The 56,858-nt window shown below is 42.3% G+C and overlaps 3 protein-coding genes across 7 annotated transcripts; 1 reads left to right on the top strand and 2 right to left on the bottom strand.

Annotated features, from left to right (window-relative positions):
- The first annotated feature begins 10,730 nt into the window (after positions 1-10,730).
- LOC124004745 (dyslexia-associated protein KIAA0319 homolog) lies at positions 10,731-30,715 on the top strand. 2 transcript variants are annotated; one of them, XM_046313478.1, is made up of 18 exons: positions 10,731-11,117; positions 12,133-12,210; positions 12,889-13,547; positions 14,111-14,282; positions 14,447-14,509; positions 14,639-14,731; positions 22,076-22,208; positions 22,570-22,781; positions 22,969-23,134; positions 23,244-23,392; positions 23,675-23,826; positions 23,967-24,105; positions 26,080-26,239; positions 26,438-26,574; positions 26,767-26,913; positions 27,022-27,112; positions 28,846-28,937; positions 29,028-30,715. In XM_046313478.1, the coding sequence occupies exons 2-18, from the start codon at positions 12,159-12,161 to the stop codon at positions 29,183-29,185; spliced, it is 2,775 nt and encodes a 924-aa protein (XP_046169434.1). In that variant the 5' UTR covers positions 10,731-11,117; positions 12,133-12,158; the 3' UTR covers positions 29,186-30,715. The 2 variants fall into 2 exon arrangements, with proteins under 2 accessions (XP_046169434.1, XP_046169435.1); XM_046313479.1 differs by having other exon boundaries at positions 26,791-26,913.
- Positions 30,716-33,630: 2,915 nt separating this feature from the next.
- Positions 33,631-40,301, bottom strand: LOC124005858 (succinate-semialdehyde dehydrogenase, mitochondrial-like). Of its 2 annotated transcripts, none has more exons than XM_046315485.1 (10): positions 40,199-40,301; positions 37,750-37,833; positions 37,480-37,650; positions 37,224-37,340; positions 36,970-37,113; positions 36,685-36,828; positions 36,363-36,521; positions 36,074-36,237; positions 35,920-35,978; positions 33,631-34,310 (listed from the first exon to the last, which is right to left on the bottom strand). In XM_046315485.1, exons 1-10 carry the CDS (start codon positions 40,220-40,222, stop codon positions 34,099-34,101), a joined length of 1,278 nt encoding a protein of 425 aa, XP_046171441.1. In that variant the 5' UTR covers positions 40,223-40,301; the 3' UTR covers positions 33,631-34,098. The 2 variants fall into 2 exon arrangements, with proteins under 2 accessions (XP_046171441.1, XP_046171440.1); XM_046315484.1 differs by lacking the exon at positions 40,199-40,301 and adding an exon at positions 39,500-39,989.
- Positions 40,302-43,071: 2,770 nt separating this feature from the next.
- On the bottom strand, positions 43,072-49,766 carry LOC124005491 (protein DEK-like). 3 transcript variants are annotated; one of them, XM_046314800.1, is made up of 12 exons: positions 49,595-49,766; positions 48,608-48,771; positions 48,287-48,385; positions 47,919-48,028; positions 47,700-47,794; positions 45,849-45,969; positions 45,357-45,641; positions 44,980-45,174; positions 44,665-44,776; positions 44,420-44,562; positions 44,260-44,328; positions 43,072-44,110 (listed from the first exon to the last, which is right to left on the bottom strand). In XM_046314800.1, the coding sequence occupies exons 2-12, from the start codon at positions 48,741-48,743 to the stop codon at positions 44,099-44,101; spliced, it is 1,377 nt and encodes a 458-aa protein (XP_046170756.1). In that variant the 5' UTR covers positions 48,744-48,771; positions 49,595-49,766; the 3' UTR covers positions 43,072-44,098. The 3 variants fall into 3 exon arrangements, with proteins under 3 accessions (XP_046170756.1, XP_046170757.1, XP_046170758.1); XM_046314801.1 differs by lacking the exon at positions 49,595-49,766 and adding an exon at positions 49,410-49,566; XM_046314802.1 differs by lacking the exons at positions 48,287-48,385; positions 48,608-48,771; positions 49,595-49,766 and having other exon boundaries at positions 47,924-48,028.
- Positions 49,767-56,858: the final 7,092 nt, after the last annotated feature.

Below are 56,858 nucleotides of genomic sequence, written 5' to 3' on the forward strand. Positions count from 1 at the left end.
GAAGGTGCAGAGGAGATCCCAGTGGCAGTCATCCAACCTCTTCAGGCCCACCAGGGTCATGCCATCTGGGCTGACCTTTGACCCCTCGCTGGCCTGCCTCAGGAAGATGTGGTCGAAGCGCAGGTGAGCGGAGAAAGGGAGGTCATTTTTGTCATTGGTTACACAGTCCCAGGTGTACCGGCAGTCTTCCGGCTGGCCCAGGTAGACCGCCCTGGTTCTTCACCTGGAAACACACATAGACATGTTGCAGACATACAGACATACATGATGTACATGTCAAACACATCGCTGCCTCTCTCCCTGTCTCACCTCCCAGTCCTTGAGGTTGGTGTCTCCCCCAAAGATAACACTGTGGTCCTGGAGCTGCTCCCTCATTGTCTTCCACACCGTCCCCACCTGGTTCTGGAGTTCCAGGGATTGGGGCTTCATGCTCTCCATGTGGGACGTCATCACACACAGAGGATGGCCAAGGAAAGAAACCTGGTCAGTGACAGAGAGAGCAGAGAGACACTGAGTAAGAGCAGAATCATAACTTGAGATCTGCATGTGTAACTTCAATATCTGTGCACATTTTCTATTACTTAATGAAATTTGATGGAATGAGAGATGACAGGAAAAGATAACGCAAGGTACAGAGAGGGCCAACCTCACTGAGCTCGAGCTGTTTTGCAAGGAGGAATGGGAAAAAAATCATTCTCTCGATGTGCAAAACTGATAGAGACATACCCCAAGCGACTTACAGCTGTAATCGCAGCAAAAGGTGGCACTACAAAGTATTAACTTAAGGGGGCTGAATAATTTTGCACGCCCAATTTTTCAGTTTTTGATTTGTTAAAAAAGTTTGAAATATCCAATAAATGTCGTTCCACTTCATGGTTGTGTCCCACTTGTTGTTGATTCTCCACAAAAAAATACAGTTTTATATCTTTATGTTTGAAGCCTGAAATGTGGCAAAAGGTCGCAAAGTTCAAGGGGGCCGAATACTTTCGCAAGGCACTGTACCTTCAAGGCAGAAAGAACAGGAGAAATCAACACAACGCTATTTCACTGCTTCAGATGTTGTTTAATGACTTGTAAACATATAATTTTGTTCTGTGACTTGACCAGACAATTAATGAAAAACATTAACATTGTTTTTGATGGATAATAAAGGTTTATATGTATATGTGCAGTTTTAACAGGGAGGGTAAAAAGCATTTACTCCGTGACAAAAGGGAATTAGAAAATTGTGCCGAAGATGAATCTAGGACAGACTTCAAAAGCAATGGGCCAAAATCTCATTAACTGTGACGACTGTCTCCCTCCGATTAGTCACAGCTTCTCTCCACGCAGTGGGAGGGTGGGTTATGGGAATGACACACAAACATCTCATCCTAAAGACTATATGACGAAATGTGCTGTATGTTGATGTGACTCACTCGATCAGGTAGTCCAGTAGCTTTGAGAGACGTTCCTTGATATCGTTCAGGTCCAGGTCGTCTATGTTCCAGGTCAGAAGGGTGAGTTTGTTTGATCTCCTTTTTTCTTAGGTTTTTCCTTGTCTGGAGATGACTCTGATGACTGATCCGGATGATCTGGTGATGACTGTTGTGGAGATGACTGATCTGGTGATGACTGGTGTGTAGATGACTGATCTGGCTGTTCTGGTGATGACTGTTGAGGAGATGACTGATCTGACTGATCTGGTGATGACTGTTGTGGAGATGACTGATCTGGTTGATCTGGTGGTGACTATAGTGGAGATGACTGATCTGGTGATGACTGTTGTGGAGATGACTGATCTGAATGTTCTGGTGATGACTGTTGTGGAGATGACTGATCTGGTGATGACTGTTGTGGAGATGACTGATCTGAATGTTCTGGTGATGACTGTTGTGGAGATGACTGATCTGGTGATGACTGTTGTGGAGATGACTGATCTGGTGATGACTGGTGTGGAGATGACTGATCTGGCTGATCTGGTGATGACTGTTGTGGAGATAGCGCAGAAGGGAGCGTGGCTGGGTTTTGATGCCCTGTAGGTGGTTGGGCAGGGTTATGTTGTGCTGGTTTGGGTGTCTCTGGTTTGGGTTGCTCTGGGATAGGTTGCTCTGGTGTAGGTTTCTCTCGATTAGATTTCCCTAAGGGTGGGTCAGTTTGCACTGATAGGAATTGGGCTGGGTTAGATTCCTCTGATTGTGGTTGAACCAAGACAGACTGGAATTGGGTAGATTTTCCCATCTCTCCCTCCTTGTCCTCCATCTTCTCAGCACTCCTCTTTTTCTTTCCTCTCTTCATCTTTGTCCCCTTGGAATTTCCAGAGGCTGTAACCTGTTGGAGGGAGTCACTCGTCTGGTGCTTATTGCCATCTGCTGGCCTGTTTATGTAGGTCATTAGAGGATCACAAGAGAGGTATTAGTTAATCAATTATGAATGGGAAAATAGACTGACTTTACAAAATGCCAGACACCTATAATAATATGGCCACTGATTTAGTAGATGCTTTCTTTTATCCAAAGTGATCGCTAACACTATTCAGTGTTGTATGTGGCTCATGCAGGAATTAATCCCACCACATACCAGGTGTTGTCACACTGTGCCCCTGTTGTGCCGAAAAGCTCCCCACTGACTGAATTTGCCCCTCCCCTCGCGTGAACGTGCACGCACTCAATTCTTCATTGCTGCGACTTGTTTGCTAGTTGAGATTTCTGATCACGTTAGACTGCGTTTCATTTGTACTAGTAATGTCTGCAGTTTTCAGTTTGGCTATTTATTTCAAGTGTATTAGTCTATAAATAAATCTCTTTGCCAAAATTCGTCATCTCTCCCATGTCGTATTCGACTAGTAGTGTTGTCTAGTAGCTTGCCTACATTTTACTCCCTCCTCTATGTTTAATATAACACACCTACATTAATTATTCATTTCAGTTGCCTATCCTAGTGTGAAGTTTGTTCAATAGAAAGTATTTGACTCTAGCCACAAAATTAAGGAAATTAGAAGGGGGGGGGGGGTTTCGCCAAGGCTATTTTCTTGCCTGCCGAAATCCCCCCCCCTTTCTATCTTGGAACTGCAAGGACTGGCACACTTCCGAATAATTTTTGGTGACCTATCATGCCCTCTGATGTGTGCCACGGGAAGTATTAGACTCTAGTCACAAAAGGAAGTGGTTATTTCAGCAATAATAGTTTTCAGAGCCCTCTACTGTTCCCTCTACCCATCCCTCATTCCACCATCCCATCTTGCTTTTCCTTCTTATGGCTTTTCCTAAAAAAACACCAAAAAAAATTCTGTTTTAGTTTTTAAGAATGTAGTTACAGTAGTGATAATAAAATAATAATAATAATAACAATACATCTCAAATTTGTACTCTGGGCAAAAAAAAAGTTCAAATCAAGTCAACATGAGTGCATATCCATAATCACAGTAAACTATTATAATAGAAAGAATCTGATATTTTTTTATAAACGTATAATATTATAATAAACAAAACTGACTGAATGTGCCTCCATGAAGAATCCCCTCCCCAATAGGTCCCTTCGCCCTCAATAGGCCACCCCCAGCACCTCCAGCATCCCTATCAACCACCCCCCACCCCTCAACCACAAAACTGACTGAATGTGCCTCCATAAAGAATCCTCTCCCCAATAGGTCCCTTCGCCCTCAATAGGCCACCCCCAGCACCTCCACCTTCAGGGCTGTAATATCTCCTGATGGGCGTGTGGTATCCTTCCTCACCCATGCCAACAAGATGTTACTTCTTGTGTGGTCTTTGCCTTGACAGTAAGTATTAGAGTATAAGTCATGTACAATTAACCTACTGAAAGTATACTGACTAAAAGGCAAAACAGAGCTGTCAAATTATATTATAGCTGTGTCATTGTATACTTGCGAATTATAATCTTAGGTGCAACATAATTTTGTTGGGGAAAACTGAAATGCCCATCAAACTTTTTTCCCTAGTTTGCAGAATTTGTTCTGAAAGAGGAGTCGATTGTCTTTTCAAATACGGACAAAGATTTTAACATCATGAGTGAAGAAATAGCAGTCACTCTCCTCCAAAACACTGGTATGTTAAATTTCTAATTTAATATAATTGTAGATAAAAAAAAACATTTATATGGATTTTTCAAGGTTATCTTTGATCCAACTTCTGACTAGATGGCCACTAAAACACATGTATTTAAATAATTATGTTACAAGAAACCTATACTATTCCCTTGTTCCCTGCTCCCTGTTTGCTCAGAAAAATACATGTAAAGATGTATAAACTACTTGACATTATGTTTTGCTAGATGACCTGAGCCAACTGTGCCACTTCTGTGGGGAGGTGGACAATAATGAGGAAGACACTATCTGGGTAATTGCTTGTTCACTTCTAAAGACACATTTTTAGGAGTACGAATTTGTATAAGCACTAATATTTCTGGAGGTAGTATCATCCACTTTCTCTGATAATGAAATGATTGTAATTCAAGAAAATGTATTTAATGTTTTAAATATATTAACATTTTTCATCATAAATTTCAGATTGGTTGTGACCGCTGCCCACGATGGTTCCACCAGTCCTGCATGAAAACCATCCCATCATTGGAGGATTATGTCTGCGCTGCCTGTCAGGACTAGGTTAGGCTTGAGTTCCACTTTCCATAAAAAGTGGAATAAATGTTCAGTCGAGTTGTTGTAGCTTTCCAATATTTTTTGAATGTTATTTATTGTTTTTGTAAATATTTGATTTACTGTAATTTTATATCTTATTATGCAAATATCAAAATTAGAAGTAGACCGATTAATCGGCAAGTTTTCATAACAATCGGTAATCGGCATTTTTGGATGCTGATTATGGCCGATTACATTACACTCTACGAGGAGACTTCACGGCAGGCTGACCACCAGTTCTGCGAGTGCAGCAAGGAGCCAAGGTAAGTTGCTAGCTAGCATTAAACTTATCTTGTAAAAAACAATCAATCTTCGCACAATCACTAGTTCACTACACATGGTTGATGATATTACTTGTTTAACTAGCTTGTCCTGCGTTGTATATAATCAATGCGGTGCCTGTTCATTTATCATCTAATCACACCCTACTTCGCCAAATGGTGGATGATTTAACAAAAGCGCATTCGCGAAAAAAGCACAACCTTTGCACGACTGTACCTAAACATAAGCATCAATGCCTTTCTTAAAATCAATACACAGAAGTATATATTTTTAAACTTGCATATTTAGTTAAAAGAAATCCAGGTTAGCAGGCAATATTAACTAGCGAAATATGCAACAGTTTGCAACTAGGGTATATGCAACAGTTTGGGCCACCTGGCTCGTTGCAAACTAATTTCCCATAATTTTACATAATTATGACATAACATTGAAGGTTCTGCAATGTAACAGCAATATTTACACCTAGGGTTGCAGCCCGTTTGATAAAATACGGAACGGTTCCTTATTTGACTGAAAAAATAAAGGTTTTGTTTTCGAAATTATAGTGCCCGGATATGACCAACAGCTCATCTTTCTGTGTTTATTATATTATAATTAAGTCTATGACCTGATAGAGCAGTCTGACTGAGCGGTGGTAGGCGGCAACAGGCTCGTAAGCATTAATTCAAACAGCACTTTACTGAGTTTGCCAGCAGCTCTTAGCAATGCTTGATCACAGCGCTGTTTATAACTTCAAACCTGTCAACTCCTGAGAGTAGGCTGGCAATGCTAATGTGCCTATTAGAACATCCAATCGTCAAAAATATGAAATATTTTGGTCTATAGAGAAATAGAAATACAAATGGTCTATAGAGAAATAGTCGACGCATCATAATAACTACAACCTAATACTTCTTAACTGGGAATATTGAAGAACTGGGAATATTGAACCACCAGCTTTCATATGTTCTCATGTTCTGAGTAAGGAAATTAAACGGTAGTTTTTTTACATGGCACATATTGCACTTTTACTTTCTTCTCCAAAACTGTGTTTTTGCATTATTTAAAGCAAATTGAGCATCTTTCATTATCTATTTGAGACTAAATATATTTTATTTATGTTTTATATTAAGTTAAAATAAGTGTTTATTGTTCATTCAGTATTGTTGTAATTGTCATTATTACAAATAGTCATTATTACAAATATCACCACCAATGACATAAACACAGCCATTTTTTCCAGCCATTTAGTAGTCACAAAAAGCACAAATATATATATAAAAACCGGCCGATTAATCGGTAGCAGCTTTTTTTGGGGGGGGTCCTCCAATAATCGGTATCGGCAATGGCGTTGAAAAATCATAATCGGTCAACCTCTAATCAAAATGTGTATTTCTTATTTAATGTTTGTTAACAAACTTAACTTTCTTTGATATTTTTGTGTTATTGTGTGATAATATTTGTGTATTATCATTATTTTCTTAAACATTACAAAATGTTTCTAAAATAAATATGTATGTTTCTTTATACTCTAGTTTTGCTTTCTGTATCACACACTACTGGTCAACAGGAGCTACCAAAATGATTCTGAAGCCTTTCTGTGGCCCACATCAGAGATTCAAATACTTTCTATAGAACAAACTTCACATCAGGATAGGCAACTGAAATTAATAATTAATGTATGTGTGTTATATTAACCATTGAGAAGGGAGTAAAATGTAGGCAAGCAATAAACATTTCGGATCAACTACTAGTCGAATAAGACAAGGGAGAGATGACGAATTTTGGCAAAGAGATTTATTTATAGACTATTACACTTGAAAACTGCAGACATTATTAGGGCATCCCCATCGATAAAACCGACATAAAAAATCTAATGAAACGCATCCGAACATGGTCAGAAATCTCAACTAGCAAGCAAGTCGCAGCAATGAAGAATTGAGTGCGTGCACGTCCACATGATGGGGGATTCTAGCAGGGGGAGCTTTTCAGCACAACACCCCCACCGAGCCTAATATAACCTATCGTAAACATATCTGGCTTGTCACTTGTTGCTTGTCCCCCATCTCTGTTCGTTCACCTTTTCACTTTAACACAGCCGTTTCCACCATAGGTACAAATACAAACTGCATCCAGCTCCACTTACTCCCAACTGACAGAGCAGGCCTACAGGTCCTTTCCAAATAAGGTGACATGTAAGTTAGTCTGCTTACTTAAAACGTCTTAGGGCTGAAATACCTTTAACAGGATCGATATGACAACAGTCAGTGAAAGTGCAGGGCACCAAATTCAAAACATCAAAAATATCATAATTATAATTCCTCAAACATACATGTATCTCATACCATTTTAGCAAGGTAATCTTCTTGTTAATCCCACCACAGTGTCCGATTTCAAATATGCTTTACAGCAAAAGCACCACAAACGATTATGTTAGGTCACCACCAAATGACAATAAACACAGCCATTTTTTCCAGCCAAAGATAGTAGTCACAAAAAGCACAAATAGAGGTAAAATTAATCCCTAACCTTTGATGATCTTCATCAGATGACACTCATGTTACCCAATACATGTATGTTTTGTTTGATAAAGTTCATATTTATCAAAATATGAGTTTACAATTGGCGCGTTACATTCACTAGTTCCAAAAACTTCCAGTGATTTTGCATAGCCATTCAACAGAAATACTCATCATAAATGTAGATGATAATACAAGTTATAAACATGGAATTATAGATATACCTCTCCTTAATGCAACCGCTATGTCTGATTTCAAAAAAACTTTACAGAATAAGCAAACCATGCAATAATCTGAGACGGCGCTCAGAAAAATAGTAAAAATAGCCGCCATGTTGGCGTCAACATAAACAAGAAATGACATGACAAATATTCCCTTACCTTTGATTATCTTCATCAGAAAGCACTCCAGGAATCCCAGGTCCACAATAAATGTTTGTTTCTGTTCGATAATGTCTGTTATTTATGTCCAAATACCTCCTTTTGTTAGCGCGTTTGTTATACATATCAAAACGCTCATTCTGGTCAGCGTTACATCGGACAAAATCTTCAAAAAGTTATATTACAGGTCGAAGAAACATTTCAAACTAAGTACAGAATCAATCATTAGGATGTTATTAACATATAGCTTCAATAAAGTTCCAATCGGAGTATTCCTTTGTGTCTTGATGAGCAATGGAACGCAAGTGGTCCTTCTGTAGCTCAGTTGGTAGAGCATGGCACTTGTAACGCCAGGGTAGTGGGTTCGATCCCCGGGACCACCCATACGTAGAATGTATGCACACATGACTGTAAGTCGCTTTGGATAAAAGCGTCTGCTAAATGGCATATATTATAAGTGGATACCATGAGGAATGCGCGTGATCAGAAAATGGCTGACTGCCAGTCACCTGATACATTCTGCTCTCATTCAGTCCCACAACTCAGTAGAAGTCTCATTCAAATTTCTATAGACGGTTGACATCTAGTGGAAGCCCTAGGAAGTGCAACTTCATTAATACCTCAAGGGGATTTCAATGGGAACTGTGGTGAATACATACCAAGCTCAGATTTCTCACTTCCTGTTTTGATTTCCCTCAGGATTTTGCCTGCCATATGAGTTATGTTATACTCACAGGCATCATTAAAACAGTTTTAGAAAATTTAGAGTGTTTTCTATCCAATACTACTAATAATATGCATATATTAGCAACTGAGACTGAGGAGCAGGCCGTTTACTTTGGGCAACTTATTCATCCAAGCTACTCAATACTGCCCCCAGCCATAAGAAGTTTAGCCAACATGCTATATAGTAATGCAGATTTTAAAATTCAGACTATAAAAATAAATACAACCATGACGGACCGTGGATTGCAGTGGAAATTCAGTCTGGAAATGTTGGTTTCAATTCTTCGTAAATACGCCCCCCCCCCCTCAAGAGAAACCATGCAGTCAATGGGTGAAACTGAAAGTGAACCGACAAGGGCCGGACAACAATAATAATAATAATAATAATAATAATAGGTGTTCTGGGGGGGTTCTGTACCAACTCTGTTGATAGTTCTGTTTGAAAATCCAATAAATATATGCATAAAAAAGTAGTAAATTATAATAATAGGTATAATGGTGATGATGGCTTAAGTATCTTATATGCCTGTACCCATTAGGTTCATTATTATCTTTGAACATTCAATTATTCTGTATACAGTACCAGTCAAAAGTTTGGACACACCTACTCTTTCAAGGGTTTTTCTTTATTTGGACTATTTCCCACATTGTAGAATAATAGTGAACACATCAAAACGAAGAAATAACACATATGGAGTCATGTAGTAACAAAAAGGGTGTTATATTTTATATTTGAGATTCTTCAAAGTAGCCACCCTTTGCCAAGATGACAGCTTTGCACACTCTTGGCATTTTCTCAACCAGCTTCATGAGGAATGCATTTCAATTAAAAGGTGTGCCTTGTTAATTTGTGGAATTTCTTTCCTTCTTAATGTATTTGAGTCAAACAGTTGTGTTGTGACAAGGTAGGGGTGTACACAGAAGATCAACAGAGCTCTATTTGGTCAAAGACAAAGTAAATATTATGGCAAGATCAGCTCAAATAAGCAAGCAGAAATGACAGTCCATCATTACTTTAACACATGAAAATCAGTCAATCCGGAAAATTTCAAGAACTTTTAAAGTTTCTTCAAGTGCAGTCGCAAAAGCCATGAAGCGTTATGATGAAACTGGCTCTCATGAGGACTGCCACAGGAAAGGAAGACCCAGAGTTACCTCTGCTGTAGAGGATACGTTCATTAAAGTTACCAGCCTCAGAAATTGCAGCCCAAATCAATGCTTTACAGAGTTCAAGTAACAGAAACATCTCGACATCAACTGTTCAGATTGTGAATCAGGCCTTCATGGTCGAATTGATGAAAATAAACCACTACTAAAGGACACAGATAATAAGAAGAGACTTGCTTGGGCCAAGAAGCACGAGCAATGGGCATTAGACTGGTGGAAATCTGTCCTTTGGTCTGATGAGTCCAAATTTGAGATTTTTGGTTCCAACTGCTGTGTCTTTGTGAGATGCAGAGTAGATGTACCGATGAACTCTGCATGTGTGGTTCCCACCGTGAAGCATAGAGGAGGAGGTGTGATGGTGTGGGGGTGCTTTGCTGGGGACACTGTCTAACTGTCTGTGATGTATTTAGAATTCAAGGCAAAAACAACCAGCATGGCCACCACAGCATTCTGCAGCGATATGCCATCCTATCTTGTTTGGGCTTAGTGGGACAATAATTTGTTTTTCAACAGGACAATGACCAAAAACACACCTCCAGGCTGTGTAAGGGCTATTTGACCAAGAAAGAGAGTGATGGAGTGCTGCATCTGATGACCTGGCCTCCACAATCACCTGACCTTAAACCAATTGCGATGGTTTGGGGTGAGTTGGACCGAAGAGTGAAGGAAAAGCAGCCAACAAGTGCTCAGCATATGTGGGAACTCCTTCAAGACTGTTGGAAAAATCATTCCAGGTGAAGCTGGTTGAGAGAATGTGCCAAGAGTGTGCAAAGCTGTCATCAAGGCAAATGTTTGCTACTTTGAATAATCTAAAATCTATTTTGATTTGTTTAACACTTTTTTGGTTACTACATGATTCCATGTGTTATTTCATAGTTTTGATGTCTTCCCTATAAGTCTACGTTGAAAATAATAAAAATAAAGAAAAACCCTTGAATGAGTAGGTGTGTCCAAACTTTTGACTGGTACTGTATATTAAAGATATATCGTCCCCCTCCCCTGATATATCCCGCTGGCGACACTTCCTCCCCTTGCATGGAAGGCAAGCCACCGAAGCCAGTCAGGGATGGTGAGCAGCATGACATGAGTAGCTTTTCCCCGAATATCAGTGCGCACTCATTTTGCTCAGCTGCAGAGCAAATTGCCTCTCGAGACCTACCACCACCCAGTAGGCTGCGCCCAAAAGAGCTACAAAGGATGTCTACCGGTAACAGCAGCAGGGGAACAGTGGAAAGGGATGGTGCATTAGCTGGCGTGAACAAGACTGTAGCAACCCAGCCGAGCTAGGCGTATTTCGACTGCACATTGTGTGAGCACCGGGAATTTACACCCTCTCTACAAAATGCCAGCATAATTTGTCTTATCGACTGGAACAACGACTTTCACTTCTACCGCTATTTGGATACATTGTTGCACCCTTCATCATTGGTGAGTGTCTCACGTGTAGCTACATCTTTCGCAAGTGCTCTATGAGCAGTGAGTAATGGAGGGCTGCTTTGAATAGTTGGACTGCTTGGCTTGCTCGGCAGTATCTATTTAAATTCGATATCTTGTTGTAGGCTACACATTCGAACCATGTTATCTCCTCAACAACCGTGAGGTTAGTAGGCTAATGACGTTAGCTTCTGTGTTGCAGACCCCAGTCCCGAAAACAGTTGGTTGCGTCATCATCAAATGCCTCGTGAAACCGTTTTTCTCCACCTTCCCTCAGTTGCTGTCCTTGGTGCTGGAACAGCGCTTTATAATACAAGGGATGTGGATTGAGAAAGTAAAGGAAGTCAGCTTGTTGACTTTATTGGATGTTGTGTTTTAGTGCGACCACACATTACCAATATGTTAGGTTTACTCATGATTAAGTAATTGATGAATTAATTAGTTATTTAGAGAGCCTTCTATGGTGTCAGCTTATTCAGTGACTTTCTCAGCATGGTATGCAAAAGGACAGATAATGGGGATCAATTCTGAGTTCAAATTCAATGCTTTGTCCTGAGTTCAAATACAGTGACCCTTGATCTGTAGCCCTATGTCAGAATCACACTTTATCCTAACCACTACCCTTAACAATTAGCTGAAACAACTTAAATATACGACCATTGTTTACGTATACAGTAAGCAGAAGCAACAGACCAGTAAGCACACAGTATGGTGACAGTAGTAACAGGTTCCCACCAGTAGAGTCCACCATGGGAGGTATGGGCAGAGAGCGGTGCTGTGTCATCCTTGCCAAGGTGGCATGTGGCTTTACACGGAGTCACACACCATCCACTCAACATGAGGCAGGAGGATACTGACGGTCATTCTCTGTGGGTAGGAGAGTCCATGTTGCTTTTGTGTGTGAGTATCAAAGTGGTCATTGGTAGATACAGTAGGTGATGTGTGATTATTATTATTATTAATATCTGGGACAATGTGTAATGTGTCTGTGATTTCTTCTGTGTTCCAGGTTTAGATCAGTCTGTCCAGTGCATCATGCAGACAGGAGCTCACCTGCTTCTCTGTCTCATCTGGCACTATGTGGAAGGTTAGGGGACATCTTTAAAATGACATTCTTGTGACTGTACCTCATGTTAAATGAATATTTTTGCTGTGTGTTCTATGTTGTATACTTGTATTGTAGCATGAAGTTAACAAACAGCAGTCATGTTTGTATTGAGTTTCTGATTCCCATATTGTCAAAAAGACAATGGTTTCACAAGAGATGCTTTTCGGGGGTTAAAATGAACAATCAATAACAGGATAATGAACCCAAATGTGCCCTTTAAGTACCTCCAAAAAGCTTGTTGATTAATTCTAAGAGTGGCAGTATATTTGGGTGATGTTTACCAGGATCTGCTTGTGCACTCAATATCCCCTTATGAGAGCAGCAGAAGAATTACGTTTGCTGTTATTGAGTCCATTTATTCATTATCGTACACTCGCCACTATGACACAAAGAAAGCAGCTGATGCCTTTTGCCTATGTTATCAGATGATATTGTTGAGAGCTAAGATGTGAGTATACCTAGGCTCACAGTATCAGTGAAGTGATCGCTGAATAATTCATGCTAGTTTCCCTCCGTTTAATGGTTCCATCTGGTTGACGCCTTAGTGGAGCATGTTGGAAGGTGACTCTTTCTGATTTTATTGCTGACCTTTACTAAATATAAGCAAAGTATAAGCAAAAGCTGTTTTACCATATATCTCTGTGCTCTGTACCATAGCTGCAGCGGCGTCACAGTGCTGGCAGGGTGCGACCTATTCAGAGGCTGTGGTCTCCCCGGCCCTGAGGAGCAGCAATATCTTGCGGGTGCCGGACGTGTCATCTCTGGCGCAGTGTGCCGGGGCCTGTTGTGATCTGCCCGGTTGTAACCTGGCCTGGCTGTTTGAGCGTCGCTGCTACATCCTCAGCTGCCAGCAGAGGGAGAACTGCCAGCCCAGACAGAGACCTGGAGCTGATTCCTATATGGCCTTCCTGCAGAGAGGACCCCCCCAGACCCTGCTGCTCCAGTCTCTGGTCAGGGGGGAGCCCTATCCCAGTCGCTGGAGGCCCCACCCCTCTGGGGACGTGGAGGCACTGAAGGACCTAGCCCTGTTAGATGGGCCCCAGACGGATTTTGGTGACCCAGGTGGGATGGATTTGGAATACCCTGAGAGTGAAGTTGGCCCTGAGGATAATGGTGGGGATCTTCTAGATTGGCCTGCAGCATTGGAAGGGAGGGATGGTTTCAACCTATCGGAAAGTGAAGGCAGGTTAGAGGGGCTGGGATTTGCAACAGAAGGGGCTGAGAGCAGCCTGCCCAGTCCTACCACTGGGGCGACAGTCAACCAGGGGGCACCCCCCGGCGACCCCACGTCTGGCGATACACCTGAAAACAAGAAAGTAAGTGTCAGATGGAACAATGGGCAGGAATCATGACACAACAGGAAATGATGGCATGGATAGGGTTGCAGGCAGTGTGAGAACCACATACATGTTTGTCAGGACATGGTGGAAATGATACTGAGTTACATAGATGTTCTACGTTCCATTGATCCAATACAGTAATTAGGATTTAGATAGCTCACAATTAGTGAACAAACTGGCCATGAAAAAGCAGTCTGTCTAGATTTACATTTTAAATAGGGTTACTTCCCTGAGGTATGATAAACGGTCACCCAGCTGACAGTCTGCATATATGTGTGTGTTATTACAGTGGCATTTTGCTGACTCAACTACTCTGTAGTCACATTCACTCAGCGCGCCTGACCTTCACGTATCCTTTGAGGATAGGACATAGTGTAATCCATATAGCTTCTCTTGCTAATGTAGGCTTGTCAGCCATTCCCAGGAGGGGGATTTGGAGAGAGTGTTAATTTGGGAATGAGACATACAGGTTCTATATTAGAGAGTCTTCATGTACTAATACGAATAGTCATGTATTTTCTGTTGTGTTTTCATTGTAGGATAGTGAACTACAGAACACATCCATGGCCAGCTCAGGGCCAACATTCACGCCCAAACCACAGAATGACAGTGTTCACTCCTCCCAACCGAGCCAAATAAGGACTTCCCATCCCAATAAAGCCCCATCTCATCTGTCCAGTACTGTACCCCTGACCACATCCACACAGACAGGTACTGCAATAGGTTTTTGTTCATTGGATTTTTTAAACCTTTATTGGTGATTGTAGGTAGTCTTTCATATTCTTCATATTTCGTTTTACATAAGATGTTTCTATCTCATATTTTCTTGTTTTATTCTCAATCTCTTGTCTCTGTATAATCTGACAATCCTGTAGAGCTAACATTGCCAAGGGACACAGTGGAGCTGGTAGCCTCCGTCGGCCCAGAGCCCCAAACTGGTACAGTCACAAACACAAGGGTTTTTACAAGCATGAGCTGAAGTTTATTTCCTGGATTAATTAGAAAGGGCACACAGCAGTCACACATGGCTGACAGTCCTAATGGATGGAATATCTCTTACTTTACAGCGGCGAGAAGGAACCAGACCCCCAAAGCCGTCACCCTCCCAGTAACCCAGGTCGTGTCACTTCCTGCCAGCTCAACCATCATCAAGGGCAGCCGTATGTATGAAATAGTTGGCTTTGGATGGTGACTACCCTTACCATAATTTTACTCTTTACTTTTAGAGTAGGTCTACTAAAGATAAATATATATCAGATGAATGATCAGTCACAGCTCCGACGTACCATAAAACACACTAATATGAATACAAATACTACACACTGTGTGTGGTTAATGTAAAAGTATATTTTCAAACTAATAGATGCTGCAAACCTAAACTTAAAAGCAAATGTTGTTAGTGTTTGTGTGTGTATGTGTGATTGGCTATGTGTCTGGGTGCAAATTCATCTGAGTAAATATCAATGATTCTCGACTTCTTCTGGTTGGGAGGGATATTGAAGAAGCGTTTGGATTTGGAGTTAAGTCCTACTCGTTCCATCTGGCTGGCTGTTCTCTTCTGTCCCCTGGCAGACTCCCCTGAGGTACAGGTTGAGCTTCCTCATTCCATCTGGCTGGCTGTTCTCTTCTGTCCCCTGCCAGACTGTCACGTTCTGACCTTAGTTCCTTTATTATGTCTTTGTGTTAGTTTGGTCAGGGTGTGAGTTGGTGTGGGTAGTCTATGTTATTTTTTTCTATGTTGTATTTCTGTGTTTAGCCTGGTATGGTTCTCAATCAGAGGCAGTTGTCGATTGTTGTCTCTGATTGAGAATCATACTTAGGTAGCCTGTTTTCCCCATGTTGGTTGTGGGTGATTATTTTCCATGTCAGTGTTTGCTCCATACGGGACTGTGTCGGTTTCCATTTATTCTCTTATTCTTTTGTTTTCTGTGTTCAGTTATATTTCATTAAAATTATATTATGGACACTTACCACGCTGCGCATTGGTCCGATCCTTCCTACTCCTCCTCAGAAGAGGAGGACGAAAACCGTTACAGGTACAGGTTCCTCATTCCATCTGGCTGGCTGTTCTCTTTAATCCCTTGCTGATAGATGATTTATCTGACGTACTGGCAGAGCCCCCCTTCCATCTAGATGGCTGTTGTCTTCAGTCCGGGTTTCACCCTGTTGCAGCTTGAGGATCACTTTAGGCCTCTGCAGTTGGCTCTATTTATTTCTGTATTATTGTTAACTTCCAATCAAATATATTTATATATCCCTTCTTAGATCAGCTGATATCTCAAAGTGCTGTAAGGAACCCGGCCAAAAAAAAAAAAGCAAGCAATGCATGTGTAGAAGCACGGTTTCTAGGAAAAACTCCCTAGAAAGGCCAAAACCTAGGAAGAAACCGAAAGAGGAACCAGGCTATGAGGGGTGGCCAGTCCTCTTCTGGCTGTGACGGGTGGAGATTATAACAGAACATGGCCAAGATGTTCAAATGTTCATGAATGACCAGCATGGTCAAATAATAATAATCACAGTAGTGGTCGAGGGTGCAACATGTCAGCACCTCAGGAGTAAATGTCAGTAGGCTTTTCATAGCCGATCATTCAGAGTATCTCAACCGCTCCTGCTGTCTCTAGAGAGTTGAAAACAGCAGGTCTGGGACAGGTAGCATGTCTGGTGAACAGGTCAGGGTTCAGGTAGAACAGTTGAAACTGGAGCAGCAGCACGGCCAGGTGGACTGGGAACAGCAAGGAGTCATCATGCCAGGTAGTCCTGAGGCATGGTCCTAGGGCTCAGGTCCTCCGGGAGAGAGAAAGGGAGAATTAGAAAGAGCATACTTAAAATCACACAGGACACTGAATAATACAGGAAAAAAACTCCAGATATAACAGACTGACACTAGTCCCCCGACACATAAACTACTGCAGCATAAATACTGGAGGCTGAGACAGTAGTCTAAGATAGAAGTAACAAAAGCATGGATTAATTTTTGTGCATAATTTTTGTGCAGAACATTTCTGATATTTGCAATGTTACTTAGATGGAAAAAAGCTGTTCTTGAAACAGTCTTGATATGTTCGTTTAAAAAGAGATCAAGGTCCAGAGTAACACAGAGGTCCTTCACAGTTTTATTTGAGACGACTGTACAACCATCAAGATTGATTGCCAGATTCAACAGAAGATCTCCTTGTTTCTTGGGACCTGGAACAAGCATCTCTGTTTTGTCTGAGTTTAAAAGTAGAAAGTTTGCAGCCATCCACTTCCTTATGTCTGAAACACAGGCTTCCAGCGAGGGCAATTTTGGGGCTTCACTATGTTTCATTGAAATGTACAGCTGTGTGTCATCCGCGTAGCAGTGAAAGTTAACATTATGTTTTCGAATGACACCCCACAAGAGGTAAAATATATAGTGAAAACAATAGTGGTCCTAAAACGGAACCTCGAGGAACACCGAAATTTACAGTTGATTTGTCAGAGGACAAACCATCCACAGAGACAAACTGATATCTTACCGACAGATAAGATCTAAACCAGGCCAGAACTTGTCCGTGTAGACCAATTTGGTTTTCCAATCTCTCCAAAAGAATGTGGTGATCGATGGTATCAAAAGCAGCACTAAGGTCTAGGAGCACGAGGTCAGATCAGAGCCTTGGTCTGACGCCATTAAAAGGTAATTTACCACCTTCACAAGTGCAGTCTCAGTCCTATGATGGGGTCTAAATCTAGACTGAAGCATTTGGTATACATTGTTTGTCTTCAGGCAGTGAGTTGCTGCGCAACAGCTTTTTCTAAAAATTTTGAGAGGAATGGGAGATTCGATATAGGCAGATAGTTTTTTAAATATTTTCTCTGTCAAGGTTGGGCTTTTTCAAGAGAAGCTTTATTACTGCCACTTTTAGTGAGTTTGGTACACATCCGGTGGATAGAGAGCCGTTTATTATGTTCAACATAGGAGGGCCAAGCACAGGAATCAGCTCTTTCAGTAGTTTAGCCGGAATAGGGTCCAGTATGCAGCTTGAAGGTTTAGAGGCCATGATTATTTTCATCGTTGTGTCAAGAGATATAGTACTAAAACACTTGAGCATCTCTCTTGATCCTAGGTCCTGGCAGAGTTGTGCAGACTCAGGACAACTGAGCTTTGGAGGAATACGCAGATTTAAAGAGGAGTCCGTAATTTGCTTTCTAATGAACATGATCTTTTCCTCAAAGAAGTTCATTAATTTACTACTGCTGAAGTGAAAGCTATCCTCTCTTGGGGAATGCTGCTTTTTAGTGAGCTTTGCGACAGTATCAAAAATAAATTTAGGATTGTTCATATTTTCCTCAATTAAATTGGAAAAATAGGATGATCAAGCAGCAGTGAGGGCTCTTCGATACTGCACGGTACTGTCTTTGCAAGCTAGTCGGAAGACTTCCAGTTTGGTGTGGCGCCATTTCCGTTCCAATTTTCTGGAAGCTTGCATAAGAGCTCGGATATTTTGTGTATACCAGGGAGCTAATTTCTTATGACAAATTATTTTAGTTTTTAGGGGTGTGGCTGCATCTAGGGTATTGCGCAAAGTTAAATTGAGTTCCTCAGTTAGGTGGTAAACTGATTTTTGTCCCCTGACGTCCTTGGGTAGGCAGAGGGAGTCTGGAAGGGCATCAAGGAATCTTTGGGTTGTCTGAGAATTTATAGCACGAATTTTGATGATCCTTGGTTGGGGTCTGAGCAGATTATTTGTTGCGATTGCAAACATAATACAATGGTGGTCCGATAGTCCAGGATTATGGGGAAAAAACATTAAGATCCACAAAACTGAGTCGATGATGGCTCCGAAAGCCTTTTGGAGTGGGTCTGTGGACTTTTCCATGTGAATATTAAAGTCACCAAAAATTTGAATGTTATCTGCTATGACTACAAGGTCTGATAGGAATTCAGGGAACTCAGTGAGGAACGCTGTATATGGCCCAGAAGGTCTGTAAACAGTAGCATTAAATCGTGATTGAGTAGGCTGCACAGATTTCATGATTAGAAGCTCAAAAGACAAAAATGTTTTTGTTTTGTAAATTCAAATTTGCTATTGTAAATGTTAGCAACACCTCCGCCTTTGCAGGATGCGCGGGGGATATGTTCACTAGTGTAACCAGGAGGTGAGGCCTCATTTAACACAGTAAATTCATCAGGCTTAAGCCATGTTTCAGTCAGGCCAATCACATCAAGATTATGATCAGTGATTAGTTCATTGACTTTAACTGCCTTGGAAGTGAGGGATCTAACATTAAGTAGCCCCATTTTGAGATGTGAGGTATCACAATCTCTTTCAATAATGGCAGGAATGGAGGAGGTTTTTATTCTAGTAAGATTGCTAAGGCAAACACCGCCATGTTTAGTTTTGCCCAACCTAGGTCGAGTCACAGACACGGTCTCAATGGGGATAACTGAGCTGACTACACTGACTGTGCTAGTGGCAGACTCCACTAAGCTGGAAGGCTGGCTAACAGCCTGCTGCCTGGTCTGCACCCTATTTCATTGTGGAGCTAGGGGAGTTAGAGCCCTGTCTATGTTCATAGATAAGATAAGAGCACCCCTTCAACTAGAATGGGGTCTGTCACTCCTCAACAGGCCAGGCTTAGTCCTGTTTGTGGGTGAGTTCCAGAAAGAGGGCCAATTATCTACAGATTCTATTTTTTGGGAGGGGTAGAAACCCGTTTTTAACCAGCGATTGACTTGTGAGATTCTGCTGTAGAGCTCATCACTCCCCCTAACTGGGAGGGGGCCAGAGACAATTACTCGATGCGACACATCTTTCTAGCTGATTTACACGCTGAAGCTATGTTGCGCTTGGTGACCTCTGAATGTTTCATCCTAATATCGTTGGTGCTGACGTGGATAACAATATCTCTATACTCTCTACACTCGCCAGTTTTAGCTTTAGCCAGCACCATATTCAGATTAGCCTTAACGTCGGTAGCCCTGCCCCCTGGTAAACAGTGTATGATCGCTGGATGATTCGTTTTAAGTCTAATACTGCGGGTAATGGAGTCGCCAATGACTAGTGTTTTCAATTTGTCAGAGCTAATGGTGGGAGGCTTTGGCGTCTCAGACCCCGTAACGGGAGGAGTGGAGACCCGAGAAGGCTCGGCCTCTGACTCCGACTCGCTGCTTAATGGGGAGAACCCGTTGAAAGTTTCTGTCGGCTGAATGAGCGACACTGGTTGAGCATTCCTACAGCATTTCCCTCCAGAAGCCATGAGAAATTTGTCCAGCAGCGGGGACTGAGCAAGGGGATTTATACTACTATCTGTACTTACTGGTAGCACAGACGCTGTTTCATTCTTTCCTACACTGAAATTACTCTTTCTTAACGATTGTGTCTGAAGCTGGGCTTGCAGCACGGCTGTCCTCGCCGTGAGGCGATCGTTCTCTTGTATATTATGAGTACAGCGACAAAGCGTCCCGGGTGAAAAAGTTTAATGAAAAAAAGTTGAGTGAGGGAAAAACGAAAAGTTTTTTTTTTTAAGTAAAAAAAAGTTGTCAGGTAGCAAAGAAAGTGTTAGTGGAATTCTAAATTCCTCTGTATTATTTCCCAATCAGGATGAAATACTCTTGTCAATGCATTCTATGGGATCATAAAACCCATATTATTATTATAGGAATGGACAGAGCCCCAGTCTTAAATTCAGGTAACAGCGTTTATTACAAAAGAGTACTGGTTACATACACATTTCACCACAGGTTATAAACTGAAAATGACATCAGCGTTTCCTAAATGTTCTATCTCTTCATGACACCGGTAGAGAGGCCCTATAGTTCTCGAGCCTTTGCTCCACGCCTGAAGTCAAGGTCAGTCAGTATAAATCAGCAGTCTAGACAGTCTGGAGATAGTACATTCATTTGTACAAGGAACAGACCTTCATTGTTACTAAACTCCTGACTATATTATATACACTTGGAAATGGGAGCAAGAGAGAAAATTCATATGTGTACAGTACATATTAGCATTTGGACTAGTCAGTTCTGATTGGAATGTATACATAATTAGTCATTTCAACTATTTTTCCTCCAACAGTAAGGTTAGCAACAAAACACACAGCAGCACGTAAACAAGTCTGCAAGTTGTGACCGGAAACGACACCAATCTTCCAATCTTTTCATTTTTTTCTTTGTTAAGTTGTTCAGCTGCTTCTCTGTCAGTGGGCAGGAACCTGACTGGCACTGCCCTCCACCTGCTGCACAGCACTCTGGGACAAGACTGGACACTGTGAGACAGCTTAGGACATGACACAGCCATCTGAGATGAGCCTAGACAACAAACCTTCCTCAGGATCATCCTGATTTCATTGGAGTTTCTGGGGTCAACAAGCAGGATGGACTCATATAGGACTTTGGCCTTTTGGGGCTTCGACGGGTGCAGGTCACCAGTCGCGGCTTCGCCCTTTGAGCCAAGGGATGGAGCTGTGACTTTTCCCCTTGGAGACCAGAGATTTAGCATGTAGGCCACTGTCACTTTGGACAAAGTGATTCTCCTCTGACTTAAATATATGAAATGTGGGGAAAATGTTGATTGAGTTTACAAGCTGAATTTACATTCGGGTTGCATTTTAAAATAAACCATGTCAAATACTGAACAAAGAGATACTAGAACAAAACATCCCAATAAAAGAGGGCAACAAAGAAGTGGCCACTTCCACCGTGGCGTGTATATTCTACTTCTAATCGCCTTATAAACTAACAATTACTGTGTTATTGTAAACAAAATAAGCTATCTGTTTCAAATATTGTGTAATTGAATAGTTTGCATATAATACTATATAGCTGGGGTGGCAGGTAGCCTAGTGGTTAGGAGCGTTGGGCCAGTAACCAAATCCCAGAGCCGACTAGGTGAAAAATCTGTCGATGTGCCCTTGAGCAAGGCACTTAACCCTAGTTGCTCCTGTATTTCGCTCTGAATAAGAGTGTCTGCTAAATTACTCAAATGTAAAGGTAAGACCATATTCTTTCAATCGAGAAATGGTTGTTCTTTCTTTTCCAAGTTTGTAACAACCTCAATAAATAATTTGTTTTAGCTTTTGGCTTCATGTATTATCTAAATATTTATCATCATGACAGTCCCCCAAAATGAGAAATGGTAAGGAGAAATGTTCCCCTGTGGGTGTCGAGATGCTGCTGGACATGGTGTTGATGAATCAGTAGAGGGCAGTCTTCCTCTTGTCACCAGAGCAGTAGTATCAGACAGATGAATGAACATTACAGATCAAGGAGTTCAGTCTACTATCAAATACTGGACTAAGAGCCATTAGGGCATGCACACTCAAATGCTCCAACATTTATTGATGTGAAACAAAAACAATGTTTCAATCGAGGATGAAGATCTGTTTTGGGTCGTTTCATTGTCTTACTGCTGTATTTAAATAACGTTAGCCAGTATTTCAATCTGTCCTATCCAATTATTTGACTATGAATTCTATCAAGCATCCACTTAATGATATCTTATGTTGTCCGTTTGTCCTATCTTGTGTTTGATGGTCCCTCACAGAGAGTACTGATGATGGAGTGATCATCAGCCATCACTGGGAGCAGGTTGGAGGTCCATCCATAGAGCTTGGAGCTTTCTCGGACACACAGATTCCCAACCTATCCAACCTTGCCCCTGGGGAGTACACGTTCAGGTATGGATAGGACCTCTATGGCCTAGACTTGGGGTCCAATTCAATTTAATCTCAGTCAATTCAAGGATTGAAAATCAAATAATGAATGGAAGAAAAAATAGTTTGGGTATGCTGCTCTACCATGGAACACAGGTCAGACTGCACTAATAATTACAGTATATGGTCTCTATTAATCATAGTTGGTGTTTAACCAACAATAATACAGGACCAAAGGTTTTCTGCCTTCAGATAGTTATATCTATGAATGAAGCCTCATGGAAACGTGACATAGATAGTGGGTAAGCCATTACCATCAATGTTTCCCCCACCACTACAATACAAGCGTACAGAGTAGCTGGATTCATATTGATTTTTTTTCCAGGTTGACCATTACAGATTCTGCCGGGTTGTCAGACTCCACCACGGCTACAGTGAAGATTATTCAGCAAGTGGAGAATGACCGACTGCCCTACCCCAGCCATGACACCCTCACTCCCACCTCCAGCCCTGGCCTTGCTGCTACCCTGGCCCACAGACAGGGTGACCCTACTGCAGCCACCGCCTCTGTCACTACCGCTGCCACTCAGATGACAGGTAAATGACATAAGGACAGTATTATGATTATAACAGAGTATCAGATATGTTTTACAACATTAGATTGTCCTCAAGCAGTTTACCTCAGGCATTCCTTTACCTTAGTCCACCTAGTAGAAAACCCAAGGGTATCAAAACATGCATAGGACATGTTTCAACAAATTATCTGTTTTGCTCTGTCCCATAGAGAACAAAAACACCCCCATAGCTGAGGTCAAGGAGTCAAACGGAGCCCCTGTGGCTGTAGTGGGTCCTAACAGGCAGCTGACCCTCCCAGTGACCAGTGTTACCCTGGACGGAAGCAGCAGCACTGATGACCACGCCGTCACTAGCTACCACTGGGACACCATCAGGTACCAACGCTGTTCATATAGGTCAAAGGTTGTGTCCAGAAAAGTCTATAAAGATATGAAGAACAAGCTGAAGAGCTTTCTCATGATGCTTTTCTGTGTTGTTTTTTAGAGGTCCTCCAGGGTCAAGGACAGAGGGTGTGGACAAGCCCGTAGCCATAGTAACGGGCCTCAGAGCGGGCCGCTATACATTTAGTCTGACTGTGAGTGACCAGGAAGGGCTGACAGACAGTGCTTTTCTCACAGTCAGGGTTCAAGAGGGTAAGAAATCACAGGTTGGCATTTATTGGGATGACTCATGTACTGGAGGCAGCTCTGCAGAGTGGTCACTAGCTGGCACAGTCACAAAGCAATACAATTTGATTTTAAACCTAACCTTAACCACACTGCTAACCCTAATAATAATTAATGGCAAACGTCAACCTGCTAAAAAAACACACAATGCTTCAAACACAGCAAAACTGTTAAAAACAAGATGAGACATCATCACCCAGGCTGGTTGAGTATGATGGTACTCATCTATAGCCTGTTGTCCATCCTCAGCCAGAAGCCTTCCTCCTGTAGCACATGCCAGCGGCAGCCATACCCTCACCTTGCCCAACAACTCCCTGGTGCTCAGAGGCTCAGTGACGGATGGTGACCCAGCCGAGGTGCACTTCCTCTGGGTCCGGGACAGTCAGAGCCCTGCTGCTGGGGTGAGTGAGAGGAGTCTTGATACTTAGGTATACGGTAAATATAGTTTGAACTTGTAATATGCTGTTAGCTAAACTGGTAGGAAGCTAGGAGGTAGGAACTACTTTAAGGTAGGAACTACTCTGTCCTGTTGTTTCCCCAGGATGTGCTGTATAGTTCAGAGCAGCAGGCCTTCCTGTACCTGGCCAACTTGGTGGAGGGGACCTATGTGTTCCAGCTGCATGTCACAGACACCCAGGGACGCAGCAGCACCGCCACAGCCACCGTGGAAGTGCGGCCAGGTAGATGTGTGTGCTCAGACTGTTTCCCCACGGACCATGCCGAGCATTAGGAGGAAGAGCTGAACAGCACATACAGCACACAGTGGGGCAAAAAAGTATTTAGTCAGAATTTATTTGCAAATTATGGTGGAAAATAAGTATTTGGTCAATAACAAAAGTTTATCTCAATACTTTGTTATTTACCCTTTGTTGGCAATGACAGAGGTCAAATGTTTTCTGTAAGTCTTCACAAGGTTTTCACACACTGTTGCTGGTATTTTGGCCCATTCCTCCATGCAGATCTCCTCTAGAGCAGTGATGTTTTGGGGCTGTTGCTGGGCAACACGGACTTTCAACTCCCTCCAAATATTTTCTATGGGGTTGAGATCTGGAGACTGGCTAGGCCACTCCAGGACCTTGAAATGCTTCTTACGAAGCCACTCCTTCGTTGCCTGGGCGGTGTGTTTGGGATCATTGTCATGCTGAAAGACCCAGCCACGTTTCATCTTCAATGCCCTTGCTGATGGTAGGCTTTGTTACTTTGGTCCCAGCTCTCTGCAGGTCATTCACTAGGTCCCCCCGTGTGATTCTGGGATTTTTGCTCACCGTTCTTGTGATCATTTTGACCCCACAGGGTGAGATCTTGCGTGGAGTCCCAGATCGAGGGAGATTATCAGTGGTCTTGTATGTCTTCCATTTCCTAATAATTGCTCCCACAGTTGATTTCCTCAAACCAAGCTGCTTACCTATTGCAGATTCAGTCATCCCAGCCTGGTGCAGGTCTACAATTTTGTTTCTGGTGTCCTTTGACAGCTCTTTGGTCTTGGCCATAGTGTAGATTGGAGTGTGACTGTTTGAGGTTGTGGACAGGTGTATTTTATACTGATAACAAGTTCAAACAGGTGCCATTAATACAAGTAACGAGTGGAGGACAGAGGAGCCTCTTAAAGAAGAAGTTACAGGTCTGTGAGAGCCAGAAATCTTGCTTGTTTGTAGGACACCAAATACTTATTTTCCACCATAATTTGCAAATAAATTCATAAAAATCCTAAAATGTGATTTTCTGGATTTTTTTCCCTAATTTTGTCTGTCATAGTTGAAGTGTACCTATGATCAAAATTACAGGCCTCTCTCATCTTTTTTAAGTGGGAGAACTTGCACAATTGGTTGCTGACTAAATACTTTTTTGCCCCACTGTATGTGTGTTCTGTCAGAGTGTGTATGTTCTCAGACAGTGTGTGTGTCCACTGTCATGGAAATTTCCTGTATTACTAAATAAGGAGAGTTACAAACCACACACCAGTCACAGTTATATATAAACTTAATATTTTAATGAAATGAGCTTCACCATAGCCCTGTGACTCTCAGATCAATTCAGTGTCTATAAATGAATTCTCTGAGAGTGCTTACAAAATGGCAACTGAGATCTTTTATAGCAAAGATCCACCCCTCTCAAATCACAATGACGAACCACAGGTCTTAGGAAAACTGCACAAAGTAAGACTTTTACTTGAGAGAGAGGAGTATCCCATAGCCAGATAGCATTAGCTATAAATTATTGTTCAGTTTGCTCTCTTAGATGAGGTTCTACTTCTCGTTCTTGGTACTTCCTATTACTAAAACATTACCTCATCCAATGGCATATATCAATTGTCAATTCTAGATACACCCATCTCAAATACAACCCCCCCTGGACAAGCTCACGGAGAGGAGTGAGCCTCTAGGTCATATACTATGAAAGACAAGTTTCAACATCAGAGGGGACATACAACGGTTCCAGACACAGCCATACTCCTCCCCCCAATGGGAAAAGTAGGGAGTGACTGGTGTACAGACATTGTGGAGCCCTTCACCCTCACATATGAAGACAATCCTGACCTCTCCCCTCTCTGGGCCCCAAGTGACTTTTCCACATAAGCATATTTATGAAAGTAGATAAAACATCTTATTTATCAATGTTACCTAACTAATTCTGATTCTGCTATGACACCACAGACCCTGGTGGACGTGAGGAGGTAGAGGTGGAGATGTTGGTGGCGCTGGCCCAGGTGAGTGTGTCACAGAAGGACACAGTGCTCAGACAGTTGGCAGCACTGCTTCACGTCGTGGACAATGACATCCACCTCAGGTGCCTATGGGGACACTCAGATATCAGGTACTGCCCAATGCAGCAAACACATACAAAACATACATGGTTGTGTTTTTACACATTGTATTACTGCATTGTTTGTGTGTGTGTGTGTGTGTGTGTGTGTGTGTGTGTGTGTGTGTGTGTGTGTGTGTGTGTGTGTGTGTGCGTGCGTGCGTGCGTGCGTGCGTGCGTGCGTGCGTGCGTGTGTGTGCGCGCGTGTAGCACAGTGCTGAGGTTCTCAGTGCAGGGTCCTGAGGGGCCAGTCCCTGGTCCTAAACTGGCCAGTGTGCTGCGTGGTCAGCTGCTGAGGGAGAAGACTGACTACCTGCTCTTCAGAGTCCTTCGAGTGGATACAGTCAGTGAGTACCACATCTTGCCTTATCATACCATATTATATCAAAGCCTGTTACAATGTTATAACAACATTATAGACCATCTCTGATTCTATTACATGAGAGATTAAATTAGACTAGATCTCATCACTTGGTGACTAAGAAAGCTGTCTGTCTTTGTCCTCTGCCGTGGTGTATGCTGATCCTGTTTGTGTATTGGTGTTCATCCCACACCCCACACAGTGTGCTTGCTCCGCTGCTCGGGCCATGGGACGTGTGACCCAATCACCAAGGAGTGTGTCTGTGACCCCTTTTGGACGGAGAACCTCATTCGCAGGTTCTTTGGTGACGGAGAGAGCAACTGTGGTGAGCTATGTTCATTCATTGGTCCTGAGAGGATGACATGGTTTTTGCCCCGTCTGCTGTGAGATGCTACATTCACAGTGCCAGTCCTTTTTCTCTTCTGTTTGGCAGAGTGGCGGATTCTCTACTTCATCCTGTCCTTCTTCATGGTCATTATCTTCATCGTGACAGTCACTTGGGCATGTGTGTACTGCTGCAAAAGGTGACTTTTCTTTTAGTGCTCAGACACACAGCAAGGTCCTATATAGATTTTATGATTAGCTGTTTGTTAAAGGCCCAGTGCAGTAAAACATGTGATTTCCTATGTTTTATATATACACTACCGTTCAAAGGTTTGGGGTCACTTAGAAATGTCCTTGTTTTTGAAAGAAAAGCACATTTTTTGTCCATTAAAATAACATCAAATTGATCAGAAATACAGTGTAGACATTGTTAATGTTGTAAATTACTATTGTAGCTGGAAACGGCTGATTATTTGATGGAATATCTACATAGGCGTACAGAGGCCGATTATCAGCAACTATCAGTCCTGTGTTCCAATGGCACGTTGTGTTAGCTAATCCAATTTAATATTTTAAAAGGCTAATTGATCATTAGAAAACCCTTTTGCAATTATGTTAGCACAACTGAAAACTGTTGTTCTGATGAAAGAAGCAATAAAACTGGCCTTTAGACTAGTTGAGTATCTGGAACATCAGCATTTGTGGGTTCGATTATAGGCTCAAAATGTCCAGAAACAAAGATCTTTCTTCTGAAACTCGTCAGTCTATTCTTGTTCTGAGAAATGAAGGCTATTTCAAGCGAGAAATTGCCAAGAAACTGAAGATCTCGTACAACGCTACTTCCTTCACAGATCAGCACAAACTGTCTCTAACCAGAATAGAAAGTGGGAGGCCCCGGTGCACAACTGAGCAAGAGGACAAGTACATTAGAGTGTCTAGTTTGAGAAACAGTCGCCTCACAAATCCTCAACTGGCAGCTTCATTAAATATTCCCCACAAAAACCACCAGTCTCAACGTCAACAGTAAAGAGATGACTCCGGGATGCTGGCCTTCTAGGCAGAGTTGAAAAGATAAAGCCATATCTTAGACTGGCCAATGAAAATAAAATATTAAGATGGACAAAAGAACACAGACACTGGACAGAGGTACTCTCCCTTAGAAGGCCAGCATCCCAGAGTCGCCTCTTCACGGAAAAGCAGCCAACAAGTTCTCAGCATATGTGGGAACTCCTTCAAGACTGTTGGAAAAGCATTCCAGGTGAAGCTGGTTGAGAGAATGCCAAGTGTGCAAATCTGTCAATCTGTCACCAAGGCAAAAGGTGGCTACTTTGAAGAATCTTAAATATAAAATATATTTGGATTTGTTTAACACTTTTTTGGTTACTACATAATTCCATATGTGTTATTTCATAGTTGTGATGTCTCCACTATTATTCTACAATGTAGAAAATAGTACAAATAAAGAAAAACCCTGGAATGAGTTGGTGTGTCCAAACTTGACTGGTACTGTATATATACAGTATTTCCACACTATGACGTTGGAATAATACTGTGAAATTGTGAAAATTATGATATTGCCATTTTAGCGTAAGAGCTGTTTGAAAAGACTACCTGAAATTACTGCCTGTTTTGGTTGGATGGGGTTTTGGCCTGCCTGGTGACATCACCTGGTGGTAAATTAGTTAATAGACCAATAAGAAAGAGAGTTCCAAACCTCTCTGCCAATAACAGCACGTTTTCAGTTTCCCCCTCCCCACTCAGCCACTGAGAAATGGCTTTTAGCAAACAAGTAATTTTTTGTATCTTTTAAACTATTTTAATTGAAAACAATCATAGTAAGGTACTTAATTGTTACCTGGAAATTATTTGATATTGATATATTTTTTAAAGGCTGCATTGGAACTTCAATAGAAATTTGTTTTTTTATGTTTAGGAGGAGTCGCACTAAGGTCAGGAAGAAAACCAAGTACACTATACTGGACAACATGGACGAACAGGAGAAAATGGAGCTGAGGCCCAAATACAGTAAGTGTCTGATTTTTCAATCAACACATTTCAAAACATTCCTGTTTTTGGTGACCCTGCCATGATCTGCCCGGTCTGTCCCCTTCTCAGACATCAAACACAGGAGCACAGAGCACAACTCCAGCCTCATGATGTCCGAGTCAGAGCTGGACAGTGACCAGGACACCATCTTCAGCCGAGACCGACCGGTCCGGAGCAGAAACCGGACCAATGCTCAGGCTGCCCGCAACGGGAACACCTTCGGATGAGTAGGAACACACAGAACTGGGGTGGTTATCAGACAACATGAGTGAAACCTACTTTTGGGATTATGGCAGGGGTGCACAGCTCGAGTGCCATAGTGTCTGCTTGTTTTCGGTCTCGTCTTCTATTCAAATACTGGTTACAACCAGGTGTGTACTTTCTATGACATTCATTGGACAACTCAGCACCAGAGAGATGTGAAAATCCAAGGGCCGTAGAATACTATAGTTGGGCATCCCTGGATTCTGGGAACTAACAGTAGCATTGAGTTTACATGCATACAGACTGTTTGAATGATTCGACACTAAGTATGAAGGTGCTCTTTGTGAGGAGCACAGTGAGGTTCTGTGGCCTCACATACTTCTACAGATAACCAGATTGGTGAATGTACATACAACTAACCATTATGCATACTAGTCTACTGACTACTACTGACCTTTAACTTTGCCTTGTTATCCAATAATGTTTTCTTTACTGTCATTATTCTATAGGAAATGGAAACAAGCCCAACCCTGGTTGTGAGCGTCTGATGCCTCTCCTGTAAATTACTTGACAAATTGGATTTGTCAAAATGGCTTGAGTGCACATTTGAGAAAAAGTGTCATGATTCTTACATTTACTACCCAAAGTCCATCTTGTGATCCTACTCGTGAATGATTTAATCAGAATCTAACTCAATTTCTCTGTGATCTCTCTCTATGAGTGTCTTGGACTTTGACACAATACAACACAGCATTTTCCTGTATCTGAACTCCTGTATTGAGCTTGCACCCCTTGTCCTCCAAACTAGTTGTATAGTTTTGGTATCTTTCTCATTTTAAAGCTTCTTTATGCTAAATACGCATAATAGGTCTCATAAATGGGCCCGAAGAAACAGAACCAGGCATTTCATGGGACAATCCATAAAGGTGCCAAACTGCACTATGCACCATAAACCTGTGGCTGACAGAGACCCTGTTCTATCCAAATACTTGGCAAAGCATCCTTTCTTCCTTCCCTTGGTAAGATCTATCATATAACTTGAACATGGTGGGTGACATGCTTTCACTCAGTAATTCCTTTGTGTAATGATGGATTTTTTGCCTCCTGAATTCAGTGTCAGAGAATGTCTGATTACATGAGTATAGTGCAAAATAATGATTGACAGGACAGTCAGGAGTTTAAGGGTTAAGAAGAGGACCGTTGGATTTGATAAGTAACGTTACTATGCAGGACAGGTAACCATTGATGGAATGGATTAAATAATTTAGACATTAAAGCAACATAACCATGTCCAATGGTTGCTTTACATGTTTTGTTCTAGTAAGCGACTGGGGAGATATTTCCCCAATATGGACGGAAACACTAACAGTCATGGATTTTTCCCATTACACCACCCACGTTTTGGTATTTGCTCTGTTTACTTAACTAATTACAGCTACCAATGTTTTTACAGATAATATATTGCCAGAAATAAAACAAATGCATCAAATCAATGAACAGTGTACTGAATTCTGTGTAATTTTCTTTCCTGTCTAAAAGGGATAGTAAGATGTAAGGCAGTGTTACCCAACCCTGGTCCTCCAATTCCCTCGACAGCACACATTTTATTGTAACCCTGGACAAGCACACCTGACTGAACAAAAGTGTGTACTGTTGGGAGTACTTGAGGACCAGGGTTGGGAAACACTAATCTAAGGTAAACCAAATTAAATTGTTCGACAAACAACAAAGTAACTCACAGTAATTTATTTTATATTTTCTGAAACACTCCAATAATATTTACAATAGTTAGAAATATATTTTATTTTTTATTTTTTACAATAACAATGTCACAACTAGAAAACAGAATTTGTCAAATTATTCAAACGACACTTAGGAGACAATGTTTGGCAAGAGACATTACTTCAGTTTCAAAGAACACAACATTTACATTGCAGGCTCAGATACAGCACGCAGTGTGTACCACCTGTCTGAATAGCAGAAGGCAGCTCTGCTGTGTAATATATTGTATGTGGGAAGACTAGTTACCAACGACAACACCATATCCTATTCGTGTTTCACTCCCCCCCTCCGCTGACAGAGACCCTTTCTATCCAAATACTTGGCAAAGCATCCGTCTCGAGACGTGCTGGACCGTTCGCTCATCTTCCTCTGGTAATGTAGGGGCATGGTCTACAATAGATGGTTTTTAAGTAGTTAGGACAGTTTTTTTTTAAACTATTTACAACAGAGGACGCTTAGCCCAACAATGGTTACCAAAATAGTGTCATTCATAATTTCACCACATAATGATCAAGTGACATATCTAATACAGCTGGCATTGGATACAGCCAAGCTCCCTTTTCTAGAAAATAGCCAAAATATAAATAATCTTCCTATTAAACAGATGTCTCTTGTGCATATTAATAATCTCAACTATTTGCAATTGATGTGCTTATTAAACCTACACAACTCTACACTAGGCTTCAAGTTACACAGTGCTCCTCATTGAGGGCCCAATCCTACATTGAGAACACACATTTGTATCTCAACATATGATTCAGCCCTAAAGGTCCAGATCGTTATGGGATCCCACAGGTTGGAGAAGTGTATGGGGTGATGTCCAAATACTATTGTGGCTTCCTCTCCTCCTCTTTAAGGGACTACCCTTTAAAAGTTCCAATGCAGCTGTTTTTATCTCAACATCAAATAATATCTGGTAACAATTAAGTACATTACTGTGATTTTGAATATTATAATTGAAAACAAGGCAACAAAAATAGCTTCTTAGCAAAGAGCAATTTCACAAACAAGAATTTTGCTAAGACACCTGGGAGTGGTCTGAGTGAGGAGGGGAAAACTGAAAATAAGTGGTTATTGGCAGAGAATTTACCACCTGGTGATGTCACCAGGCAGGCCAAAACTCCATCCCACCAAAAATGCCTGATATTTCAGGCAGTCTTTCCAAGCAGTTCTTAAACTAAAAGGGCATTATCACCATTTTCCAACCTCAGTGTAGAAATATTTATAAATGTTTAGACTGCACTGGGTCTTTAACTCTCCTTTTAACGGACCGGGAGAACTGGTTTGGGTTGTCACCATATTGCTTTCCCTTCACCAGTTCTTATAGGCCAGTGGTCAGAGAGGATGAGGAGAGGAAACGATGTAGAGCATGGAACTTGACACATGGATTTCTTGGCAGCCTCTTACACATACAGTTGAAGTCGGAAATGTACATTCACCTTAGCCAAATACATTTAAACTCAGTTTTTCACAATTCCTGACATTTAATCCTAGTAACAATCAGTTGGGATTACCACTATTTTAAGAATGTGAAATGTCAGAATAATACCAGAGTGATTCATTTCAGCTTTTTATTTCTTTCATCACATTCCCAGTGGGTCAGAAGTTTACATACACTCAATTAGTATTTGGTAGCATTGCCTTTTTAAATTGTTTAACTTGGGTCAAACGTTTCAGGTTGCCTTCCACTAGCTTTCCACAATAAGTTGGGTGAATTTTGGTCCATTCCTTCTGACAGAGCTGGTGTAACTGTCAGGTTTGCAAGCCTCCTTGCTCCCACATGCTTTTTCAGTTCTGCCAACATATTTTCTATGGGACTGAGGTCAGGGCTTTGTGATGGCCACTCCAATACCTTGACTTTGTTGTCCTTCAGCCATTTTGCAACAACTTTGGAAGTATGCTTGGGGTCAATGTCCATTTGGAAGACCCATTTGCAACTAAGCTTTAACTGATGTCTTGAGATGTTGCTTCAATATATCCACATAATTTTCCTACCTCATGATGCCATCTATTTTGTGAAGTGCACCAGTCCTTGCTGCAGCAAAGAACCCCCACAACATGATGCTGCCACCCCTGTGCTTCACGGTTGGGATGGTGTTCTTCGGCTTGCAAGCCTCCCCTTTCCCTCCAAACATAATGGTCATTATGGCCAGTTACATTTTGGAGCAGTAGCTTCGTCCTTGCTGAGCGGCCTTTCAGGTAATGTCGATATAGGACTTGTTTTACTGTGGATATAGATACTTTTGTACCTATTTCCTCCAGCATCTTCACAGGGTCCTTTGCTGTCGTTCTGGGATTGATTTGCACTTTTCGCGCCAAAGTACGTTCATCTCTAGGAGACAGAACGCGTCACCTTCCTGAGCAGTATGACGGCTGCGTGGTCCCATGGTGTTTATACTTGCGTACTATTGTTTGTACAGATGAACGTGGTACCTTCAGACATTTGGAAATTGCTCCCAAGTATGAACCAGACTTGTGGAGGACTATACTTTTTTTCCTGAAGTCTTGGCTGATTTGTTTTGATTTTCCCATGATGTCAAGCAAAGAGGCACTGAATTTGAAGGTAGGCCTTGAAATACATTCACAGGTACACCTCCAATTGACTCAAATGATGTCAATTAGCCTATCAGCCTACAGTGAATTATAAGTGAAATAGTCTGTCTGTAAACAATTGTTGGAAAAATGACTTAGTAGATGTCCTGACCGACTTGACAAAACTATAGTTTGTTAACAAGGAATGTGTGGAGTGGTTGAAAAACTTTTTAATGACTCCAACCTAAGTGTATGTAAACTTCCGACTTCAACTGTATCTATGAACCATGGCGTTAGCGATAATAGTGCAACCACCAATGGCATTTTCAATACTATGAAAGGTTTTCCTATACTCCATACCAGCCTGCAGGACTCCCAGTTAAGTTGTACTGCATTAACATATGTTTGTTAATTTGCTTTCCCTGTATCTGAGAGATGAAGGCTCTCAATGACAACATATGCAGAGGATCAGAATCACAATCATTTGTGAAAGAATCATATTTGATTATTGTAATCCATTGTAGTGTTTTATGTTAAATATGAGTAAGTAACTGTTACTAGAGCCTAAGAATCCTCCCAAAATCACAGCCTCCTACTTGGGGGTCAGGGGTGCAGTGGACCCTCAGGGGGTTAGCCCTCCAAAGCACATGTACTTGACGTCCAGGTACTCCTCGATGCCATACTTGGAGCCCTCACGGCCCAAGCCCGATTGTTTGACCCCACCGAAGGAGGCCTCTGAGGTGGAGAGGAGACCCTCGTTGACCCCCACCATGCCTACCTCCAAATTCTCCGCCACCCGCCAGATCTGACTGACGTCCTGGGAAAAGAAGTACCCTGGGAGGGGTTGGGGGGTGGAGAAGAGCGTAGTTGAATGAAACTCATTAAATCAGATTCGGAGATAGACTTTCTATTGACATTAAATAATATACAGTGGGGAGAACAAGTATTTGATACACTGCCGATTTTGCAGGTTTTCCTACTTAAAAGCATGTAGAGGTCTGTAATTTTTATTATAGGTACACTTCAACTGTGAGAGACGGAATCTAAAACAAAAATCCAGAAACTCACATTGTATGATTTTTAAGTAATTAATTTGCATTTTATTGCATGACATACGTATTTGATACATCAGGAAAGCAGAACTTTGTAATTGCAAACAAAGGTTTCCGTACCAAATATTGAGTTCATTTCCTGTAGTTCTTTACCAGGTTTGCACACACTGCAGCAGGGATTTTGGCCCACTCCTCCATACAGACCTTATCCAGATCCTTCAGGTTTCGGGGCTGTCGCTGGGCAATACGGACTTTCAGCTCCCTCCAAATATGTTCTATTGGGTTCAGGTCTGGAGACTGGCTAGGCCATTCCAGGACCTTGAGATGCTTCTTACGGAGCCACTCCTTAGTTGCCCTGGCTGTGTGTTTCGGGTCGTTGTCATGCTGGAAGACCCAGCCACGACCCATCTTCAATGCTCTTACTGAGGGAAGGAGGTTTTTGGCCAAGATCTCGCGATACATGGCCCCATCCATCCTCCCCTCAATACGGTGCAGTCGTCCTGTCCCCTTTGCAGAAAAGCATCCCCAAAGAATGATGTTTCCACCTCCATGCTTCACGGTTGGGATGGTGTTCTTGGGGTTGTACTTATCCTTCTTCTTCCTCCAAACAGGGCGAGTTGAGTTTAGACCAAAAAGCTCTATTTTTGTCTCACCAGATCACATGACCTTCTCCCATTCCTCCTCTGTCATGATCATTGATGCCCCATGAGGTGAGATCTTGCATGGAGCCCCAGACCGAGGGTGATTGACAGTCACCTTGAACTTCTTCCATTTTCTAATAATTGTGCCAACAGTTGTTGACTTCTCACCAAGCTGCTTGCCTATTGTTCTGTAGCCCATCCCAGCCTTGTGCAGGTCTACAATTTTATCCCTGATGTCCTTAATATATAATAATATATGCCATTTAGCAGACGCTTTTATCCAAAGCGACTTACACAGCTCTCTGGTCTTGGCCATTGTGGAGAGGTTGGAGTCTGTTTGATTGAGTGTGTGGACAGGTGTCTTTTATACAGGTAATGAGTGGAGAACAGGAGGTCTTCTTAAAGAAAAACTAACAGGTTTGTAAGAGCCTGAATTCTTACTGGTTGGTAGGTGATCAAATATGTATGTCATACAATACAATGCAAATTAATTACTTAAAAATGATACAATGTGATTTTCTGGATTTTGTTTTAAATTTCGTACACAGTTGAAGTGTACCTATGATCAAAATTACAGACCTCTACATGCTTTGTAAGTAGGAAAACCTGCAAAATCAGCAGTGTACCAAATACTTGTTCTCCCCACTGTAATTAGTAAATCAGACTGGCTCTGTCAAATAATTATTCTATTATAGGTTTGAGCATTTTTCAGACATGACAGCAAGGTGCATACAATACTGTTTAGCTCACCTGCTAAACCCACATGAGATGCATTGGCAATGGCAAGTGCTTCCTCCTCTGTGTTAAACCTGTCATAAGGAAAAGAGAATAAACACCTTGAGTTAGCTCCCATTTTAGCATCCATCCAGTCTTCAGTTGTCTGATCTCTCCTAGCTCCACTGACCTGATGACAGGCAGGAGAGGACCGAAGGTTTCCTCTCTGGTACACAGCATGTCTGTGGTGACATCAGCCAGCAGAGTGGGCTGATGGAACGAGCCGTCCAGGCGCTTCCCCCCCCTTAGCACCTTGGCCCCCCGCGACACTGCATCCATTACCTGGTGCTCCACCTGGGAGAGACATATGTTACATAACCTTATGATATCCTATCAGAATATAAACAACATCATGCAGATAATACAGTTATAGTATAGTTATAATACAAACACCCTCTTGACAGTAGGAACCAGGTTACCTTCTCAGAGGCACGGACGTTGATGAGGGGTCCCTGGGTGGTGTTTGGGTCAGAGCCGTGGCCCAGACGGAGCTCTGCGTCCATGGCTTTCCCCAACTTCTCTATGAAGTGATCGTGGATCCTACTCTGGACCAGGAAGCGGTTGGAGCAGACACATGTCTACGGGGGTCAAAGGGCACTTTGAGGGATGTTGAGGTTAGACCACAACTTCAGACACCCCATTTTAGAATGACAGGCAACATTTCGATATGGTGTACTTCACAGTTTGAACAGCACGGTAGACACAAAATTATTTGTTTTGAGAGAACTCCTATTCCAGTACCTGTCCCGAGTTCCTGAACTTGGAGTTCATGGCTCCCGTCACAGCCTTGTCCACATCCGCACTGTCAAACACAATGAAGGGGGCATGGCCACCCAGCTCCATTGAAACCCTCTTGACGGTGTCGGCGGCGTGCTTCAAGAGAATCTGAGGATGAGCGAGGAGTTATCAGGAAGATCACATTGAAATATTATCCACCTACAAGGTTTAAGAGGAACATGAAATGTATATTGCATTTTCAGGATTGATTAAGCTAACTCTGAAGCCATTCTAGATCAGTGTCCATACCTTTCCAGTGGCAGTGGACCCAGTGAAGGAGACCTTCCCCACCAGGGGGTCTGTGCAGAGGACCGTCCCAACAGAGGGGGTCTTCTCTCTGGAGCAGGGCACCACGTTAAACACCCCTGCTGGGATCCCGGCCTGACTCGCCAGCTTTACACACACAAAAAGTAAACATATTAATTCGACAAATGAAGTGTCTTACTATTGGGAACCCAGCCACAGTACTCAGTGAGTGTTGCTGTGGGAACGGAAGCACTGACCTCAGCGAGCGCCAGGGCAGAGAGGGGTGTGTCCTCGGCAGGTTTCACCACGACGGTGCAGCCCGCGGCCAGGGCAGCACCCACTTTCCTGGTGATCATAGCACTGGGGAAGTTCCACTGTGTGTGTGTGGGGGTAGGGGGGAGGAGGATAGGCTAGGTGTTACGCAGGAAGTGAAAAGCATTACGGAGGTAGCTCTCCAGGACCTAAGACAGACATCCCTGACATATAGTAGATGGATGAAGCATTACGGCTCACCGGAGTGATGATTGAGGCCACACCCACAGGCTGTTTGAGCAGAAGGATCTTACGGTCCTTGGCAGCCGAGGGCACAACATCCCCGTAGACACGGCGCGCCTCCTCAGAGAACCATTCCAGAAAGCCAGCAGCGTAAGCAATCTCCCCCAGGGACTCCTTCATGGGCTTGCCCTAAGAGGTGCAGAATACACAAGTGGTTTACAACTCAGAACGAAATACAAATCATTACAAGGACAGCACCCCTGTTGCATCTAGCAAGACAATACTCACACACTCAAAGGTGATCAGCTTAGCAAGGTCCTTCTTGTTCAACGTCAACAGATCGTACCATTTCCGTAGAAGGACACTTCTTTCCTAAGGAAGAAAACATTAAATCAGATCATGGAATCAGTAAGTTGCATGATCCACAAGAATCTGGAAGACTCCATCTGGTCTTATTAGCGCTCCCTGAAACTAGCAGCTCTTGATAACAGAGATGGAACTTGACGCAACAATGTGTGCTGTGTATTAAGAGTGTATGAGGTGTTGATGGTGAGTGGTGACTGGCTGTAGCCTTTCCACTCACTCAGTCTCTCCCGTTCTGAAGCATTGCTTCACATGCATGGCAGCAGAGCATTTATTTGCATGATGAAAATTGGACAGAGAGTCAGAAAAGGGGGGGATGGATAAAAAGACAAGGGGGGGGGGGGTTATTGGCTGCATGGACAGAAGAAAACCAGTACAATGAGTCTATCTTTACCAAATCAAAGACAAAACTGGAGTGAACAGGATTCTCCCCCAAACTACAGTATAAGATGTTGGAGTCAGACTTTGATATTCTCTCACTGAGTGATGTATTAATATGGCAGTGAGTGAGTCGGGCTTAATAATTGCATAATCACTCATGGACTAGAGATCGACCGATTAAGTTTTCATAACAATCAGTAATCTGCATTTTTGGACACCGATTATGGCCGATTACATTGCAATCCACGAGGAGACTGCGTGGCAGTCTGACCACCTGTTACGCGAGTGCAGCAAGGAGCCAATGGAAAGTTGCTAGCTAGCATTAAACTTATTTTATAAAAAACAATCAATCTGAACACAAACACTAGTTCACTACACATGGTTGATGATATTACTAGTTTAACTAGCTTGTCCTGCGTTGTATATAATCAATGCGGTGCCTGTTCATTTATCATCGAATCACAGCCTACTTCACCAAACGGGTGATGACTTAACAAGCGCATTCGTGAAAAAAGCACAATTGTAGCACCAATGTACCCAACCATAAACATCAATTACCTTTCTTAAAATCAATACACAAGTATATATTTTTTAAACCTGCATATTTAGTTAAAAGAAATTCCCGTTATCAGACAATATTAACTAGTGAAATTGTGTCACTGCTCTTGCATTCAGTGTAAGCAGAGTCAGGGCCACCTGCAGCAGTTTGGGCCAGCTGGCTCATTGCGAACTATGTGAAGACCATTCCTTCCGAACAAAGACCATCATTAATTTGCTAGAATTTTACATAATTATGACATAACATTAATTAAAGGTTGTGCAAATGTAACAGCAATATTGAGACTTAGGGTTGCCACACATTCGATAAAATACGAAACAGTTCCATATTTCACTGAAAGAATAAACGTTTTGTTTTCAAAATGATAGTTGCTGGATTTGACCATATTAATGACCAAAGGCTCGTATTTCTGTGTTTATTATATTATAATTAAGTCTATGATTTGATAAAGCAGTCTGACTGAACGGTGGTAGGCAGCATTGTGCACTATTTGGTTATTATATTCTGCCTAACGTGCATGTCAGTCACAAGAGTTAAGGAAAGAAGCTGTCACACTGTTGATTTCATGCAACTAGGAAATGTGGGGAAAGCGGTGGTGCTGATGAAGGAAAACAACATCAATATGCTATTCACAGCATTGTGGATCGTGAACTGTCGGGTTTGTGGATCGTGAACTGTCAGGCTTGTGGATCGTGAAGTCAACTGTCTTTCAGCATAATTAAAGTAGAGGCCTACTTTCGCTGTGTGATGTTTCCAGGAGTAGAATGCCTTATAGGCTGCGTCGACAGCTAGTTTAGCTTCTGCTGGACCGCAGTCGGCGACGTTCGCAATCTCTTCACTCGTCGCTGGGTCCAGCACTGGGAAGGTAGAGGGAGCATTGATCCATTGCCCGTTCACATAGCCCTGCGTTCGTAGAAGCTGAGCAGAAATGTTGAGGCTGTATTGTCGATGCATGACAAATGGTAGGCCGAACTGGCTGAGGAGACACCGACTTCTTAGGTGGCAGAAACTACCCATAGCGGGAGAATAGCTTTGTCCACAAGAGGTTTCAAGTGGAATGCTGTCTCGCTCGGTCAGTCAAAGAAAAACTGCTGCAGTGACTGGTGAATTTGAATAAGGTTGTCGTCCGTGGATAGATACGAGTTTGAACCAGTCTCGAAGGCGGTCGATTTAAACACGTGATCATGCACACACACAATACATTACTGACTAAGTTAAACCATAATTCGTGTGCCCCTTCGCTCAAAATAGATACATTGTAACACAAATGGCATTATCGAAAGCAGCAAAATGTGTAAGGTACATGCATGTATTATTTGTATTGACTGCAAGTGCTACAATACGTTACAATGCAAATACAGTATCTAAGATACTAGGCTAGTTATAGTTGTGAAATAAGCGAATGTGTCGATAAATAGTTTGTTACAACGTTACATCGTCTGTCTTTCCCATCGCCATTGACGTTTAGCTGGCCAATCCACGCGCTTGGATATCTTCTCTTGCGTCCAATAAGAGACAGCAAACTATAACCAGCTTCCCTGAAATGTAGGCATGTGTGCATTGCATCATTAGTAGTCTTTACATCTGTCAAAGTTCAGTCCTTTCAGTCTCAAGTCGACTTTAAAGGCGAAGCTGACTAATCTATAAATCACATTGCATCAGCTACCCAATGGGCTTGATCGACATTTCAGCAGACTGACGACTAATGATCTACAAATCACCTCGCATCATAAATAATTACTCGTTATTAATAATCAGACAGCCACAATTGACCAATGATACATTTAAGCAATAAGGCCCGATCAATATACCACGGCTAAGGGCTGTTCTTATGCATGACGCAACAGCGCCTGGATACAGCCATTAGCCTTGGTATATTGGCCATATCACAAATCCCCGAGGAGCCTTATTGCTATTATAAACTGGTTACCAACGCAATTAGAGCAGTAAAAATGCATGTTTTGTCATAGCTGTGGTATACAGTCTTTTATAAACTGGGTGATTTGTGCCCTGAATTCTGATTGGCTGTATGACCGTATACCACGGGTATGACAAAACATTTATTTTTAATGCTCTAATTATGTTAATAACCCGTTTATAATAGAAATAAGGGTTCTCAGGGGTTTGTGATATGGCCAATATACCACGGCTAAGGACTGTGTCCAGGCACTGCGGATAAGAACAGCCCTTAGCTGTGGTTTTTTGACCTATACCACACCTCCTCGGCCTTATTGCTTAAATATGTCAGCCAATCAGGATTCTGGGCTCGAACCACCCCGTTTATAATTAAGCAATAAGGGGACACAAGGCGGAGTGACACTGCTCAAAAAAATAAAGGGAACACTAAAATAACACATCCTAGATCTGAATGAATCAAATATTCTTATTAAATACTTTTTTCTTTACATAGTTGAATGTGCTGACAACAAAATCACACAAAAATTATCAATGGAAATCAAATGCATCAACCCATGGAGGTCTGGATTTGGAGTCACACTCAAAATTAAAGTGGAAAACCACACTACAGGCTGATCCAACTTTGATGTAATGTCCTTAAAACAAGTCAAAATGAGGCTCAGTAGTGTGTGTGGTCTCCACGTGCCTGTATGACCTCCCTACAACGCCTGGGCATGCTCCTGATGAGGTGGCGGATGGTCTCCTGAGGGATCTCCTCCCAGACCTGGACTAAAGCATCCGCCAACTCCTGGACAGTCTGTGGTGCAACGTGGCGTTGGTGGATGGAGCGAGACATGATGTCCCAGATGTGCTCAATTGGATTCAGGTCTGGGGAACGGGCGGGCCAGTCCATAGCATCAATGCCTTCCTCTTGCAGGAATTGCTGACACATTCCAGCCACAAGAGGTCTAGCATTTTCTTGCATTAGGAGGAACCCAGGGCCAACCGCACCAGCATATGGTCTCACAAGGGGTCTGAGGATCTCATCTCGGTACCTAATGGCAGTCAGGCTACCTCTGGCGAGCACATGGAGGGCTGTGCGGCCCCCCAAAGAAATGCCACCCCACACCATGACTGACCCACCGCCAAACAGGTCATGCTGGAGGATGTTGCAGGCAGCAGAACGTTCTCCATGGCGTCTCCAGACGGTCACGTGCTTAGTGTGAACCTGCTTTCATCTGTGAAGAGCACAGGGCACCAGTGGCGAATTTGCCAATCTTGGTTCTCTGGCAAGTGCCAAACGTCCTGCACGGTGTTGGGCTGTAAGCACAACCCCCACCTGTGGACGTCGGGCCCTCATACCACCCTCATGGAGTCTGTTTCTGACCGTTTGAGCAGACACATGCACATTTGTGGCCTGCTGGAGGTTATTTTGCAGGGCTCTGGCAGTGCTCCTCCTTGCACAAAGGCGGAGGTAGCGGTCCTGCTGCTGGGTTGTTGCCCTCCTCCATGTCTCCTGATGTACTGGCCTATCTCCTGGTTGCGCCTCCATGCTCTGGACACTACGCTGACAGACACAGCAAACCTTCTTGCCACATCTCGCATTGATGTACCATCCTGGATGAGCTGCACTACCTGAGCCTCTTGTGTGGGTTGTAGACTCAGTCTATGCTACCACTAGAGTGAAAGCACCACCAGCATTCAAAAGTGACCAAAACATCAGCCAGGAAGCATAGGAACTGAGAAGTGGTCTGTGGTCACCACCTGCAGAACCACTCCTTTATTGGGGGTGTCTTGCTAAATGCCTATAATTTCCACCTGTTGTCTATTCCATTTGCACAACAGCATGTGCAATTTGTCAATCAGTGTTGCTTCCTAAGTGGACAATTTGATTTCACAGAAGTGTGATTGACTTGGAGTTACATTGTGTTGTAAGTGTTCCCTTTATTTTTTTGAGCAGTGTATATTGGCAATATTCCACAAACGCTGAGGTGCATTATTGCTATTATCAACTGATTACCAACATAATTAGAGCAGTAAAAAAAAGTAATACCCCTGGTATTCAGTCTGATATACCACAGCTGTCAGCCAATCAGCATTTAGGGTTTGAACCACCCAGTTTATAATACTGTTTTGATGCTCTTGAATGCAGCCAAAATTATTTAGTCCCTGCTATCTGGGATCCTTGGGACATCCCTAAACCCCATTGAAGTTTCAATGTAAAATGGTTAAGGTAGGAACGTCCCAAGGATTCCAGATCGTACTGACCAATATTGTTTGTAGCTTAGTCAGGCAGTCACAATTTACATGACATCAAGGTTTTGATGCGCCGTAACAGGGCCAATATCTTAACTGTTTACCACCTTAGTAACGAGTGTCTTTGCTTTAGTAAAACACTAGATAGACAAGTGTTTATTCAAAAATCTGATTTAATTTATATGCATAACATTGGAAGACAATTTCATTCAATGACACTTTGTCAAAGGTATATTGACTAAAAAAAATCCAACTCTTCATTGAACAAGGTAACTACATGGATCATCCTGTACTGCATACAGAGACAAAATAAGGACTAAAACAGGAGCTCATCAAAAGTAAATGATTCACAAATGTACACATTTACATATAAAAACATGAAGTCTTGTAAATGCAATCAAGGATTATGTTTGAAGACTTGACCGTGACAATACTTTTCAAAACTCAATTGAACAGCTCGCCATGCAAATCCATTTTACACAAAATGCCTAGGGGGAAGGGAAAAGGGGTGGCATCATTAATCCAAAATGTTTTGCAACAGAAACCGTTTACTAAAAACAGAAAGTTTATTGTTCAAATTCCTGTAGGTCCCTCCCCGTTTGGTTCTTGTGAATACACCCCAGCATACATACATATCACTGCCTTGTTGCAATAAAGTTGTTATATGTGCATCAAAACCACAGAGGTAAAGAGTTGAAATCCGCCACAGAAGACAAAGGCAGTGGATAGCTATGGTGAGGGGCCTTATTCTATTTTGACTGGTCAAGTCAAGAAATACATTTAAAAATCAACCATGTGTGAATTCATGCATTGCCTGAGGACATGTTTCCATTTACAGTGACCAACCTTGAATCTCTAAACACGGTTCGTTTAGCCTAAATACCCCTTGCTTGGGATCAGTAGAAAAACTGTAAAGTGTATTAACAAAGCACAGATTATTAACAAGCAATGACTCAAAGGCATAAGCCTTAAGTAGCATGTTAAATATGACCTAAGAGAAGTGTGCAGTCAAGTTGGAAATGACATAATACAGAAACAAAAACATTTTGATACAAATAAAAACAAACACGAAGTAAAACTGGGGTTTGAGCAGTTCTAAGGTAGGCACATTCTTTTGATTATCCTTTTCCAGCATTGGACCGTTCACACAGTTATTTGTCACAAGGACCGTTTTCATGTCCTTTAGGAAATCAGCTGCAAAAAAAAAACAGACGGTTATACAAAGAAATCATTCTGACAACAGATAAAACAATTGAAAAGCATTCACACAATTTGGTGTGGGGAATGACTTAGACTTTAGTAGTCTGCTATTCCAGAACACCAAGGGAGGACAGGTAACTCACCGTTTTTACTGTCTGCTTGACGTAGTCCTTTCTGCTGGTCAGGTCATAGTCTGGGTATGTGTCATACACCTGGGGCAGAGAAGTTGTTGCCTTAGACTTTTACAGGTAAGCCAGCCATCATTGTGATATCAAATCAGAGATGTTTGAGAAGCAAACATACCTTCTGGCAGATCTTCTTCATGGTCATCTCCTCCAGGTTGGCGTCTTTCAGCAGCCTCTTCACCGTCTCCTTCAGCTGCTCATCTGTCGGAGGCTTCTTGATCATCTTGATCAACGGCTCATCGTCGTCCGAGCTGTCGAGTGCTGTTATTTAGGAAAACAAGCAGAGAAAAACATAATATGCATTAGGCTACAGGTTGCCAATGACGTATGAAACGTGCTATAAAAGTACATCTACATTCTTACCATTGCCCTTGCTGGCAGTATTTTTCTGTTTGTTACTGCTGCTGTCTGCTTTCTTGGTCTTAGCTGCTGGCTTGGCCGGTGCTGCCCTCTTAGCTGCTGGTTTCTTTTTTGGCTGAGAACAAATCAATCCATTAGTTAATTCCATTAGTTCAAGATAAAAAGACAAATGGGTAAAAACCCTATCCAGATATTATAGACGTGATCTGTTACATACAAATATGGACACAAACCCAAACGGTTGACTTTTGTATTCACAAGAATTGCTGTGAGTTTAGCGAATCCAAAATCTGGGACAGATTGACAGAAGAGTCTCACCTTCTCAACTTCACTCTCGCAGTCTTCCTCATCTTCATCATCCTTGTCTGAATCATCCTTGTCTGAATCAGACTCAGACAGGTCGGAGCCTTCCACTTTTGTTTTCTTTTTGGCAGGAGCTGCCTTCTTTGCTGGTTGCGCGCGCTTCCTGGAAGGTGTTCTCTTGCCCTTAGCTGGTGGATTTGACTTGGGATCCTGATTGGTAGGAGAGAAGGGACTTCTGTGTTTAATCTTTGAGTGACAGAACAGGCTGACAGTTCCCTTTTACAGTTCTAGAATATTTATATAGTGGCACTAGTATCATCCAAGACCAAATAAGGGAAATATCAATTTCCAATGGACCTATCAGTTTACATTACAACATTTCAGTTTCTCACCTCATCCTCTTCAGAATCATCGGTATCTTCATCGGTCGTCACCTTTTCCCTCTTTCCCGATTTCCCGCTCTTCATTTCAGCGTCCGACTCGTCTTGTTCAACTGTGACTCCTTGCTCGTCATCCTCATCCTCATCACTGCTAGAATCAGTGACGATCGCTTTGGACTTGCTCTCTGCTTTGACCTTCCGGGGGCTGCTGGATGTACTCCTGGCCTTAGCCTTGCTCTTAGAGTCTTTGGTTGAGATATTCTTCTTCGACTTCTTCTTTCTCTTTGAAATCACAGGCTGCAGATGGGAAGGATAGAAAGAATTATAGCTAAGGGCCTATACCGTTGAAGACCTCATTGGTGAACAGTTCAGTTTTCTATTCTATTTGACAAGACCAAACTCAAGAAATGTGTACCTAGCTAAAGAACAAAGACCAGTCACTCACATGAAAACGACTGTTCAGGACAGTTTATTTGAAAAATAAAGAGAAGACCTGTAACTCACCTTTCCTGATATTCTGGGACTAATGAGGAAAGTCATGATCCTATCGATGAGGACTGACTGGTTTCCACCCTTCTCCAGGTCCAACACTTTACAGATGGTCCTCAACCGTACACATGTTATCCTGAATCAGTGCACACAATTACTAGTCATTAATTATAATTATAATAAAAGAGTAAGTTTGATCCACAATCACAACAATATTTCTGATCATCAGTACGACTCCCTGATAAAATAAGGTGAAAAATATACATTACCAATCAAAAGTTGACACACCTACTCATTCAAGGGTTTCTTTATTTGTACTATTTTCTACATTGTAGAATAATATTGAAGACATCAAAACTACGAATGAACACATATGGAATCATGTAGTAACAAAAAAAAAAAAGCGTTAAACATAAAAATGTTTTACATTTGAGATTCTTCAAAGTAGACACCCTTTGCCTTGACAGTTTCGCACACTCTTGGCATTCTCTCAACCAGCTTCACCTGGAATGCTTTTCCAACTGTCCTGAAGGAGATCCCACATATGCTAAGTACTTGTTTGCTGCCTTTTCTTCACTCTGTGGTCTAACTCATCCCAATTGGGTTGAGGTCAAGTGATTGTGGAGGTTAGGTCATCTGATGCAGCACCCCATCACTCTCCTTATTGGTCAAATAGCCCTTACACAGCCTGGAGGTTATTGTCCTGTTGATAGTGGGACTAAGCCCAAACCAGATTGGATGGTGTATCGCTGCAGAACGCTGTGGTAGCTATGCTGGTTAAGTGTGCCTTGAATTCTAAATAAAATCACAGACAGTGTCACCAGCAGAGCACCCCCACACCACCTCCATGCTTCAGTGGGAACCACACCATAAAGAGATTATCCATTCACCTACTCTGCATCTCACAAAGACACGGTGGTGTTGACTCATCAGACCAAAGGACAGATTTCCACTGGTCTAATGTCCATTGCTCATGTTTCTTGGCCCAAGCAAGTCTCTTCTTATTGGTGTCCTTTAGTAGTGGTTTCTTTGCAGCAATTGGGACCATGAAATCCTGATTCACACAGTCTGAACAGTTGATGTTGAGGTGTGTCTGTTACTTGAATTCTGAAGCATTTATTTGGGCTGCAATTTCTGAGGTAGTTAACTAACAAACTTACCCTCTGCAACAGAGCCAACTCTGGATCTTCCTTTCCTGTTGCGGTCCTCTTGGGAGCCAGTTTCATGATAGCGCTTGATGGGTTTTGCGACTGCACTTGAAGAAACTTTCAAACTCTTAAAAGTAATGATGGACTGTCTTTTCTCTGTTTATTTGAGCTGTTCTTGCCATAATATGGACTTGGTATTTTACCAAATAGGGTTATCTTCTGTATACCACCCCTACCCCACAACACAACTGATTGGTTCAAATGGAGGAAGGAAATACATTTCACAAATTTCCTTTTAACAAGGTACACCTGTTAATTGAAATGCATTCCAGGTGACTACCTCATGAAGCTGGTTGAGAGAATGCCAAGAGTGTGCAAAGCTTTCATCAAGGCAAAGGGTGGCTACTTTAAAGAATCTCAAATATATTTAGTTTTGTTTACCACTTTTTTGGTTACTACATTATTCCATGTGTCATTTTACAATGTAGAAAATAGTACAAATAAAGAAAAACCTTGAATGATTAGGTGTGTCCAAACTCTTGACTGGTACTGTATGTGTGTATGTGTGTATATGTATGTGTGTATGTGTGTATGTATGTATGACTGGTACTATGTGTATGCATGTCTGGTACTGTATGTATGTATGCATGTATGTACACACACACACTACTACTGTTGTTTCATAAGTCCTAATTGAGCAACCCCCTCTCCTTCTTACCTCATCATCCTCTCCTTCTTCTTTATATAGGGATCACTGTCAACCTCGAACGGGAAGCCATTGAACAGCCGCATGTTTTTCCTCATTGTGGCAATCTGAGGAGGGAACCATCAACAATGACAACCGACTAAGAACAACAACTCTAGAGTTGTTTTTCTCACACAGGGGTGTCCATTGTGACATTACTCAGCCTTTAAAAAAAGTGTAAGATACACTTACCTTACCTGGCATATCAAAGAGAATTGTATGAAGCGGTTTCAGATCTGGAACCTTCAGCTTTCCAAGGTGGTGGTTCACTCTCGCAATGTCTCCTAATTTATCGCCGCCACCTGAGAGGGAGTGGAAATGAGGTTTGTACTGTTAAATAATGAGCTGACTACAGAGGGCAACATGGTGGTGGGAGCATGATATGGGATCCCAGCGGCGCTGGTACATGATACAGTTGCATCCCAATACATAGACTACGAGACTGATGAGAACTTATTTACAGGCTTCATTCAGTCTCATGTCGACAAAACTTTGGAAACGTTCTCTGCGCTCATCTATAGCCTTTGGTGATAGACATGTCCGAGGATGCTCCATCTTACCATTTTCAACTTTCAGCACCTTCGCAGGTTTCGCAACCTGGAAATCAAGTCTTTGCACCGTCTTTTTCTCCCTCTTCCCTTCAACTATTTGAGATAGAGCTGCAAGAAGAACATAACAGATCAAATAGAATTCAGTGCTGCCGGCTTCAACTGTAGCAAACCAGGCCTCTGTGCATGCAATAACTAACAAGTTGGACCCACGCAAAGCTGAGGAAGGTAAAGGAGAGATGATACCTAGGTAGATACCTGTACTGAACTATAAATTAACAGTGTAGGCCTATAGAGCAAAACGGGTTAATAAACATCATTGACTTATCATACTTATGTCTCTACTCATTTCATTCCGTGGTTTCTGGGCCTTATATGTTGAGTCGGCCAGGTCTTCAACCTTTTGTTCTTTCTCCATCTCATCCGACAGCGGACAAACCTCCATCTTTTCATCCATTGTTTCAGTCATGTCAGTGCACTTTGTAACATCTGCTGCCCTGTTTTGGGAAGAAAGTAGTTCCACCATCAGTTTAGCCAGATATCCCTGGAGAAGCACCTGACTATAGTCCCTACTTTTTATGCGAATAATATGAACTACAACATTAAGCTAACGTTAGCTAGTCAACAACTTTCCATCGCACTTAATGTCATGTCCGAGAACATTGTTAGTTTTTGTTCAATTGCATTTTTTGTGCTTACTAACCACTTATCTGAAATTAGCCATCTAACGTTACCTAGTTAGTTAAATTCACAAATTCACAAGTTAGTTAAATTCATCAATCACAATTTACCCATCACCAGATAGTTGTCATTATTAGTATTCATAGCAAGCCAGCTACAACAGTACATTCAATCTTATGGAGTTTAATTTTTTGCGGTGTGGCGCCCGGAGACATGATTTGGCGCGCAGGTTTGTTTTGAACACAACATAGAGCTAACGTTAGCCAGCTAGTCAACTAACGTTACGTACAATACGCCATGTCCCAAAGTTCACCACCACGTAGACTGAAAACTATCTCGATATTTGCTAACCTGTTGAATTGTCAATGGTGTTTAAGTAGAAATCGATCTACAGGATAGCTAACTAGTCAATACATTCCCGCTGATGCTGCCTGACTTGGCTAGCTAACGTTACCGTGGTTAGCTCAGTCTTCTTGTCAACGTTGCATCCAGTCAGGCAGTTCTTTTTAGCTACTGAATGCACCTAAAAGCCGAACATTTATTTGTTTCATCGCTATAATTATACTTAATATGACCATTCTGACTCATTCGAAATCTATAGCCAGCTATTGCAGTATGCCAATAAATTCAATACTTTACCTTGCCACCAAAACAGAATTGGATTAGGTTCCAAATGGCGGGGTTGTTGCAATGTGGGCGTCAATGGGCAATCATTTAGATGACGTACAACACACCATTAGAAATTAGTCAATTATGACTAACTAAACAACACAATATTAGAAATTATCATATTAGGACTAATCTAACATCCAACGTCGTATTTCCCTGGTTTTATTGGTCGATTGGATAATACACTCAATGAGGGGATTCGATTATCTGTCCCGAGTTACCCCGGTGAGAGGAGTTTAAAGCCATTGACCGGTGCAAAGCGGCTCAGGTTAATATAACTCCCTCAAGAGTTAACATTTTGGCGTGTCAATTAATCAGTAGAAACCGATCAACGGGATACGCTGTACAGTACTTTCTGTTGCTACCACCTTGTTGTGCAGGAAAACAGCGAGGGCAAGGGACTCACCTGGTAACGGTAGGCCTAAAACTAATGTGGCGACTGTTGCATTTTGGGCTATTTCACAATATTAGTGCTTTTTCAGAATGGGATTTTTTCATTCTATCCCACACTAGGCTGAGTGTATTATGGAAAGGCCGGGTAGCTTTCTGGGCTTAACATAGGTTTTATTTATGTGACTTGAAATAAAATATTTAACCTTTTTTTAAATCTGAATTTTTGATGCACGGTACACTCTTTATGATTTCTATGCTACATTCTTTACAGTTAGCAAAAAGCAGGTGTACCACATGGTACCATCAAAATACATCTCTGACAAGGAGTAAAAAGACAATCTCCATCAAAGTTGACAGGCTCTACTCAGACAACCACTCTGCCATTGCCAATGCTATAGATGCCAAGTTTTCATCTGTCACCACATCATTACCTACTCTACACCTGTCAGACCTACCTAGATGTTTTCCAGCTATGCCACTCCCTACTGTTGAACCATGGGAAATGCACAGGAGGCTACTCTCCGTTCCAACCAGAAAAGCCCCTTCATCAGTGGCAGATTCACTGCTGAAGAGTAATCCTCTGAGCATTGACCAACCTTGCTCACGCCTCTTCTGGTAAAGGTGTGTGAAGGTTGTTGTTGTTGAATGGGCAACAGCAGTTTGGCTGCCTCAAGGGACACTCAACCACCCACTGCCTGTACAGAACAGCAAACACCAGAGGCACCTCCAGCACATTGGTCCTGATGGACTACAGCACGGCCTTCGATCTTGTGGATCACACCATTACAATGAAACACCTTTTGCAATTATCTGTCCGACCAGATGCCATGAATTTGAAACTTCCATTCCGGCCTGTAGCCAGGTTACAAGATCCCATGAGACTCTATCCCAGGCCTCAAGAACATTCCTGTGGCCTCCCCCGGGGCGCACGGCTTGGTCCAGATGTATTTGTGGCTCATGTCAATGGCGCAGGTAAGGGTGCTCTCGAGCAGCTAGATGTTATTTACCATTCGGGCCATCGGATTTTTCACCATTGCTCCTTATAGGACACATCACTGGACTCTATACTCTTCTGTACACTGGTCATCTCTGTATACCCGTCGCAAGACCCACTGGTTGATGCTTATTTATAAAACCCTCTTAGGCCTCACTCCCCCCTATTTGAGATATCTACTGCAGGCCTCATCCACATACAACACCTGTCCCCAAAGCACACACATCCCTGGGTCGCTCCTCTTTTCAGTTCGCTGCAGCTAGCGACTGGAACGAGCTGCAACAAACACTCAAACTGGACAGTTTTATCTCAATCTCTTCATTCAAAGACTAAATTATGGACACTCTTACTGACAGTTGTGGCTGCTTTGCATGATGTATTGTTGTCTCTACCTTCTTGCCCTTTGTGCTGTTGTCTGCGCCCAATAAGGTTTGTACCATGTTTTGTATTGCTACCATGTTGTCATGTTGTGTTGCTGCCTTGCTATGTTGCCTTAGGTCTCTCTTTATGTAGTGTTGTCGCTCTTGTCATGATGTGTGTTTTGTCCTATATTTGTTTTTAATCCCAGCCCCCGTCCCCACAGAAGGCCTTTTGCTTTTGGTAAGCCACCATTGTAATTAAGAATTTGTTCTTAACTGACTTGCTTAGTTAAATTAAATAATAAAAAGAGGGTACCCTAATCAACTCCTGGGCCTTTGTGGATGACTTGAACCTCATAGAATCAAGACACGTGACACTTCCAAAATACATCAGGGCCTCTACCAACTAACCGACTGGTCAGAACAAAACAAGATGAATCTCAACCAATAAAGTGCAATGTCATGTACACCTGTTTCAGTCACAATCCTGATCCACCCTCTGCCATTACTCATCTCCGGCCACACACCCGAGGTGGTGTCCAGCGCCAAAGAGCTCGGTGTGACACTCCAAGACAACTTGAAAGGGGACACACACATCACCACCAAAGGGAACCAAAGTCTCTTCGTGAAGAACCATCTACGCCAAGTCAACCCCGAAGACCTTCTGACATTCTACACCTGCTTTGTCCATCTAGTGCTAGAGCACGCCACTCCAGTATGGCACCCAGGTCTCACAGTCCACCAACACAACCAACTTGAGAAGATCCAACGACATTCAACCAAAATCATGGGCACCACCTAAACCTCCTGCATACAATGACCTGGGCTTGGAGTCCGGTCGCACCCATCTCTGCAGATCCTTTGCCCTGAAACTTGCAAAATCCCAGGATTTACAACAAATAGCTGCCTCAGAAGAAATGCCATGTCAGTGGCAGATCTACCTGATCTAATCACAAACTGCACCTTTTGCATACCTTATTTAGGTAAGTATTCACAGCCTTTGCTATGAATCAAATCAAATCAAATTTATTTATATAGCCCTTCGTACATCAGCTGATATCTCAAAGTGCTGTACAGAAACCCAGCCTAAAACCCCAAACAGCAAACAATGCAGGTGTAAAAGCACGGTGGCTAGGAAAAACTCCCTAGAAAGGCCAAAACCTAGGAAGAAACCTAGAGAGGAACCGGGCTATGTGGGGTGGCCAGTCCTCTTCTGGCTGTGCCGGGTAGAGATTATAACAGAACATGACCAAGATGTTCAAATGTTCATAAATGACCAGCATGGTCAAATAATAATAAGGCAGAACAGTTGAAACTGGAGCAGCAGCACAGTCAGGTGGACTGGGGACAGCAAGGAGCCATCATGTCAGGTAGTCCTGGGGCACGGTCCTAGGGCTCAGGTCCTCCGAGAGAGAGAAAGAAAGAGAGAATTAGAGAGAGCATATGTGGGGTGGCCAGTCCTTTTCTGGCTGTGCCGGGTGGAGATTATAACAGAACGTGGCCAAGATGTTCAAATGTTCATAAATGACCAGCATGGTTGAATAATAGTAAGGCAGAACAGTTGAAACTGGAGCAGGAGCATGGCCAGGTGGACTGGGGACAGCAAGGAGTCCTCATGTCAGGTAGTCCTGGGACATGGTCCTAGGGCCCAGGCCAGTTGAAACTGGAGCAGCAGCATGGCCAGGTGGACTGGGGACAGCAAGGAGTCATCATGTCAGGTAGTCCTGGGGCATGGTCCTAGGGCTCAGGTCCTCCGAGAGAGAGAAAGAAAGAGAGAAGGAGAGAATTAGAGAACGCACACTTAGATTCACACAGGACACCTGAATAGGACAGGAGAAGTACTCCAGATAAACAAACTGACCCCAGCCCCCCGACACATAAACTATGAGACTTGAAATTGAGCTCAGATGCATCCGGTTTCCATTTATCATCCTTGAGATTTTTCTACAACTTGATTGGACTCCACCTGTGGTAAATTCAATTGATTGGACATGATTTGGAAAATGAAAAGAAGCAATCCATTTCCTGATTATCAAAGGCAAATAAATTCTCTCCTCTTTCCTTTCCTCCTCATCTGTTTAACCTGGTGTGTAAAAGCAAAGGTGTGAGTGAGGCATCACAGTCCATCTACATGACCGGCCTCCTAATAGGGTCCCTGGTGTTTGGTCCTATGGCACACAGGTAAAACACACAATCCACTTATAAATTATCACGAGTTTAGTGAAGAGGTCACCCCAAAAATGTGAAATACCCCCGGAGGTTTGGTTGTCGCTTCGCCATCCTCGTTTCCCTGCCTATCCATTTGCTGTTTGGAGTTGCCTGCTGCCTTCTCCCCCGACATCTATGTCTACATTGGCCTTTGGTTCGTGTTCGGCATGACAATATCAGGCAATGCTATGAACACATTTGTGCTAGGTGGGGCAATACTCCAAGGTTGTCTCTTACCACAAACTCCAAACTCTAATCTCAATTAGCTAAAATATAACACATTGTACTGTCTACAATCATCAAACAGTGTTTGACTATTGAGCGAGCTGACCGCCACAAACCTTTTGTAGTGTTTGATTGTTATTTTCCTATTTTGAAGGGGCTGAGTGGACCAGTACACTTCCGAAGACTGTTTCCAGTTATGCAAATGCTCAAACACCTAGCCAATCTGCGTTTATACTGTGTAGCATTTATACTGTCTAGTTTTATCTTTGGCGTATTTCCCTGAATTTTTATTTGATTTCTTTATTGAATATCCGAAACATACAATATACTTGCAGTGAAGCCGCTCAACAACTACATCATACCAGTCATCCAACAGACTTCCATTCAACAATTACACCATACCAGTCATCCAACAGACTTCCATTCAACAACTACATCATACCAGTCATCCAACAGACTCCCATTCAACAACTACATCATACCAGTCATCCAACAGACTCCCATTCAACAACTACACCATACCAGTCATCCAACAGACTTCCATTCAACAACTACATCATACCAGTTATCCAACAGACTCCCATTCAACAACTACACCATACCAGTCATCCAACAGACTTCCATTCAACAACTACACCATACCAGTCATCCAACAGACTTCCATTCAACAACTACATCATACCAGTCATCCAACAGACTCACATTCAACAACTACATCATACCAGTCATCCAACAGACTTCCATTCAACAACTACATCATACCAGTCATCCAACAGACTTCCATTCAACAACTTACCAGTCATCCAACAGACTTCCATTCAACAACTACACCATACCAGTCATCCAACAGACTTCCATTCAACAACTAGATACCAGTCATCCAACAGACTTCCATTCAACAACTACACCATACCAGTCATCCAACAGACTTCCATTCAACAACTACACCATACCAGTCATCCAACAGACTTCCATTCAACAACTACATCATACCAGTCATCCAACAGACTTCCATTCAACAACTACACCATACCAGTCATCCAACAGACTTCCATTCAACAACTACACCATACCAGTCATCCAACAGACTTCCATTCAACAACTACATCATACCAGTCATCCAACAGACTTCCATTCAACAACTACACCATACCAGTTATCCAACAGACTCCCATTCAACAACTACATCATACCAGTCATCCAACAGACTCCCATTCAACAACTACATCATACCAGTTATCCAACAGACTCCCATTCAACAACTACATCATACCAGTTATCCAACAGACTCCCATTCAACAACTACACCATACCAGTCATCCAACAGACTTCCATTCAACAACTACACCATACCAGTCATCCAACAGACTTCCATTCAACAACTACATCATACCAGTCATCCAACAGACTCACATTCAACAACTACATCATACCAGTCATCCAACAGACTTCCATTCAACAACTACATCATACCAGTCATCCAACAGACTTCCATTCAACAACTACACCATACCAGTCATCCAACAGACTTCCATTCAACAACTACACCATACCAGTCATCCAACAGACTTCCATTCAACAACTACACCATACCAGTCATCCAACAGACTTCCATTCAACAACTACACCATACCAGTCATCCAACAGACTTCCATTCAACAACTACACCATACCAGTCATCCAACAGACTTCCATTCAACAACTACACCATACCAGTCATCCAACAGACTTCCATTCAACAACTACACCATACCAGTCATCCAACAGACTTCCATTCAACAACTACATCATACCAGTCATCCAACAGACTTCCATTCAGAGCGACACACAGAAAGAAGCATCCAGGGTCGATGCCCTGCTCAAGGGCACGTTGACAGACCCCCCCATTAATTCCATTCCCCACCCCCAAGAACCCCCCCAATTTCCCTGAACTTGGTGTAGTTGACGTTTATATTCCGAAACATACCTGTTGGTGGTACTTATTTCTGTCTTATTTTGACCCTTAGACCTTCTAGTATTGGTGACAGTCATTGCAGTGACTGGAAAGTTTGCTCTAGCAGCCTCCTTCACTCCACCTTTTGGGACTGATATTTTTTTTAAATAAATGATTCATGTTGTGCATAAAATAAAACGGACCCATCACAATTTGAATATTGTTTATAACTCTCATGAACCCATCCAAAACGGATGGGTCCGTTTTATTTTAGCACCATCACAATATTGACCTTGGTGATAAAATAAAACGGACCCATCACAATATTGACCTTGGTGATAAAATAAAACGGACCCATCACAATATTGACCTTGGTGATACCTCTCATGAACAGAAGATGGTGCCGAGTAACTTATCAATGGGAGAAATGGAACAGATATTACAGAGCCTCTGGAAACTGCCACCAAATTGCTTAGAGAAATGTTAGTGGGACTGCAGATAAATTAAAAAGTCTCAATCGAACAGTACTATACTATTGATATAATAACTCAGTAGCCATATGAACTTGAAACTATCATTTTTCTTAGACACTTTACAGATAAACCTGGATCCTGATGTCCTGCATGTCACATAGGACCCATTCTATCCTATGTTATACATATTCTTTCCATGCACATGGGTGAACAATGTGAGAAATGCCACATATAGGTGGACAGTAATTGCATGTCTGGAGAGCTGTGGATGTGCAGTTACGGCAGACCAAGCCTGTCTCAATGCTTCCATAATTGCCATGGGAAGTGAAGAAAAGATCCGATGGCTCTCTGGGGTCAACGGGAGGTGAACTGTGACAAGTAAAAACGAAATGGGAATTCAGGAACCTACCATTTAAAAATAGTGTCCTGGATCTGTACAAATAAATGTGAATATTTTAAGAACCAAAATCCTACAAAAGAAGTACTTTGACGTTTCTCCCCTGCCTTGGCTTCCTCTCATTGAACAAGGAAGGAAAATAAATCTTATTTACAGAACTGAAATGGCAGGTAAAAATGTCAATTGAGGACCCTTGACCTTGTCTGATTCAAAGCATATGGTTGGTATTTTTGCAAATACAAATGAGCTGAG

Source organism: Oncorhynchus gorbuscha, linkage group LG19 (assembly GCF_021184085.1).
Source record: "Oncorhynchus gorbuscha isolate QuinsamMale2020 ecotype Even-year linkage group LG19, OgorEven_v1.0, whole genome shotgun sequence".
In the NCBI taxonomy this organism is placed as follows: Eukaryota; Metazoa; Chordata; class Actinopteri; order Salmoniformes; family Salmonidae; genus Oncorhynchus; species Oncorhynchus gorbuscha.

Excerpts from the sequence above, each read along its gene's own strand:
- LOC124004745 (XM_046313478.1), top strand. The coding sequence starts at position 12,159 with ATGCAGACAGGAGCTCACCTGCTTCTCTGTCTCATCTGGCACTATGTG. Across the intron at positions 14,732-22,075 it reads AACCATCATCAAGGGCAGCC|AGAGTACTGATGATGGAGTG; the intron begins GTATGTATGAAA and ends GGTCCCTCACAG. Across the intron at positions 24,106-26,079 it reads CACCGTGGAAGTGCGGCCAG|ACCCTGGTGGACGTGAGGAG; the intron begins GTAGATGTGTGT and ends ATGACACCACAG.
- LOC124005858 (XM_046315484.1), bottom strand. The coding sequence starts at position 39,781 with ATGGGTAGTTTCTGCCACCTAAGAAGTCGGTGTCTCCTCAGCCAGTTC. Across the intron at positions 37,341-37,479 it reads TGGCCTCAATCATCACTCCG|TGGAACTTCCCCAGTGCTAT; the intron begins GTGAGCCGTAAT and ends ACACACACACAG. Across the intron at positions 37,114-37,223 it reads CTGCCCTGGCGCTCGCTGAG|CTGGCGAGTCAGGCCGGGAT; the intron begins GTCAGTGCTTCC and ends GTGTGTGTAAAG.
- LOC124005491 (XM_046314800.1), bottom strand. The coding sequence starts at position 48,743 with ATGACTGAAACAATGGATGAAAAGATGGAGGTTTGTCCGCTGTCGGAT. Across the intron at positions 48,386-48,607 it reads TGAAATGAGTAGAGACATAA|CTCTATCTCAAATAGTTGAA; the intron begins GTATGATAAGTC and ends TTCTTCTTGCAG. Across the intron at positions 44,563-44,664 it reads TACTGCCAGCAAGGGCAATG|CACTCGACAGCTCGGACGAC; the intron begins GTAAGAATGTAG and ends CCTAAATAACAG.